The sequence below is a fragment of the Cuculus canorus genome, chromosome 2, assembly GCF_017976375.1.
Source record: "Cuculus canorus isolate bCucCan1 chromosome 2, bCucCan1.pri, whole genome shotgun sequence".
NCBI lineage: Eukaryota > Metazoa > Chordata > Aves > Cuculiformes > Cuculidae > Cuculus > Cuculus canorus.
The window spans coordinates 15,593,200-15,648,035 of record NC_071402.1 but is presented as its reverse complement, the minus strand read 5'-3'; the positions used below and the strand labels follow the sequence as shown (position 1 = coordinate 15,648,035).

Here is a 54,836-nt window from a genome sequence, read left to right as displayed (position 1 = left end):
TAATTCATCTCAGTTCCTTATGAAAGTTTTAAGAATTTTCATGGTTATCCTAGTTTTCAAAGACGAAATTTTCAGACCACCAGAAGCTTATATGAACACCCCTTCATACTTCTCTCCATATTTTCCATCTCCCAGATTAGATACTTTCTGCTGTGTTCCTTGTTGTAGAGGCTGATAACATCCAGTTTCTCATTTAGCCCTCTATTTAGAGCTCTGTGTTGGCCAGTTTGGCTTTCAGCAATGACGCAACTTTATTATAATAATAATGCATTGTAATTTATGGGCATCCACCCCTGAAGGATACTGGGCGTCTTAACAAAAACAACTAAAAACTAAATGACAATAAACAAAGGCAAAAGGCCTATAAAAAGAAAGCTTGGAAGCCAAGAGCTTAAATCCTTGCAGAATAAAACAGGAAAGGAAATGAGAAAGAAAGAAGCCTTGCCTGCAAATGTGTGCTGGCATGTGTGGAACACAGCACATTCCCAGGGCAAGGGAGAATGTCATCTCTTTTGACCTTCTAAGTGGAATGGACAATGACCAACACCATCAGCCTGAATTTCCAAGAAAGGACACATGGTTACTGGAAATGGCTTCCTCTTACCTTGAAAAAAAGGAATTTCATTGGAAAAAACATGTTATTCTTCAAGTTATGCTGTCTCTCTTCACTTCCCTGAAGAGTGAAAAAATGTCTTCCTCTTCATGTTTCCTTCAGTTTGTTTGAAGAGATGGCCCCTCATCTCTCACATGTCTGTGATGATACTACAACATTTGAGCTTAAATTGACAGATTTTGGAGAACAGCTAGTTATGCTATACATGTATACACATCACTAACTATACTACACGTATATAACTAGATACACTCCAGATATATACTAACTACATCAGAACCCAAAGGTAGTAGTAGTTTTAAGAAAGCTGCAGAAGGCATGTTAGTGTAGCTTTATTTTTTATCTCTCCAGCAGCCTTTTTTATCAATATTATTTCTGTGCCTCAAGTGGCTGATCTGTGAAGAGAGGATAGTGATCTGGCCTGGTGAAAAATACTATAGACATGCTACAACCCCTCTTCTTTGCTTACGTCTAGCTGCAGCAAATCCTAATCTCAGCATGGGTATCTGCCTCGTGGCACACTAACCATTTCTGATCTGCCAGGGGTCAGCACCTTTTGGGGTACATTGCTTTTCCTCAGTGTATTCAAATGTGAACAAAACTCTTGACTGGAAGTTTTGTTCCCATTTTAGTGGAGCTAATAGCAATTAAAAAAAAAGAGTCTGCTGTAACAACTTTAAAAAATGGGGCTTTGGGTTTTTCAGACTATAATTACAGCATCAGTTCTCTTTTATGCTTCTAAATTACAGAGAACCAAGCTGTCCTGTTTTTTTGATGTTTCATTATTTAAATTACCCAGTGGCTTTGTGGGGAAAGAGTAACTAAATATTTTTGGTGGTGTTACATAGGCGACGCCTTCCCCATTAGCTCTTGTGATTCTTCCTTACTCTCTAAGGTTTGCTTCAGAGGAATGGAAATTAATTTGTTTAAAGAGTAATGGAAATAAAGAATGTCCCCTTTTTGTGGTTTAGTCAGCTTGAAACAAACTCTTAAAAATGTGCACAACACTTTTAACAGAGGCTTTGCATTAACCAGGATTAAGCAGGCTCTGGTCTTGCTTCTAAACAGAATTTTCCGGGTAGTCTTGTAGCATGACTAGTGTGGACCTTGGCGCAAGGAATGAAGTGGGGCCCTCAGGCCAGCCAGCCACAAATGTCACCCCCACCTATTCCTACCAGCTCTTCCCAGCTTGGCACCCACACGCCCTTGCACATGGGCTTCGGTCCAGCTGTGTCACTCATGCAGACACTGCCGACTCTGCTGGATCCGACTGTAGCCTGAAGCAACACACTGGGATGTTTTTAGAAGCTATATGGATCATTGATCCATCTTTCAACAAAGGTCGGCTACGTTCCAACTTTCCCGCTCGTTTTCTGTTATTATTTTCCCTCAATCTCTCCAGTCTGAGAATGCCTGTCTTTCAGGTTTTTCCCTTTACACCAAGGAAATGGATCTTGGCTGAGTGCCCATGACAAACCATCTCATTGTTTCCACCAGCACTTGTCCCTCCAAGTCACTGCACCACCACAGAAGGGGTGAGTGGCAGAACCTGGGCTGACAATAAGACAGTCAGAAAAAATCACAGTTCCTTCATCTTTAAATACTTAATTACTGCATCCAGAAAATGTCCCATGTGGAAATCTGGACACTGCTGGTAGGGCACATGGCAGGTTCCCTGAGAGTCTATCCCACCAGTTCACCAGACTGAATAGAATAGAATTTAATAGACTGGAATAGACTAGACTAGACTAGACTAGAGCAGAACAGAACAGAATATTTTAGCTGGAAAAGTCCTATATGGATGATGTGGTCCAACTGCCTGATCCTTTCAGCACTGACCAAATTAAAGCACGTTATTAAGGGCATTGTCCAAATGCCTCAAACACTGACAGTTATGGGGTATTGATCAACTCTCTAGGAAGCCTGTTCCAGTGTTTGACCACCCTCACAGTAAAGAAACGCTTCCTAATGTCCAATCTAAACCTCCCCAGGTGCAGCTTTGAATCATTCTCAGATGTTCTGTCACTAGATTCCAGGGAAAAGAGTTCAGCACCTTCCCCTCCACCTCCTCTCCTCAGGAAGCTCTAGAGAGCAATGAGGTCATCCTTCTGCCTCCTTTTCTCCAAACTAGACAAACACGAAGTCCTTAGCTGCTCTTCATAAGATTTTCCAGGCATTTCACCAGCTTCGTTGCCCTCCTCTGGATGCATTCAAGGACCTTCACATCCTTCTTAAATTGTGTGTCCCAGAACTGGACACAGTATGCAAGGTGAGGCCCCAGCAATGCTGAATGCAGCAGGATGATGACCTCTTCTGACCAGCTGGTTATGCTGCATTTGATGTGCCCCAGGATGCTGTTTGCCCCCTTGTCTGCCAGGGCACTGCTGACTGCTATTAAGCCTGCTGTCAACCAGCATCCTCAAAACTCTTTCTGCAGGGCTGCTCTCCAGCCTCTCCTATCCCAGTTAATACTTGTGCCCAGCATCACTTCATTGTAGGTGTGAGTTCATCATTTGGAGTTGTTAAATTTCATCCCATTAATCATAGACCAAAGCTCCAGTCTATGCAGATCCCTCTGCAAGGTGTCTTGTCCCTCAAGAGAGTCAACAGCACCTTCCAGTTTGGTATCATCAGGAACCTTGTTAATAGTGCAATCAGCTGGGCTGATGGTGCATAGAATTGGGCATTAAACACAAATTTGGTCAAACATGTGCTTGTGCTGTCTGCTCATCTTATTGAATCACTGTTTTCCACCATGCATTTCCTAATTTTTTAAGCCAGTCCTCTATAGGCCTTTGTAACCAACAGATCGTATATGATGTTGCTCAAATGCAGTCATAGGCCTGCAGCCATGAAATTGTGTCTATTCATGACTTTTTTTGCCAGCACGGGAAATGAGCAACAAAGACTTGTCAAATACAGAGTTGTCTCAATTTATTGCTTGGTTCAAAGAAAACATGAGGCATTTCAGAGATTCTAATTTCTAAAGAGTTTCTACAATAACTCATGGATTAGTATTTATTTATGGATCTGTAACTGTTTTGATTAATTTTGCTATTTTTTACCCAAGCTTTTCTGTTATACCTGGAAGATGATTTAGCCTGACCGCTGACTTTAATAAGGTCTAGGATTGTCTTTGGACCCCAGACTTGCCAGGTGGCAAAAATGAACACTTTCCACCACTTTCAGATTTTAATTTTGTGGGGCTATAGCACACATTTGAATTTACAAAAGCTACTAACACACTTATTTACAGTCATGTCTCCTTATTCTGTTAATTTCCTTTAGATTCCAAACTTACTTTTGTTTAGTTTATTGTACTCAGTTTACAACTATAAGTGCAGATATAGAGACACATACTCTAAGTCCTGCTTCTTCCCAGAACTAACTTAATATTGTTTTGTTTCAGCATCATAGAAACTATGCTGTATGAAAACTAATCCAATCGTTGTTACACACAAGTCAGAAAAATCACACAGGCTGTGGAATTCCATTTTTTGGGGGGATTATTAGAATTGTATTATGGATGATATTGCCCTGTGTTGAATCATATATTATTTGTAATGTGCTTTCGATTGCCTTTGTATGGCTAGATATGTGGTTGGTCTAGTTTCATATATTCTGTTGTTGTGGAGTGGAGCAATAAAATGTGAAAGAAGCAATCATTCTTTACAGTATCTTTAATAAAATTTGATTTTTCCTCTGAGATCCTCAAGGAAAAATCACTATTCTCTGTCCATCTGGCTTGCTAGAGCAAAAAAACAAATTCAAAACACCTTCAGGTCGTTATGATCCATTGTTGCAACACTGGGATCACGCTTTGTCCCAAACAGCAGTTGTCCAGTTCCTTGTAGAAAACAAGAAACGAGAGGTTTCACAGCTTGAGGGAGGGAGAACATTTGTATTTTGGACTACAGAATCTGTAGACCTGAACGACCAGTGCCTCCATAACCAGGGCTCTGCAGAAAGGGGTGATTTTGGGGGCTCAGCCCAAATAACCATTCATGCTGCGCCTGTGTTCATCCTGATCACACGTTTGTGACCTAGACACATCTGTAAGATCAGAACAGTGAGATGCAGAGACATATGCAGGACCAAACAGCAGCTGCCTGCTGCAGTAGTTCACCAAGCATGGCACTTGCTGAGCGCCTGTTTCGGCTGAATTGAGAAATGAATGTTGCAAAAGTAGTTTGTTTGGGTGCTACTTGACAACTTGCCCTCATATTGATGCCAGGGGAGGTGGCATGGGTGGGCAGGACCTCCAGTGGTGATACAGAGTGCAAAACCTCTCTCCGGTGCAGGGTAAGGGCTAGTGAAAAGACAGATTTTTGGGGGGAAAAATGGTTCGTTTATCTGATTTACCACTATAACAAGAAACTCAGATTAGTTTGTTTAGGTTGTTGTGCCTGGAGATTTGTTTGACTAGTGTGTTGGGAAGGAAAAATGAAAGAGGAGAGAAAGATGAGGTATGTGGGATGCATCTGGTCTTGTGGAGTGACTCTGCGAGTAAGCATTTGGGCTACAGATCAGGGAGGAAAAGATGGCACTGTGCAGGTGGGACAGGACAAGCAGGAATGCAAAGGTGGAGCCCAAGGGCCATTCCTTGGCTGGCCAAGGTGTCAGCAAGATGGAGCACCCTCAGGCTGCACAGCGAAATTTGTCAGGTTTGGACACCAGCATGTGGCTCTTCCCACTGCTTGTGTTGTTCCCAGCATGGCATTAGCCAGGGCCAGCTGGCATTGGCCTGGCCGAGGACAGAGCACATCTCAGACCAGCGCTGCCAGAAACCATGCCTGTAAGGGACACACAGTGGCACCTGCCTCATTGGAGCTCAAGGACTGTGGCTGGGCCACTGGTAGGGTATGGGCTTTGATGTTTGAGTGTGTATTCTTCATTGTTCTGGACGTTTTCATTGCTTCTTCTTTTCCTCTGGGCTCTTACTGCTGAATTTGTGTCAAAGGGGTGTAGGAGTGAAGGCAGGCACTGTCAGAGAAAAATGCCTTCAAAGAACTGCCAGCCTTTTTAGGTCTGATGCGGAGCCACATCTGCTTCTACTGTTGTCTGGATATGTACATTATCAGACAAAAGGTAAGCATCCTTAGTGATCTTTTTTGAGCTCAAGTCAAAATGAATTCTCTGCCATTCTCTCATGGTGTCCTGGACATCCTTCACTGAATAGTAGACCTCCCCTTATGTCCATGCAAATATTTTAACTATTTAGCTTTGCTAGACTTGAAGTTTTGATTCAGGGACTCTACACAAAGGTTCTTCTTGCCTGTGCATGGTGCCTGTAATGCCTGTGTGAGTGCTAGTGGGGATGTTGATTCTTGTCATTTCTCCTAGCTGATTTGGTAACTTTATTATTCAAGTATGACATCATGGTAGGAAAAGGCAGAAATTATAAACTTCCTTTACTTCACATGCCTATATCTTTAATCTTGCTAGATTACTTTAAGGTCCCTTCGAACCCAAACCGTTCTATGATTCTAGATTGGGTCCAGGCATTACAGTTAGAGGCAGCAACTGAGGTGTCACAATCAACCTAGCTTCTTAGACTGAATTATCGTGTAGATTATGAGGTTCCTCAAGAGAAGCTCAAGTAGTTCCAGGTGGGGTTGGACAGCAGTTGCTCTACAAGGGATGATGCGAAGGAACAATCATGAATTAGATGCCACTTCCATAAAAGAAAAAAATATTTGAATCTGATATGAAAAGCGAGGAATAGTATCTGTAACAGGGAATGTGTTTAATGGGGTTCACACAACCCATTGGGGAGTGGGTGGGAAGCCAACTGCCAAAGATACTGGAGGATGGGATTGTATAAAAAACATTCGCAGAAAATTTATCTTCATTTCATTCTCCTAAATTAATTTTGTGTTCCTTTTCCTCCTCAGTAGCATTGCTCTTGTTTGTAGGCAGGCTCAGAGCTTGTGAGAGGGGAAGTATAGCCTGTTATTGTGTCTGGGGAAAATATCTAATTTTCCAGGTGTCTGGGTGGAGCCTTAGTCTGTTTGTTAATTTTAACAGAAACTCCTTGGTATTTGCACCTGTCAATGCTTAATGCCAATGAAATGAACACATAAAAGTTGTGAGAAACATACAGTCCCTTCAAAGAGGAAGTGTAGAGCTGGGATCCATGCTATGCTGCCACCTGAAACATGGAAAACCATGAAAGTAACTTCTCTTTCTAGATTATTCTACTCCATCTGTTGCATTCAGAGTCACTGTACAACACACACATATGTCTTTGCACATTCCTCAGTTAATGAACAAGCCAAGTAACTTTGTATCTTAATGTCAGTCTCGCATTAGGTGCAGTCGATAAAAGCCCGACATATTCTCTTCCACCATTATTAAGTACAGGTATATTGTAATGCAAGCAAAGGAAATAATACAAGCAAAGGAAATAATACAAGTAAAAAGACTGCCATTACAGAGGTTTTTGTTTACAAAGGAGAGCCACATATAGGTCACATACATTGTTACAGCAACTCCTCCTTCTTTAGAGTCTTATCCAAATGATTTTAGTAGCACTACTGATGAATTACAGTGAAACTAAAACTAAGTACATTTGTATTCCAGGACATACAGTAAAGGAGGGTATTTAGTCATGTTTTGGGGAAGCAGCTTCAAGGTGTATCATTCAGTCTACTTGCAATATGACATTCAGCCACAGGTGAGTATGACATGCCACTAAGAAAGCCAACATTACTCTCCATTTTAATTCTGAAGTACAGTTTAGATTGATGTTCAGATCAGTGTCTCATTGGTGATGGAAGCCACCGAGTGGGAGAAATTGTCAGGTGCCATCTCTGGATTCCAGTATGGTCCAAGTGTTTGTAGAAAGATGCACCTTCTGTATCTTTTCAAAGAGAAGATTTGGGCATGATATGAGATTGTGAGAGAGAGAATGAGATTGAATTAATGAATACTTTCTTCCTGACAGAAGGGAGATTTGTTTTGCAGGATGGCTCAAACCATAACTTTGTCATGTCAGCAGTAATTGGTGTAGGCTGTGTAGACTGTGTAACCAGTTTTAACATACACAAAGACAAAGGAATATGTGGCTAGCTTGATTTTTCCAGGTCCACAGAAGCAACAGAGCTGTCAGCGGCTCAAAAATGGTGTTACTGGTTTACTTCTTGTTGCAGAAATTGCTGTCTCAAAGGGTCAGACAAAGTTGAGAGATAAACAGGAGTGGCAAAGGGAGGGTGAAACAAATGAGCTAAAGCAGGAAATTGCAAAAGACTCCAAGTCATCGGTTTGAATCTTCTCTTCAAACAAAGGGTGATTTCTACCTTCATCTTAACAGTTGGTTGCAGGACCCACTTGCTTCTCCAACTGTTCAGGTATGGCTATTTTAAGGAGATAATGCAATGGACAACATGATGAACTCAATGGATTGTTCAGCCTTTCATGTTAAAGGAAAATTTTGTGATGGATTATCATTTGCATTTGAAGAAAATTGAATAGACTTCCATTTTGCTGTTGTAATAGATGTCTCTGCAACAAGCCCTCTGTGCAGATATGTGATGCTTTGACAACAGTAGTCAGTACCTTACTGGGAGCTGAGTACAATAGTATAAGCGTGAAAGTGGCATCATGGCCCCTGTATGGTTTGATTCTTGGAATAGCTGAGTGAATATTCTTTTGGAAGGAGCAAAGGAAAAAGGAAAAGGTGCAGAAAAAAGCAATTCAGACTTAGAAGGGCACAATAAATTAAGACACATTACATTTTTTGAGAACATGAAACTAATATGCAAAACATGAAACTTTAATAGAAACTAAATGAACATCACTACTAATTGACAGTTACACCATTAAGTTCAATTAAATTTTATCAGTTCTTTGTGAAACGTGCTGTTTAGGACTTCCTAACTCAAAAGACAAAGCTAGCAACATCAAGGCTGGCATAAAAGTGTTGTCATCACAAATACATCTAGCTCTTGTCTGTCAGTGTATGCTGTTTCTGAAATCTTACCTTCTCAGGCAACTGCAGTCTGTTTTGTTGCTCACTTGAGTTCTATTCTTGCAGAAAAGACATTAAATCCCAAAGTAGTAGTGCCTAGTGGGCACCATCAAGGAATATTAGAGAAGGTTTTGTTGGTAATATAGTGATATGTCAACATTATTACTTCACACAGTTGAGACATAATTTTGCGTGCCCATGGAAGTCAGTTAATCTGGAATTATAGGATGTTGAGGTTTTTATTTCTTTATTGAAATGGACTACCATAATTCTGCACCTTGGAGCCTAGGAAATGCACATGAGATGCGACGGACTTTAGTAAGGTCTTTATTTTCTCTTCAGACCATAGACTTGAAGTTTGTTCTGCATTGTATTGCCTTTCTTCAATTAGGACTTTCTCGGTCTCTCCTTTTGGAGCTATTTTGCTTTATACCAACAGTGATATCTTTCTTGGAGCCACTCTGGATCTCTCACACTCCAGGTATGTGCCTTGACAAACAGGCTGTTGTGGAGATTGAGCAGGCTGTTTTCACTGGAAATTCCAGGTAGAGACTGAGAAATTCTTCCTGAGGAAGCTGGCATGCACGCTCTCACTGAAATAGGCTGGTTTTGACAAATACGCACTTTCTAACAAAATGGAAAATTCCATGCTGGTCCTGTACTTGCAGAGATGCCATTTAAGTATGGTTTGTTTGAGTAGACAGTACGTTAGTGCTCAGCACCTCAACAAAATGACAAGAAAAAAAAAAGAAACCCAACCTGGCCCACAAAACCCAAAAATGAAAGTGAAATGCAGACACAGCATTAATAACACGCAGAGCTGAAAGCATTGTGGTCAATCAGCAAGACAAGGTGGCAAGTCATGCTTCTTTCTGAACTTCATGCTCACTTCTGATGAGCAAAGCCACATACAGCATTGGTCTATTCCCACCTTTATTTGTTAGGTGTCCTTTTGCAAATGTTAGATCGCCAGATACTTCCACACCAGGCAGGCAACAGATGTCCATTTTTGTTTTCCCATTTTTCTAAATTCTGGTCTAATTTTCTTTTCTTGGCCTTTCTGCTCCCTCACCAGAGGCTGCCTTATGCTTGGATTGGGGGACATGCATACGCTGACACCTGGAAACAAATTTTATGTCAGAAGAACACACAGGGTAACAGAATTTCAATGGGCAGTCATAGACTTTCTCCTCCCTATTCCAGCTCTCCACAGTCCATTTTCCTTGTCCTTTGCCTATCTTCACTGCTCTAATCTGCAAATGATCTTCACAGGCTATGCAAAGCACTACAGTACAAGAGCAAACAATCAGAGCACAGTTTAATTTGGAAATAAATAAAAACAGACAGTCAGGTAAAGGACACAAGGAGATATTCAATCATATTTAAAGCAGTGTAGTGTAAATCTTACCAAAGCAAAATGATTTTATATTAGTGCAGAAGCACTAATGCACAACCGCAGGATTTAAGTAAAGCCAAGGTCAATAGGAATAATGAGGGGAATTCAACATTTCTATGAGTAATAAGACCATAAAATTATGTCTGATGGGAATTTGTGTTTTCTTAAAGAAACATTAAACCAGCTTGTTTTTAAAAACCATCCAGGGGTGTTATTAGACACAAGTCATAAACTGAGTTGGTGAGAAAGACTAATATTCAAAGCAGAAAGGGAAAGCAGTCTAATTTTCTTCCAATACTTAAGCCTGCAGTCACGACAGTACAGAGATCCAGTCTCCTCACATCCACCTGGCCTGCCTGTGCCAACCAAGAGCTGGCACGAGCCGCCTGGTCATTCAGTGCTGTCCCACAGGCGTTGCAGAGAGCTTCAGTCTGGTTAAGGTCAGGCTTGTCACAGGTGGTTACATAGGAGAAATCCCTACCACCAGATTGGAGAGCTTGAGATTTGGGGTCACTTCAGCAGACAACAGGATTTATCACATCTTAATAAACAGAAATTTCAACAAAAACTCCATGGCATTGCTTTCTGTAATGTTTTACAGAGCTGTTTCACTTCAATTCTCAAACCATCTTAATTCTTATATTTCATTTGTTCTCCATATAAACAGATTGGTAAGACTTAGCTGCCTAATGAGGTAGAATCCCTTCATCTTAAATCTCTGGAAGCTTCTACTGTCTGGAAAAAAAGGCTTTTGTGAGCAATTATTTAATTCTTAATTCATTTTTATCGCTATTTTATCTTAATGAAAGAAATAATATATGGAAGCAGCTTAAAGATATTTACTTAAGCTTGTTTTGTATAAGTAAATGAGGATTTTGTTGTAAATTATGCTTACCAGAACTGAAATTTTGGGGATTATGTAGCAGAAAAATCAAGACAAACAACAGCACAATTCTGAATATGCTTAAGTGTGTTTTTCAGAATGTTGAGTTGAACGCATTAGATCTACATTGGAATTGCAGCATTTGAACTGAAGAATTATGGACTGCAAAGTTCAGCAACCACTCCAACTGAGCTGAAATTTCACATTAGTAAAAAAATGAAAAGCTTAAAATAAAGCCAGGCTGTATTTAAAGCAACATCTGCTTTAAAGCAACCTCCATACATGCATTAACAAAGCAGGAAGTGCCATCACAATAACAATCATTGTGAGTTTTGGGTGTGTAACAGGAAGGAAATATTTTTTTCTCTTGTCCAATGGAGAAAATAGAAAGATTTGCCCACTCTGATGCTAAAAATACAGAATAATTATCAGCTGAGGCAAGTGCACTTCTGACCTAAGCAGAGACACACATGATCTATTTTCAAGTCTGCTTTGTTATAATAAAGAGAAGAATTTTTCCTCAAGTACAGACTTAAAAAGCCAATGCAAGTGGCTTTCCTGAGGACAGGAAAAGCAGTCCCAGAGGGGCAAAAGAAAAGTGAGTCCAGATGCCTTTAATGCGTTGTTATGCTATTGCTTCCACAGTAGAACAAAGGCTCTTAAACACGTGCCACTGTCTCTCTGGAGATGGTCCCAGCTGATATGGACTCAGTGACATAGCTCTTAAATCATTTACAATCTCTGCTTCTTCAGGCCAAGGTTCCAATAAATTTCACAGCATGAACATACTTTGTAGCATTCATAGAATCACAGAATCACAGGATGGTTGATGTTGGAAGGAAACTCTGGAATTCATCTGGTCAAAATCTCTGCTCATGGAGGACCACCTATGTCAGGTTGCCCCGAACCATGTCAAGATGTGTTTAAAATATCTTCAAGGATGGAGACTCCACAATCTCCTTGGGTAGCCTATTCCAGGGCTCAGTCACCCTTGCAGTAAAAAAAAAAAAGTGTTTCCTGGTGTTCAGAGGGAACCTCCTGTGTTTCCAGTTTGTGCCTGTTGCCTATTGGGACAGTCTGTCTGGCATTTTGCTGTTATGAAGGCTTTGAGTAATCACAGCTATTAAGGAAAGTGTTTCATGATTTTTGACACACTATAGGGCAATAAACAGCTTTTCTGATTTCCTGAGTGGATGCTAAACCTCTAGAAAACTAGGAGCCATATTATAAATGAGTAGGTATAAAGTCAATGCATATTCAGCTTGTCTATTTTTGATGAAAGAAGGTGAAATTTGCTGCTTTCTTGCTTCTGCTTGGATTCTCTTTCAGTTTGTCTTCAAGTGTCATTTTTTCTTTCTTCCAGGTTTTTCTTCTGAGAGTACAGTCGTGCTCTCACTTCTCATGCAGATCACCAACAGCCCCTTTAAGGATAGCTTTTTTATGTCCAACTTAAAACCAGACACAGAACTACAGGGTATCTGACATGCGTGCGATACACCTTGTGAGAGCCAGGACACGGCATATGCCACCAAACTGCTCCTTTAATTATGCTGTGTTCTATTTTGTCCTACTTGCTCCTTCATCATTGACTACTCCTTTTCTGAACCTCTCTTCTACAGTCCAACTCTCCCCCACTTCCCTCAGACCTCTTTTGCTTCTCAGCCATTTTATAACGGGAGATTATGTAGCTGTGGAGCTGCTGTTTAATGTGAACAGTTGGATGAACTGCCTGCAAAAGACACATTTTACACTGCTTCTCCCTGTCCACAAATCCAATGAGGCTTCAGGCTAGAAATACAGATTTTGGTTTTCCCCTACTCTGAGGAATAGATGGGTGGGAGAGAAAAGAGAGAGGGTTTGGTGTACTTGGCCATAGGCGTAGAGCTGAAAGCCTGGACCCTAATCTCAGTTGTGCCAGAATTAAAAGGTGGCTCTTATTCAGGATACTGGTGTGGCCTCAACGGTCTTTAGTGTGGCGGCTCTTCTAAAGCCTTTTCTCATTCCTCACCGCCTATTCCAGTGCCACTGCAGGAAGGACAAGTTACACTCCCTAAGTGTAAAGGCCATTTTTGATTCAGGCTGCTAAAGCAGGAGTGTCAAATTTATTAAGAAATGAAGTGTCTCTCTTCCAGAAAAGGCTAAATAACTCATGTCCTCCTTTCATGCTCTTCCAGAATTTCCACAGAAGTCACAATTATTCACTTGTGCCATAAAAAAGAGCTACACTCCTGAGTAACAGACAATCTTATACAATGTCCAATAAAAGCCGCTTTCACTGTTTGTCGAACACAAATCAAGTAATTTTTGTCTGAAAAAAAGTACTGGATAACCCAAGTGAAAAAAAGCCAAATAAGCATGTCTGTCTCCGAGCTGTTTGGAAGGTAATCACTTCAACATCCAGATGTCGCTTTCACTTGGTAAAAAAAGTTCCTTTTAATACCTTCTGCCAACTCTTTTAAAAGTTTGGCTTCTCTTCTGAAGACATGCAGGAGTGCAGGCAAAATCCTTCTTACTTTGCAACTTTGGGCCCTGTTTGTTTTGGATATGATGATTAGTGGGTTTGATTTGCTAATCCGAATTTATTAAGGGGCTGAATACAGCTATCCCACAAAGAACAGTCTGCAAAGCAGAGAAAGACAGGGACATGCCAGGGCAGAAAGTGGGACAGGGGACCTATACCAGTTGAATGTACCATACTGTAAGCTGGGGCCTTTTAAAAAAAAAGGAATCTAAGCCAAGGTGAAAATGAGATCCATTTTGTTCCACACTGTGCTCTCAGGCAGAAGATGAAGGCAAGCAACAGACAAGAGATGCTGTAGTCAGGAACCTAGAGATACCTTCAGTCCATGTTTTCTCTAGTCCTTTTTCACACTAGGCAGTTTTAGACCAGTACTTTTTTTCCTTTTTACATAGAGGAACTAAGTAGTTCTATCCCTGTCCCACAAATTATTTGCAATGATACCTGCTAAAAGAAATGTTTTCTGCATCCATTTAATCTCAGAAAATATGCCCACAATATATTTACATAGTGTAAGATAAAATTTAATTTTCTTAGTTCCCCGGGTCTTCTAAGCAATCAAAAGTAACCATTTGCTGTATAATCATAAACACTTGATTCAATTATTTCTGAATTTTTTAAATACAACCCACTCTCTCCGATTTTACAGGCATACACAGCTTTTGTGTGAACTGCAACTGTCCCACTTATTGCAGTTGAGCGGGGTTGGCATTCATCTTAGCTCAGCTCAGCTCTTTTATGCTTAGAAAATAAAAACAGAACTATGAAAAGAATTGTTTTTTTATATTTTGTTTTAATTTTAAATGCTTGAAGTTGAATGTATTACGTTTGCTTTTTTTTTGTTTGTTTTATTTGGGAAGGTATAGGCAGAATTATCTGCTTGACTTTAAATAAATAAGTCTTTTCAGAAGGAAAAGTTTAGTTTAACCCCTTGCTTTGAATTTGAGAGTACTTTTGAATTTTCCCATGTGAATGATCCAAACCCTTTGACTTTTGCGTCTGAGGTTCCCTCAGCCCTTCCTGGCAGAGTAAGGGGAAATTCCACATTTGGTGAAATGCTTAAACCCTTTTGGGCTCTGCCCGTCCATAGTGGCTATGGGGTCTGTAAGGGAGGTGGCTTTGTGTCCATGGTAGAGAGAGAGAGCGTGGTGCCAGACAGATGAATTTAGCATGTAACCAGGGCAAAACTCACTCTCTTGCCGTATTCATCTCAGTGCCAAATCTTTCTGAGCACAAAAGCATTGGACTGAGCAGCAAAATGAGATGTGCTAACTGTAGTTGACAGAGGCAATACAAAATAATTTTCTTCTCCACTTGTAGCATATTGATATTATTTTAATCAAGCATTTAAAAGGAAACCAAACTGTTGACTCGGGGTAACACCAGTGAAGTGACCCATGGAGTTAATCTGAGATTATTGTTTTTTTCTTCTTCTTTTGCCATCAGCAAGCAGACACTAAACATTTCCCTTGAGCCTCCTGATGTTTTTAGTAAGTAAGTCTTGGCAATAGGTGACCCCAGATTGCTGCTCCTAGTGGTAACCCCTGCTTTCTCCTTTAGCTGGAAATGAATCTCCTGGAACTAGATAGCTCATTTGCTACTCTTTCATGTTGCCCATGATTGCTTTTCACCAGTGGAGCTGTAGCAGCGTGAAGACAGAGATTGATCTGGGGTGTGCTGCAGATCTCAGTCATTCTCTTATGCTTTCAATAAATAAAATAAAACTCCAAACCAAGATGATGCCACACCAGTCCAAGCAAGACAAGCTTCAAGCATCCAATGAAAGATCCAAATTCCCTTCACAGAGAAATTCATGATTAAAGAGGAATTGAAACAAAATTCATGGAAAATCTGTGGAGACCAAACTGAAACCAGATACATTAGCATAACCCAGAAAGTCTTCGGGCAATCAGGTGCCTGTCTCTATGGGCTCAAAATTCCCCTCCAGCACAACCAGCAAATGCTTGTCTGGGAGGGAGAAGTGAAAAGCTGGAAGATCTGAAATCTGAGCTTCCACAAGAATTTCTCTGGTTGGTGCTCAGCATTGCATTTGGGGGATTAAAAGGGCTGTGAGACAGGATGTCGGGTGGCTGGGATGGCTCCCAGTGGCTGCAGTTATTGCCTGGGTAATCCCACACGGTATAGCTGAACTAAAACTATGTTGTATCTGTTTCTCCTCAGCTCATCTTTCCAGAAGCAAGAAGATTTTTCTCACTCTGAATGAACACCAAAATAAAGTTTTTCCTTATAATTCTTTGCCTGAAGACTGTAGCTGTCATACCGAAGGCATTTCCTTTCGCAGCAATGACTGTCTATGCTGGCAGTGGTGCAGAGTGGCTCTGTTTTACTTGCCTGTGGCAATTTAACTTTTCAGTAGCTCTTTTCTTTAAAACATTTACAAATGCAATAGAAGCAAGTAAGCCTTGGACATGTGAAGAGTACCAGGCATAAACTTTAAATCATAATTAAAACAAAACATAAAAAACACATCGATTAGTGTCTGACATGAGCCTGGAGATCGCCTTATACTTTTGGGTGTAAGCTGTCCCGCTGAAATCACAAGTGACACCACACCATAAATCAAGTGCTCTCCCACAAAGGGTAGTTCTAAAATGTCTATTTTAAACAAGTGTTTTCTCATCCATTACAGGTTTTGGATAAAGGAGGGTTACATGTTTTTCGAGGTCTTGTGGAAAGAAAGGCAAGGAAGATGTTCTTCATGGTTTGGGATAAGAAGAGTTAGATGGTCTGACAATTTAAAATTTAATATTGAATTTGCATTCCTTAGGCACAATACACAGGATGTGAATAAAACAAATTCATGCAGATCAGTTAAACTATGTATGACAAATGAGTCTAAATTCACCCTTCTTACATTATGTCTTCAATCATAAGGAAATAAAACATTATATTTTCCTCCCTTTTGCTTTCCCATTTCTGAGGCTTTCTTCTTCCTGCCTGTCCTACTTCCTTGTGTCAGAGCTCAGGATTGAGCCATCAATATCAGTGAGTCAGCAACCTTTCCCACAAGATTCAGTACTTGGGATTTTTCAGGAAAACACTGTCAGCTTGTTATGCCTCAATGGGAATTTATTTGGAAAACACCTTACATTTGGAACGTAAAAAACCCTACTGCTAAACATTATATAGATGATGGCCAAGGACCATTATCTCCCCAAAGGATACCTTACCAAAAAGGTAGTAAACTGCTCTGGAGGTGGGGAAATTACTCCAAGCCTCCCTCTTGTTGGCAAGAGGTTCCCTCCAGGCATCTCTGAATTGAACATTAACTTACTCTGAAACAAGAGTAAATAATATCTCCAGGGCTGAATTTGATATCCAGTGTTCCACAAGAGAGGAACACAGGTGGCTATTAAAACATTGTAGAAATTTTTATTCTTATTGTTATAACTATTTTAATTTACTGTTTAATTGGCCAACTCTGGAAATATACTCCTATTTCTACAGTTAAACTTTCCATGGGAATGGTATCTCTGGGGCGTGAGACCAAATCCAGGAAACTGTTGATTAAGTACTTCCCATGCTAAATGAGCTGGTAGGTATTTTAGCCTCAAGCAACGCTAACCAGGCAACAGGGCTGATTTTTTTTGTGTGTGCATGTGTCAGGTTTATTGTTGCTCCAGCACAACTGGAACATGTGTCTTATTATACCTGCGCCGTGGGAGCAATGATGATTCTTCACAGGACTGTATTTTCCTAGCTTAAGGGTTTTCCTAGTCATTACCCTTCATATAACCCAAGCTTTTTGGTTGTCAGAGTCCTTTTAGTCTGTGTTCTGTGGGTGTTTGAGTTTGTCCTATACCCTTCAGGATTGCATTGTGGGATGTTGCAGTAACCACTCTCTTAGCGTGGTGTCAGAGGGAGCAGGGAGATTTGTGTGGGAACAGGTGCAATTTCTGCACTTCCAAAGCAGCTTGTTAGTACAGTGTAGCACAGAGCAATAGCATGGTGCTTTGCCATCCTGTTCATCCCCGATGGAGCCTTTCCACTGGCAAAATATCTTCAGTAGGTCAGTTAATTAAGGTGGGATGGCTCTGGGGTGAATTCTGCTCCATGCAGTCTGTTTGTGCCGTGTAGGTTTCCTGCATGGCAACATGAGGATGGCAGCATGGCTGAAAAGGAGAGGAGTAAAGCACAGGGTAAAAGCAGAGTCATGTACTCCACCAGAGCTGAGGAAGGAATTGCATCAATAAACTGTGAACAGCAAGAAAGCAGGAACAGCAGCAATAGGGCTATTGTGTGGTTGGAGCAGTTGTAAGGGAACAAAGACAATGGGATGTGAGCAGTTGGACCTGTGTGTCTCTCACTCAATGCTATTCTTTTTGAAATGCTTCTCTTTGTGCATGTAGAAACAGTCTACAATTAGTTTATTGAAGAGAACCCTAAATTAACAGTAGCTGACACAGAGTTTGAGTTCACAGTGCTGAACAGAGAGGTTTTGATACTTCCTTGGTCAGAACTCTTGCAATTAAACCTCAGGCCTCATTCAGTACCATGTGTATAGTCTGTCAGACAACTCCCTGCAGATTGTGTTGGTGTCAGTCTGATGTGCCGAATGATTGCTGGGAAACATTAGCTTCTGCTAAGGGCTCCTGGAATTATTCTGAGTTTATAATGGCTAAAAGGAAAGGAGATTTTTTATTCCTTTGTCTTTGAAAGAAAAAGAGCAAACCTTCCAGATTTGTGCAGTAGGGTAAAGTACGCCACGCAGAGTCCAGCTGTAAACCCCTATGTTAGAATATAAGAACTGGGCAGCAAGGCACCTGGGTCCTCTGGCATAAGATTTCTCCTTCCCATGTTTTCCTTTTTCCATTGATTTCTGAAGATTTGCAGACACAAACTATGGAGGGAATCAGGACCATGGTTTCCACAATGAACAGGGGATGGACGATGCATCCCTGGATATGCAAACCATGTCAGGTGAGAACACGCCACCCCATGCACCCACTGTCCCCGCACAGGCTTGTTCTGCACTCACCAGCCCCACAGCTCAAGTCCATCTTAGACTATAGGGATAGAGAGCTGCATCCTTACTGCAGGGTTAACGGCTGCAGCCCTCCAGCCCTCTTTTTTTGGAGGCTGAGACTGCACCAGTGGTAAGTTTGGGTTACATTGGATGGGATATATCATAGCCTGCAGATACGGCTGTTTTCCTCAGAGGATGAAGAAGTGGAGAGAGAACGTTGTGGGTCCTGACCATCACTTTCTGTCCTAGCAGACACTTCTTTCTATGCCTGTTTAATACAAATGCAGCCTCTGCCTTCATTTTTTTCCATGCCTGTTTAATCAAATATACTTCCTGTCTGCCCACTTTTCTACAATTGTTTTATGTGCGCTCAGCTGTTGGCATGGCCCCTTTCCAGGCTGGAAATTAGAGTTTGGTGTGTCCTGCCCTGTCTCCAGGCTGAGTCAAGGCCTCTTCCCAGCAGCCAGTGGGTAGGAGCCCCCGAGGCTCGGGTGGAGGGAGTCTGCTCCTGCTGCCACCTCCCTGCGTGCGTGTTCTGTTGGGCAAGGAGTGGTGGGCACTAGCAGCTCCAGGTGTGGCAGGAAAGTGAAGAAACTGTTTGCACCCGAAGGAATTACTTGGGTGCATCTTACCATAAAAGAGAGCCAGGCTATGAGACCATGTTTCAACAGAGACATCTAAACCAACGATGGGGTGGAGACAGTGGGACCCAGTTTCAGCATACAGACCTCGGCCACAGTTTCCTTGGTGAGGCTGGGTATCCTTATGCTGAATGTAAAGTGTCTGAGCCCTCACAAAGTACAGAGTGAGTCTGGGAGTATCACTGTGTCACCACTTCTGCAACTGGGCACTGAACACTGTGGTGCTGCAATCATTTTGCCAACGCAAAACCTCTCAGATACTGCTGTAGAGTCTTGGTCATTAGCTGCCAAAGAAATCTCTTCCTTTGTAAGAAAAGATATTTGTTTTCTGCATTCTTGATTTTGGTGATTGTTTCAAGAGAGAAAGTTTTGATTTTGAGGCACAAAGTGTAGTTTTCCTGCCTCATTCCTCCGGCTTCTTGAGGTTTCAGCATGTCAGTCCTCTTAGGTTTTCAAAACACATCTCAACAGCAGTAACTACCCATTCCTTGTATCCCTGTGCCGGCTCCCAGCCCACGCGGCATAAAACCAAGCAGTTCTTCTCTAACTCCCAGAGACCGGAATAGCATGGTTTCCCGCTGGCTTCATTGGCCTAACAGTCACTCTCAGCTTATTTTGTTGCAATTCAAAGAACACACCCTTCTTCAAGCATTGACACATCTCCTGAATGTGGATACCCTTCCCGAAAACGTGAGTCTATGTTCGTCTTCGCTTACTGTGGCCAGGAGAGGCTCCTGCAAACCTTCTGGTGTTTAAGGCACCTTGATCTTTGATTTTTCTGTCTCTCCCTTCCAAAGAACACAAGGATCTGATCCACCTCTTACTGACACTGAGTTTTCACTGTATTACATAGGTCTAATCATCCTTTCAGATGTATCATTTCACTCATCCGAAGTGCCGTATGCAGAGCTGAAGCACAATACCAATACCACAACCACACTATTGATAGTATCAATAGATAGAAATCATGCTTTATGTGCTGACAAAGTTCTGTACATCCAGAATGATAGGTAGTCTAAGTGCCTGAAAGTTTATTTATTTATTTGTAAATGGATGAGGACTTTCCTTTCAGATAAAGAAAAAAAGCTAAAAAGTATTCTCCAGAAAGTTCTGTTTTCACTGTTATTGAACCACGCCCAGTCCTCTTCATATAAGAAATATTGCCAAAGCCACAATCTTTCATCATGTGGTTCCTTTTAAATAGCCTCCTAGGTACTAAAGGTCAAGATGATTTTGAAAAAATAGCCTGGTAGTAAGAAAGATCTTTTTTTAAATGTGAAAAGACAAACAGAGGAATCCTACGCAAGCTTGCCATAAATACAAGGGATGAGGATGATGATGAGTGGAATAAACTACGTTCACATTGTGTTCGCCTACTTTACTTTGTCTCAAGTTTTGTTCAGTTCAAAATTCTAATATAAAAATAGAATTACTCAATTCATTGCAATTCTGAGACCACTATTACAGCCCTTTCCCATAGACTTGTCCTTCAACTGGACTGGCAAGAGTTACACGGTGGCTGCAGCTTTAGCTTTGTAGATATTTGTATCTATCCTCAACTACTGAGGTTATTGCTACTATTGGTTCTACAATCTAATTAAGGAAGGAAAGTATAAAACTCACTTTTTTTTCCAATTTTTTTTCCTGTCCATTATTTTTCACTTGTCCACACTATTTCAACAAAGAAATATTTTGGAAAGTGTGTATTTCCTGTATTTGACATTTGTCCAAAATTCAATAGTTACTGATAGTCTGCCCAAATTGCGGTTAGTTTGGGTTTTTTTTTCTATAAATATTTGTTTCTTTCTGAGCCACAATTTTTAATTACTTTAAGACTGAAAATTCAGACACTTTGAAGGTGATTCACAAACAAACCATATATCTCTGCCTTGGAGGTGGCAATATTGACCCATACCATGATGGGCAGGGTAGGAGCCGGAGGGCAATGAAAGGTTTGATTTAATTGAATTAATCACCACTGCCTGTCTAAGCCCCCAGTGCAAGTTGTATTTATGGTGTGTGGGATATACGTGTATGTGGTGTTTGGTTACAGATGTGTGTGCATTCCTAGCCAATTCTTTGAACTTTCTAAACTTTTAAAAATCCATATAATATTAGGCTTTATTTTAAATCACTCAGTCTATAGCAGACTATGTTATTGATTGGTAATTTTACTGTGAGAGTATCCATGAGTCACAGCCAGAGATCAGGAGCCTATTGTGCTTGGTGATGCGTATAGCGTAAAGAAAGATGATTAAAGAGCATAATATCTAGTTTCTTCTTTAACTTTCCTTCTACTCCAGAATATTGTGTAATTTCTGGGAACGAAGAAACTGCTTTACTGGAGGACAAGTGAGTATGAAAAAGAGCTAAAAACCAAGGTTACAGAAGATTTTGAAATCACAAGGTTCTGTGTTACATCCATGGTATTTTTGATAACTGAGCGTTGTTGACTCTGTTTGAGAACATGGTTGGGCAGATGACAGCTGAAGAACCTGCCTTAAAGTCTATCTCACCATCTCCCTCAAACACTCCTGAAACTGCTTTTCCTTTTTCTTATGAAGGAGAAGCCAACAGCCCCTGCCCTTTCCCAAAGAAAGTGAGGGCAGCACGGTCCTCCCCATTCCTCTCCTCCTTTCTACTTCAAGGCAGGGGTGGCCTTACTGCTAGCTGGCAACTGGCAAAATGATTGCCTTCCCCTGAGTGCGGTCCACTGCCAGGCTGGGAGGAGGGTGGGCACTCGTATCCAGGCAGGTCAGAGTGCCTGAAGCACAACATCCTTCTTGGTGTCATCCCAAGGCCCGGCTCAAGCTGGTTGTATCCAGCCCTCGTGCCTCCCTCTTTCTCCACCTCTGCCTCCCCACAGAAGCGTTTCCTCCATGTGGTGGACACAAGGATCCCTATCCCACTTGCTGCCTGCTGCACGCCCCCTCTTTCCTCCTGGAACCTTCCCTGAAAAACAAACTGCCACCCCCAAACACATATTTTTTCCGAACAACCCTCCCACTTTCTGTTTGCCTCACCTTCTCCCTTATTATCCTGGGTCTTACTTTTGTTTGTCTTGGCTATTTTGGGCTGGAGGCTCTTTGGAGAAGGGAATACGGTTTAAGTGTCGCCTGCTCAAGATGTGAAGCGTTTGATTTCAGCTGAGTGGAGCTGAATTGATAAATGAGGCATAAACTGGCTGAGAAGTGTCTACCTGAGTGCAAGCACGTGGCTCGCTGAATCAGCTTTAAAAGGTATGATTCGTTGAACAGGTGCAACTTTACGTTTAAGAAAAAAAAGAAAATTCCATTTTAAAAGGCACAAATAATAGTTTAACTCTAAAGTTTCATGGGAAATCCAGTCAAGGCTGTACTTTTCTTTAGTGAAGTACAGCATGTTCGTATGGTAGCTGTAGCACGAACTCTGTGGCTCTGAGCACCTTCTTTGGTATTGTCAGTTATGAGGGACCACAAACATTCACAATGCTATTTACAATGAGACTTAGATATAATTAGTTGGAATATGGAAATGTAAACGTACAAATTCAAAACAGTATCACGTACTAAGAAGCAGCTGTGCCTTTCCCAAGGCAATGGCTCTGTTAAAGTGATGCCACTGATACATTTTTTATCTATTATGGTACCATAATCATGCTACCAGTTGCTAAATTGTTATACTAAACAGAGCTAACATAGATAGGATTAGGATGGATATGTTTATAAGAGGTATGTAGGATTCCTCTTTGTTTCACTGCCAGTAAGATTATTATTCTCATTTTAATACCTACAGCACTGCAAACCACCACACCTGGCAGAGTCATGGAAACATCTGGTCTCTATTTTGCAAATTTGAGACTCTGTTGTTATCACCTTTTAATCCTTCTAATTACACGTAAAACCAGCTTCTGTTGTAAAAGTATGTAAATTATTTAAAACAAACACAAAAATAGGAAATGTTTGTGTGTGTTCAGTACCATTTCTAAGCTACACTAATAAATGAGATGCTAATATATAGAGAATGAGAGGTATAAAATCAAGTTTAGACCTTTTGATACAAAAAATGATGTGAGAATTCAGTGAAAATGAAACCTGAGTATTTTAAAGTACTATGTCCCATTTGTAATCTCTGTAAAGAGAGCACTTCTGATAAGCACCTCTCATATCTAGAAGGAATCTTTCTCATTCTTTGCTTAAGATCCTCTCATGTGTAATAGAGGAATATTTGCCATACAAGGGTAAATGCTGACGGCTTTTTCCTTTACTAAAGGGAAAAGAATATCTTGAATACTCAGTGTTCACGTGATTTAAAGAGAAAAACAAAAGTACAGTCTCCCTCTGTAGCCACTGAAGCTGTTGGCTTGCACTGTGAATGATCACTGGTCCTTAAAATTACATGAGCTTCTGATAACGACACTCGTAGACTCCCTGTTGGCTTTTCTTGGAGCCCATCTCATTGCAGGTGCTTCATTTTGTTGCTGAGAGCAATGGTAAATGATTTTTTTTTTTTCCCTGTGACCTCTCTGTGCCCTCTTCCTTTAAACATAGTGGCAATATGTGAGGCTTTCCAAGCCCATCAGGGTCATGCATCATCTTTCCTCCATGAAATTACAAGCTGTGGTTAGGGCAAAGGCTGTGGGCTCTCCAAGAATGATGCTGGGCCAAGAGTAATGCTTGGCCAAACGCATCTATGGCGTAATCAGTTCTATTGCAACTGCCTGGGCATACTGAATGTTTTGTACTTTTCACTTTCTTTCACACTTGTACAGTGACCATGAGAATCCCGTGCTGGTCAATATTTACTTGGCTCACATATTAACTATGAGACCACATCGGGAGTAGCAGAGAGCCAAGGTCAAGATAAGCAGCAAAATCCACATGGGTTGTCTTTGTTATTAGTTCCCACTGCAGAGTCAAGAGTAAAACACCAGTCAAAAAGTAAACTGAAAAATTTAATTGTTTTATAAAATAAGATTATTAAATTCTATGTAAAAATCCAGCTTCTTAAATATAGTACATTCACTTCCTCACAGAATATTTAAATATTCAGGTCACTTATGCTGTATTTTCACTGTATTTGAATTAAAAACATTGGATAAATTAAAACATCCCTACCAAAAGATACCACAACTTATACAAATAAAACTAAACAATAATACTTTTTCTTTAAATACAAAATGTAAAGAAATTAATAACTCTTAGAGCATGCTACAAAATTTTGCCAGAAAAATATATGGGATCATTTTTGTTTAACTAGAAAATATACAGCATGCTTTTCATTTCTCTTCCTAAAACTCAGTCGCATACAATTTCCATTAACTTAATAAATATGTACAACCAAAATGTTTATACCTTGAAGAATATAAATAGCAAATACTGTAATAGAGCCTGGTCCGGCATTCTTTCCTTGTCTCGTGACTATAGTGGGGCTTTTCAACTCTGAATGTGCAAAAATGCAGAATCAGGCTCTTAGTGTTATCAACAGGTTAATAGCTTTTATGAAAGTGATTTATTAAAAAAAAAAACCCAAACCTTCAAAACCACTGCAGAAGAGTTAGAGCTATTCCAGTCAGGCATTTCTATAAATAGTAAGACATAATGTAAGGAAACAATGTTCCAGTTTAATTACTGCTGGCAGTAATTGGGGAAAAATAGTCAGTGGAGAATGAAAAATATCTTGAATTAGACACATCTTACTTTCACTGATTTAATTTGGTTCCCTATCATTTCTAAGAAAAGTTTCTGATATAACCTATACATTGTAAATCTGTGAAGAAACTTTATCACCTTCTTCAGACTTTGGATGGTTCGTTTTGGAAAGGGGTATGTTTTCAAGTGCTTCAGTCCATACATTAAACCTTTAATGGTGTCTTGGTCACCATTCTTTATTCTCCACAGATTGAGAAGTTTCAGAATTTGCTCTGTAGGTTGACATAGTTTCATTGTGCGCTCAATATCTTCTTTTCCAACTTTCTTGCCTGGTAAGCTCGCCATTAGTGTGTTGAGATGTTCAAAGGTGAGATTCAGGTCACCAATATGTCTTAAAACACTACTTTCACAAAGATCGATATCTATGGAAAGTGAAAAAAGAAAAGAGATAAGTACTATGCATTACAACTTTATTATGGGCTGCAAAAAATAATCCAAAATATCAAGGTGAGTATTATTTCCCAATTATGTTTTTTCTTTATTTCAAATAATACTATTAGGAATACTTATTTTTGATTATGAAAACATTTATCAATTTAATTAACTTTGAAAAAACAAAACTCTAAATTACAAACAAACTTAGTAGCAAGTATTTATTGCTATATGCTTGTTTCATCTATCTTGTGAAATGTTCTGTGTAAGTGAAGAGAATCCTAATATTTGGTTCCACTGAATGAGAAGTTTGATCTTCCTCTTCAGAAATGTCTAGGCAAGCTTTGCTAAAACAGCCATTTTCATTTTTGAATTCTTCTGGACACTTCACAGTCTGACATAAGCATGCATATTAAAAAAAGAGAGGGAGAAAAAGAAAACATTTCTGCAGCATTTTTAAATCTATTCTGAGTGGACAAAAGGTTGTTCAAAAGTGGTGATTGTTGATGGTGGCTTACATGAAAACAGTCAACCTGACTCATAAAAACTTTGGTGTTAACATTGCAGTGCTACTTCACCTTTGACACCTGCCTTGGCAGAGTCAGCACAAGCAAAACAGTGAATCGTCATGAGAAATAAGTATGGGAAGGGAAAAATAAGGGAAAGCCTGTCTGTGTATTCCTCACTCTCATGTGTTCCCTCCATGAATAGATGTCCTAGTCTGAGCTGTCAATCTCCACTCTACAGAAAACAAATTGCACTGTCAGTGGCAGGCATCCAGCTCCCTCTAACCTCAATAGACACTGCTAGGATATAACAGTAGAAACATTTTCTCCACTTGACCAAAATTCTTCATATGCTGTTGTTCTGATTTTGTTTGGGATAGAGTTAATTTTCTTTACAGTAGCTAATATGGGGTTATGTTTTGGATTTGTGCTGGAAATGGTATTGAGAACACAGGGATTTTTTTCTCTACCACTGAGTAGTGCTTACATATGGTGAAGACCTTTTCTGCTTCTCACACTGCCCCAATAGCGAGTGGGCTAGGGGTACACAAGAAGCTGGGAGTGAACACAGCCAGGATAGCTGACCCCAATGGACCAGAAGGATATTCCATACCATATGATGTCGCACTCAGCCTATAAAACCTGGGGGAAGAAGAAGGTAGGAGGGGGTGTTTGGAGTGACAGCATTTGTCTTCCCAAGTAACCACTGTGTGTGGTGGAGCCCTGCTTTCCTGGAGATGGCTAAACACCTGCCTCCTGATGGGAAGTAATGAATTCTTTGTTTTGCTTTGCTTGCGTACACAGCTTTTGCTTTACCTATTAAACTCTCTTTATTACAGCCCACAAGTTTTCTCACTTTTACTTGTCTGATTGTCTCTCCCCTCCCGCTGAGGGGGAGTGAGCAAGCAGCTGTGTGGGACTTGCCGTCTGGGTTTAAACCACCACAGTTGTGCAGTCTCAAGAGGGACATCACACACACTCTCAAGGTGGCTACAAGTTTTGGGAAGAATTCAGTCTTCAACTGATCAGGAGAAACCGAATTCTCTTCTTGCTTCCCCTTGACTTCACACTGCTTTACTGCATCAACAAATCTCAGTGAAGCACTGCGGGTCCTCTTAAGAGCACAACACATTGCCAGAAGGTATTTAATCCCAAATAGTGTTTTTTTTAAATGGCATTTAGAAGACTGCTTCTAATATATATGTTAGCAAAACAAGGTACCTTGAATAATCTTCTTGACTGTATCTTGTTCTTTGTTTTGCTGCTTCCATAATTTCAAAAGCTGGAAGGTCTGCTCTTGAGGACTGTGCCTTTGTTTAATCCTTTCAATATTCTCTGTGCTAAGTTTTGTCCCAGGCAAACTATCTGCTAGTAAATTCAGCCAGTTAGGTGTGAGCTGACTAGGAACAGCAAACCTGAACATAGCCTCCTCACACAGGGTTACATCTGAAATGAGAAAGATAAAGAATATGTCATTTTTTCTGATTTCTCTTGCTCTGCTTGTTGCTGAAAAAAAGAGTAAACAGCAGGAATGATGAGAAAAAAATGTTTAAAAACAAACTAAGAGACCCTTATAATGCTGTTGCTCTCTGTGCTCGAGTTCCATTTGATCTGACCTGCAATAATTAAAACTCTATTACAGCCACCAATAGAAGGCAAATGGATAACAACCTAGATATTTTTATCGTAACTGCTGATGCAGTAATTTCACCTATAATTGAAGGTATCTTTTCAGAACAGTCTTCCTCAGTATGATACATACCTATGATGCATTTCTGAGGTGCTGTATCTGTATTTTCCTCACAGACATTGTCACGAACTGCATTTCCCTTCGATGCTGTTTTGAAACCCAGTGCACTACAGTTGGTATGCTTTAGACAGGCTGCTTTGGATGATGTTTCATTTGAGAAAAATCCATCTGGACATCTCTTACACACAGTGTCACTCTCAGGGGTACCTGTGGAAACAGGAAACAATCCATCCAATTATATATAAACTCAACTGGAGAAAAAAATACAAGAATACAAGAATAAAATATTCATCCAAAAATTGCTATGGTTCTGCTTTTCACATTTCTGACCTATGAAGGAATCATATATAAAAAGTTTTTAAAACCACTTTATTTTTAAAAAAACACAAAAGGTTAAGAGAATGATGTTCCTGTTGGAGTAACAGAGTAAATAGTACTCTTAAACACACTTGTTAGCAACTTTAAAATCAGTAATCATTGATTAAACCAGTAATTTAGTAAAGTACTATATTGAAATTAATAACTACTTGATTCTATTCAGACACTGCGTTATGCTTGACCTTCATCCTTCAACTATGCAAATATTCTGTAAAATAATTCAATGGCACAAGAAATTGCTCTAAATTGTACTCAGTATTATCTGCCCAGAACCTTACTCAAATGGGTTACTTTTGTTCTAGCTAAAAATATAACACAACTAAATAACAGCTAAAGACCCCCTGAAAGGTACTTTCCCTGCTCAAATATTAGATTATACATGAAAACAGAATTTCAGTAATGTTTCTAAAATTTTTTTCCTGAGCTTGAATAAAATTGTGTTTAAAGCACAGAAAGCTAATTGTCCAATATAGTAAAAATATTTAAAATACATACATACATTTTGCTTGGTGTTTTACATTTATAAAGCATAGTTTAACTTCAGAATCAATTATATGATGCAACAGTAGAATGACAATATATGGTTCTGCCATATTGACAAAGAAGAAAAAAAAATTAACGCCTGAAATCTGAAAAAATGACAACAGCCTAACCACCTGCAGGAAAATAACAGCACCGATAAATGTGTTACATTCACTCTTAATTCATCTTTATTCAGCCAACATTTAATAAGTGCCTAAGGTCTAACATCTAATATTGCATTACTGAACATAAATTTAAGCACATGCTCAAAATTGTTCAAAAATAATTAGAAACTATATTTGAATAAGAAAATGCCTCCATCTAGTGTAGTTTGGAAGTATTTACATGTGGGTGCTTGCTTTAATGCTAGCTTTTAAGTAAATTTTATTTGTTTTGGGCATTTCCTCAAAGAGAAAAAGTATCAACGAGCCATGAAATAAAGAATGATACTTGAATACATCCGACCTGGCACTTCTTTCCTCAGACAGCAAGTGAAAACAAAGGAATGTTTAGCTGTTGTGCACCTGAAAAATCAAGGACTCTGGTATATTGCCAAACTCCCCAAATCCTCTGCTTTCTGCAGCCAGTGCCCAGCCCACAGCAGCAGCGTCTGCCCTCGTATTTGCTTGCACCATGTGTGCTGTCTGCGGCTCTGGGCTGAACGGAACGCCAGCCAACACCTGCACCTGAGCGGGCAGCAATTAGCATTGCTGAGAACTCTCAATTTTTCGCAATATTCTTCGCTACAGACACACTGCTGTTGTGTTCCAGCAGTGAGGAAGGGGAAGAAAGAATAGTTCCTGCAAACAATGTGCCATTCTGCTCAGAGCTTCCCATATAACCTTTGCAGTGCAGGAGAGAAATAAACTCGGTGATCCCTCAGTGTTTTCAGAGTTGAGCATAAAACCACCTCCCAGCTTTGTTAGCTTCTTATCTGGCTGCTCTTGCCCAGGGCTCAAACTGCCCCATCCTGGCTGGCTGCCTTTCTGCTGTTCCCTCCTGGAACACCCCATTCTCCCCAGGGAAACGGCAGCCACCACAGGGAAGATAGTGCTGCCTCATAGCAGTGCTGCTTCTCCAGCCTGTTGTTGCTGAAAACTCTGCCAGAGCCAGACACAGCAGCAAAACCTTTATCTGCACTCACAAAAGGGGACTACTGAAGTAAACGGATCTGCCCGACCTAATCATGAGCAACTGGCAGTGGGGAAACAGAGTTCTAGTGCTTAAGCTTTGAATAAGAGACGGGACCACACTGACTCTCTGTGTGACAGTGGAAATGTATTTTTCTATATTTAGGTTTTATTTCACCTGAATTTACATAGTTACCTAGCTCAAGACTATCATATGGCAGAAACTGGGAATACACTATGGTCCATGCATATTAAATTATTAGTCAATGAGTCACCTGTTGACACAGGGGGGGTGCAGTTATATTTACAATGGTTTTGTTCCTTGTTTGAGGTCTGCTTGGGTTTAGCCAGTTCATCCTAATGGTCTTCTGGAAACCAACTTTCCAATAAAACTACATAATTCGACAATTTATTTTCTTCCAAAGTTTACTTCATTTTGAACTCATGGATTCATATATGTCCACCAGAGTCTTACTGTGTTTATAGGGATGCAGCAGGCTGGCTGCTGAGACGATTTATACTTTTTGTTCGCAAACAGGCTTTCTGAGAACTTTGTTTCTGTCCCCTTTTGACTTGCTGTCAAGGTATGGTGGAACCTCATTAATCTAAGTTTCTGGGTATAACGATTTAGGTTAATGAAGGTTTATAACCTGGAAATGTAGTAGCTGCCAGTGGAAATGCTTAACAGTGGCAAGGTCATCAGGGTAATGCTTAGTTAACCAGTTACTTGGAGACTAGTAAACAGCTACAGCAGCAACATTACTCCTTATGTCAAAGTTGTTCTCCAATGAGGCGTTCATAGCATAAGAAAGGTCTGCCATTCAGCACAGCTCTAAAATGCACAGTCCGGCCCTAGTAAATACCTAGGGAAGTTATTCCGTAGCCTGGAGATTGGTTGCCTATGGGTTTGTGTCTGAGATATTTTGATTTTCTGTATTCCCTTCCTCATTGCTCTTCTCCGGGCAGTTATCAATCTCTGGTATAATGACAGTATGCAATTCTTTCAGGCTATATTAAATACTGGAGATAAACTGGACCATGACATTGGCCAAATGATAAATGATGTATTTTGTTTTGAGAGAAGAGCTTATTATTGGTTTAACAATTTATGCTGTCTTAAATGAAGAATACACTCCACTGAAAAGTGCTGCTTTGCTCTGTATCCCCACCAGACCTACAGCACAATGCCAGCCTGCTTGACAAAGAAATGGTTGTTTGTTTGATAATAGTAACAGTTTCCCTAAGAGTTCCACTTAAGATGCTGATAATTAATTATTACCACATATTGCCGTGATGCTAGAGCCATATTAATATTGTTATAATTATACACTTGGTGTCAAACACGTAGTGCTCCTGGTGTTTGTCAAGATGTACAGTTGCTTGAAACAGCAGATTTCAAAATGAAAAACATTATTATTTATCACACACACAAATACTACATTCCAGATAATGTTCCTGTAAAAGAGGCAATCCATCATGTTTCTCATTAGAGTGCAATTTGCTACATTTGCTACTGCCATTAAGTTATATATTACCATCAGAGCAGGGTATTCCACTGAGAAATGTTCCTTTGGCTACAGTCCAAGTGATGCAGACTACAAACAGGTTCAACTTGCTTTACAATTTACTGCCCAGTAATTTCATCTGGATGAGCTTCTTTCCTAATCTTGTAACTGCTATGAGTTGTCGACATGCTGTAGAGTTCTAATTAAGTCTGTATGTATCAAAAAGCGGTACATACCTGGCTGTGCAACGCCAAATCCAGGAGGACACTCCGTGTGCTTTAAACAAAACTCAAGCTCCAGGTATCTGCCTTCGACACACTCACAGATGCGGTTCTGCGTGCTGGTGCACTCCTGCTTGACGTACTGCAGCTCTTTGCAAACGGCACTGCAGTACTGGCATTCATCGTTGCTGTTCCACTCTTCGGCGTAGTACTGATCTGGACACGGGGCACACTTTGTCGGGCTGGTGGCTGTACAGTGCTGCTTTACATAGCTCCCAGGAGGGCACTGGTCACACAGCAGTTGACGAGATGTCCGTGGGTCATAATGCAGGTATTTGGGGGGAGAGTTATCCTGCATAGTCCCCTTAACAAAAATGTCCAAGAGCTAGAAACAGAAAGATAAAGCATTGCTGACTTTAGTTCTGGGGAGGACCGCGGTCAAAGAGAAGCCTATATTTTAATGAGTTTATGAGCCTAATTGTGTCATTGTCCTCTAAAAACTGTGGAAGAAACTTATAAAGTATCGGCCAGCTTCTGGACTCTCCCATGTCTGTCTCAGAATGGAAAAAAATTTAGAATATTATCCAGCAAATGTTCCTGATATAGGTACTTTCTTGTTCTTCCAGAGACATAGATCCTCGTTTTATCCTACTTACACCCTTTTAATATCACTGGGCAACAACCTGTTACCACCTGACACGAGAAAATCTGAATTATTAATTTCATTGGCAACACTCTTTATGGGCAGCAAGGTATGTTTTATGCACTCCTGTGTTTTTAAGTATCAAGTACTTCAGATGTGAAAGGAATGCTATCAGCATACAAATCTGGCCAGCATACTGCACCATCACCACAGATACCTGTAAAGTGATTTCTTAAAATATGTCTTTTTACCAGCAATGAATGTCTAGAACAATATAGACTAGTTTTTAATGCTTTCCATTTAATCTAGCACTGAAATGCAGCAGCTCTGTGGATTAAACTTGGCAGCTATGTCAAGTATGAAGATGTAGCTTCAGACAGAGGTAAAGGATGCTGCAGTTTATGAAGGGTACATTAAGGACTTAATCTCATGAGCTGGAGGAAGCCAGGTTAATGCTTTCACTTCCTATCCAAAATGACGGGTTTATGGCTGTCGTGAGGACCTGGTTCAGTATTGGCACACATCATGACCAGTCCACTCCTGCTTCCTGCAACATGTTGCTGGTACGACTTGGGATCTGGCAATCTGATGTGACCCTGCTCTTCTGCAGAGACAGCCTCCATTTCACGTAATTTTGGGATTATAACTGAAAATTTGGTTTTGCAATTCCATCAGCCTATCAAAAAAAACAACTTGGGTTTCCTCCCTGCATACCGCCCCAAGCCTCTTGGTGTCTGCCAACAACTTACTCTCTCCACTGAAAACCTGGTTATGTCCCAGCATGGCAAGACTGACTTGTTGCTTCTCTTCTAAAACTTGTAAACTTTATAAAGATGAAGTAAACTAACTCTGAATGAAGATTTTTTTTTTTATGTATCCGTTCAAGTTATAGATCCAACTGAATTCTCTTTGTTGCTGTTTCAATCCCAGTCAACCAATACAATATTGCCAATTCAGTTTCAAGAATGTATTTTCCACTTTTTCAATGCAAATGTCCCCACAGTGTAAGTGGAATTAACTCTTTTTATTCATTCGGACTCCGTATTTCCCAAGGAGGCCTCATCTAAGGGTCTCACTTCTGCCACAGCGTGGCTCTTCCTAAGTGGTAGTCTTATTAAGGCTGGAAAGGACAATTTAATTGCTCATCCATATTAACACGAGTCATAGCATTTGCACAAAGTAATATAAGGTGCCCAAATTAGGAACCCTTACTTCTTAAGAAAACATTCTTAAGTGCAGTCTCCCGTTGCTCATATATGAATTCACTTTTTATACAGCTATACTGATACAGGCTGAAGAATGAAACACAGAAACACTGCCTCTTCTAGTTATCCTTGACTAAGCCCTGTAACTTGTCTGATCTGTGATTTCTACAGGTCGATATCCCACTTTTTCTTGTGATCTCAATACACAGTCTCTTCCCCTGTAAGAAATTCCTTATTACTCATTGAAGTTTGATGTACCTCTCCATTTTCCTTAAATGACTGAGTCTGTTTCATGTGATCTATTTGACAAGAGGGTGTAGCACATTTTTTAATAGTGAATGGCTTTCCATTGATGAAAAAGGTACCCACCCTTGGTAAATCTACAGCTGCTTCTCTAGTAATAAAGAGGTCTTAGTAATCCCATTAACTGTTGGTGTAAACAGTCAGGTTTTCTGTGATTTTTTGTTCAATAGTAGATAATACAACATCACAGAGTCCAAGACCTGCATGGACACACATTCCCTTTGTGGAACATAATAGACCGCATCATGTGGCACAGATGCTACAAAGACAAGCATCCACCCACACTTCACGCAGATGTCTGTGGAAATCCAAGACAAATACCCAATAAAGATGAAAATCTGATGCTGCTCAAATAATTAGGGACAGCAACCAGACATGCAGGCAGCATATCTTTGTGCAGAAATGCTAAATTTCCTTCCCTGCAGTGCACGGCTTACAACAAGTACCAAGTTATCACTGCAGCAGATTCTGCCCCTCTGGGTCATGCCTCTGTCCTTGGTGACCCATCTTCAGGTGCTGAACCATTAGGTGGACCATTTCATGACTGCTCAACTTCTGCAATATGCAGGAGCAAGAACAACAAAATCTTTATTTTCCTTATTCAACCATTTACACTGGAAATTATGTATGAGGCAAGCAAGAAGTTTTGCTCCAGGGAATGATTCAGGATTGAAAAGAATTCAAATTCAGTAATCAGGATATGAGACATGGAGTTTTGTAGGGATAAATGGAGGCACTTGATTCCTGAGGAGCTAACAAGTATGTGAAGCATGCCAATAAAAATTGAAAAAAAATCAACACAATTTGAGAGGAACTGATTTAAAAAATTGCGTGAAGTTTTGCCTTTGGAAGTACCAATAGCTATGAACTATTAATGGCAACCAGAGTACTATTAATCTAGTGAACATAACCAATAACCATAATAATACGATTAATAAATCAGCATCACTAAAAGAACAGTCAGTCTTTGCATTTGATTTTTCCTTTCTCTTTTTAAAAAAGCACATCACACCTGTCTTCCCTTCTTTGCCAGAAACACACATTATGTAGCTGCAGAGATCCATTGATCAGTGGCTGAGCCATGTGTATATAGGATTCAACTCTTATTTAGTAAAAAGTGTCAAGAGATTCCTCAAATTAAAGCTATAAATGCAATCAATGTCTTAATACTTTACCAGAGCACTTTATACATAATTTTCAACACAGAGCTAAATTACCATTACTGTAACCGTTTGACTACTATGATCTTATCAATAGTGTGAGCTGTGCAACTCATTGCCACTGGACGTGGTAAATGGCTAGGTTAAAAATGTTACTTGACATAGTGATGGAGAAAAATAATAAAAGGCTATTAAACATAAACATCACCTTTAATTGGGAAATCCCAAACCACAAATTGCTTGAGTATGGAGGAGTGTTTTGGAAAAATTTCGATATTTTTCTGCCTTTTTCTTCCACCTCTTCTATGCATCAGTTATCAACCCCTGACATAGAGAGCATATGGGGCATTTTATTCTGGGTTATTTTTACTTAGACTCAATAAGGCCATTAGTATGCTGTCAAGTACATTTCTAGACTCCAGTCCTCAGTATCACACTTCTTCATAAGAGTGCTGTAGGTCCCTTAATAATACTTAAGAGAATAAATCTGCAAGATCGTCAGCTATGCAGATGGAAAACACCTAGCACATGTGCCTATTCTGAATATTACAACCTGAAAAGCAGAAGTTATCATTGAACCTACAGCAAGTGCCAAAGTAAAAACAATCTTTTTTTTTTCCAGAAGGTTTGCAAAAATGCAGGAAGAATGGTGCAAGGTAATGAAGTGCATTTTTTACTGATTTTATTGCTGCAACTTGGCACAAACAGAATGAAAACTCTTCTTATACAGCTTCTCACAGAATAAGCTAGAGGGGAAAGTTGTCATTTCTCCTAGCCTAAGACACTGAATTTGTGCTTACACTATCAAGTTGGATCACCTGTTACAGCAGATTTGTAGAGCAAAACAGATGGTGCTGTGCACCTGACATCCACATTATGCATGATTCAGGGAGGTATTTTGGACTAACTTCAGTCTGCTGTTGTAGACTGAGCATGCATTAGTGTCCACAGTGCATCTGTTGTGTCTCTGTACTCTGTCTCTATGTTTTCTTCCATCAATCTAATTTACTTTTGTAAATCCACTTTGTGCACTCCAAGTCTGCTCCGACATGCAAACTAAAATACAGTAAATAAAGATGATCAGTAGAGTCCTTTCAAAAGCATTTTCCCAAATCAAATTAAAATGGCAATTAAATGCTTTTTATGTAATTTCTGACATTTATCCTCAAACACTATGTTATAACCAACTTAGTAGCAGATTCTCAGTCATATAAAATCTCTGCTTGACCAGAATGCCCATACTTAAAGATAGGCTTTCTGCTAAATACCTCAGTCTCTGCCATAAGAAACAGTACTATCTGAGCACATGATAATGCCATGTCCAGAACTTGCTAGTTCTGAACATTGGTCTTCCCAAAAGCTTCACAGCAAGCAGAATTGCTCCTCTGATCATGCCAGCATTGGCCTATTTTGCTCTTTCTGGAGAAGAAAACATTTTTCTGTTTGCAAAGATGATGAAACTAGACATCTGACTTCAGTTTACTAGAGTCAGAAGTAGGAGTGATCCTCATGTTCACTCTTTAACCATTAAGAAAATGAAGTTGAGGTCTATCAGTGCTGCTCTTGACCAAAGTAGTGGATTTATCATTCAGAATAGCATGTATTCCATTCATCCTTGTTTAGGAAAGGTTAGTTCAGTTCGAAAGAGGTACAAAGAAAGTTTTAAAGGAAATGGAGGGCTTCATCTTGAAGAGGATCTTGATTCGTTCAAGAGCTTGGCAAGTCAAAACAATTCCTATAGGATTAGTACAGACAGACAGTGAATACAAGGAGAGAGGACTTTCACAATTAAAGGATAAAGCTGGCTGATGAAAAGGGCATTCTCTCATCAGGGAAAGTTTGGGAACAGTCTTTTACTGAGAAGTAGGTGCAAGAAACTCGAGTAGTTTAAAAATAGCTCTCAATGCATTTCTGAAAGCAAATACACCATTTCGTTTCCTGGAAGAGCTGGGGAACAGACTGAAAAGATCTAGGCAGTTTCTTTCAGTTTTAAACCCTAAGCAAATCCTTTATGTACCAACACCAATGGGAAACAATCATACTCACTGTCTTGCACATCTCAACAAATTAACTGTTAATCTGATTCAGAGTGCACTCAATTGCAAACAATTTTCCTAGGGGTAGTTAAACACAAGGTTCAATTTAAAAAACCGATCCCAAAGGTTGGGAACTTTTGTTCTATGATTATGAAATGTTATCAGTAGCAAAATAATTACAACAAAACCAAATCAAAACAAAATCTAGTATTGTAAACTACATCTATCAACCTGCTGGGTGAAATTCAGTATGACTCTCATGGGCTTAGTTCTGAAGGGACTGAAAAACTGAGTCCTTATCCGTCTCCACCGGCCAAAGTCTAGGTTCCTTTCAGGATGATTGTCTCTATATGAAGAACTGGGATGAACTGTAAATACTGAAATACAAGTCTAGTGTAAGTCAGTGTCATGCAAGTAAATATAGAAAACTTAGTTACCCAAGCTTAAAAAGCAATTCTTTGATTGTGTCACTCAACACATTAGGCCTGAAGCTATATTTTTCCATACCATCTTTATGTCAGCATACACAATGCTAACATAAAAGGCCTGTGTAGTCCATCTATTTGAGCCCTTAGAAGATGCTTTTGAAAGAGTAATAATATGATTGTAAAATTTCATTTCAGATCTTGGGTATGAAAAAACTACATGCCCTTTTCTTTCATCTTTAAATGTAAGGCAAAAAGTCATTTGCTTTTTCTTGTTGAATTAAAATGAACTGGAAGACAAAGCACATAAAGTAAAAATTCTTCAAGTATCATCCCCTTAAATCACTGCTTTGTGTGAGAAAAGAAAGTCGCTTTTCAGCATATGAAAATATTGTTATATAGCTTGGCTTTGTGGTTTTGGGTTATAGACCAAAGGAGAATGTCTAATTTGCTGAGAAAGATAAATCTGTTTCTGTTTTGCATTCCACAACTATTCTGAAGCATATTTTCCTGCATGATAAATAATTGTTCAAGGCATCTGTCAGATGGCTCCCAGTGTTTGCATTGGGTTCAAAGTAAAACCTCACAACTCTCCTACTTTTCTTTCCACACGAAGTACTTGGACAAAGCTAAGGCAGGCGGCCTTCACTTACAGAAGTGCTTTTAGACAGAACACCTCACTGAAATCATGCGCAGGCCCCAGAGAAATCTTGGTGGAAAAACATAGCACGGAATGATATTAAAGAGGTCCTCCTAATTAATAGCTTGTCAAATCAAAACAGTATCTCTAAATCCAGTACCTGACAGTGTTATGCTGAATCAGATTCATGGCTGTCTATTGCAAATAACCACTGTAAAATATTTGTCATCTAGGGAGAAATGACTCCCATCAATCTGGGAGATACTCAAATCTCATCCTCCTCACCTTGACATTCTGGGGGGCCCCATGCAATGACTGAGTTTAATGTCTTTGGGCTGATGGCCACAGCTTACCCCATCAGTAGCTGCAAGCTCATCTAGTTCACAGCCTCAATGAAGGACCTTTCAGCTGACTGCAGATTTGGCATCAAGAACACAATGAAGGCTAAAATTGAGTAATTTTCACTGGCTTGAGTTTAGCTTATACACTTTTTCCACCACTCTGACGACAGCTTCAATGCAATCAACTCACTTTGGACATAATAAGACCTACTGATGCTTTGTAAAGTGGAGGCTGCTCTTTTATATTACAAACATGAGCAGTGGATCTCCTGAGCCACCTGTATTCCAACCAGACACTATCAAATGCTGCCTCCGTTTCTGTCAGTAAAGCAATATGTCAAATATTCAAACATTTTAGAGTCTTCACGAGGTTCAATTAGTTGCCACTCACAACGCAATTTAGGACTCACAAAGCAATTTGTGAGTCTAAAATATTGTTTCATTTTCAGTGGCAGGAAAACAACAGTCAACTGGAGAGCAGGTCTGCATCTTATCAAAGAAATGCTAAATTGAAAGTCCTTCTTTATATGATTTACATTTGTCTGGAAGCTTGTGGAGGAAGAAAACATAAAAGACTAAGAAGCTGTTCAACAAAAGATGTGTCTTATCAGTGACTCATATTTAGGAACCTTATTCACCAGAGAGACAGCAAGATTTAGAGATAACGCAGACCTGGGATGTTGCCACAATGACTACAGTCTGCCTTTGCACTGAGTAGAATTATTGACCATCTAGCAAGAGGAACAGTATGTCCAGTATTATGTACAAACAAGTATTTTCTCCAGGAAGACTCAGAATATCAAATCTACTAGCATAAATGTTAAATACAGAAGAAACAAAAGTAAAGTTTCTGTGAGATTTGAACAGTGGGTGTTATTTAAATCGGGACAATCTCTTTTAAAAAATTCTTCTGGTAACCTTGGTGTTTTATTTTTAACCAACACACATGCAGACAGACAGAAAGTAAGTCAGACAGAAAGATAACTCCTACCCTCGCGGGCTGCAAAGCCACTGCTGCCTACACACAGCAAACCCGACAGGCAAGCCAGAAAAAGCATGTCACATGTGTCCAGGGATCCAAAATAGAGAAAGGTCAAGTTTAAGGGTCAAGATAGTTGCGTGACAAGTAACAAGATCCAGCATCGGGGAATTTCTTTCAATGCAGCCCTATTTCATAACACTTGTTTGTAAGCAGTTTTAATGTTCCAGCAAACAACACTACACGCATGCACCACCACAGCAGGTCCCCTTTATGAAACCTTAGCGAAGCAGCCAAGGCTGAAAGCAGATCATGTTCAAAGAGTCAGTTTTAGCTATGGTGTCTTCAAACTGGGTTTAAGGTATGTGAGCCACATGCACACAACTTTGAACTGCTGTCATGTCTCCTACAAGCATTCTTACAAAACAGGCACTAAAACTACTTTTCTGAGCTCTAGCACAGTACTTAAACTTCATTGACTGTACTTCACGTCACAATAACTTTAAATAATTTGCTTTTAAATAATAATAATAAAAAAAATTGAATGCTGAAGCACAAGTTCTCTGATATGCACTCCTGCCACTGGCATATTTCAGCTCCGAGACTCCTCTGCCAGAGAATTATGCTGAACTTCACCAAACACTATTACTTTGTAGGAGAACATGAGCCAGGCACATTATATTTAATCAAACTCAAAATCCTGACGTGATTATTTTATGACAGTCACAGATAAGAAGCCAAACTGACAACACGCTACTGCAGAAATTCCCAGATTTACTTCCCGTGCTTTCATATAGACAAAGAAGGCACAATATCATACATGAGAGGAAAAAGTTGAAAGTTGTCCTGTGTCTCAATTTGCTGACCACAAGCCTGACAATTTTTGCTTCCCTTGCACCATTGATTACTTTGGGTCTGTTTCACAAAAAGCTCTTTCAGAAAGTTGTACAGAGAGTAATAAACATGTGTTACTCAGCGGATCCTGGAAATCTTGTAGCATTTATAAAGAGCTTTCGTAATAAATGGATCTCAGTTCTAATGCTCTGCCACAACATTAATGCCACTGCACTCACCAAAGCAAGTTACCAGGCAGGCACACATAACAGCCTGTTCTGGATATTATTTCTTAATGTTTTTCTTCGAATGTGTTTTATCCAAAAGATGAATAATCTTCAAATAGATGTTGCACAGTATCTGTTTGTACATAGGTTTTAATTAATCTGACATCAGGTACAATTCCATATGCCTAAATGGATTAAATGACATTTTGAGAGATATACTACATTGCTAACATCTCTAAATTTTCATCTGGAAATAACTTGCTAAATTACTAAGTAAACAAAAAATTAGTAAAGCAGGAGCTTATCCCAGATTTAATAACAAAACTTTTTCTGTAATAGCTACTGACATAGCCACCAATTCACCACTTTCTTACATATGAAGCTGAATTTTCTAAGACAAACCAAGCACCACAGGTTTGTGCTTTTTTTCTGAAGTTCACAGTGGTTTTCTAGGGTAAGAAAGCCAGCCCCTAATCTGAGATACTGACCAGTGCCACTGCAGCAGAGATTACAGAGACAGGCAGGGATGGAGATTTTGTAAATCAAAGACAAACAGCTCAGACTCCAGTTTCTAAATTCATTCTCAGATGCAGAGTTTTGTCTCAGCCCAGTATAACAAAGCCTTACAAAAGGAGCGAGGGAGATAGGAAAAAAAGGACAAAAAGAAAAGCAAATCATGCCACTACCTTAGGAATGAAAGTCCCTGCTGCCTCCCTGGAGCTGGACATGTACATCGCACTCCAAAATTCACCAGGAAAGCTCAGCGTGATGAAATGAAAAGTGTTTACCAAGAAAACAGAGAGAAGGAAAAAACAAACAAACAAACAAGAAAACTAACAAAAAAGATCATGAAACCCCAGAAGAAACACTCTATGTCTTTACAGCGTGATTGCTGAAACTGTAATGCATCTTTAAGCCTATCTACCTCTCTGAAGGGACTTACCACAAGCGTGCAACACAGGAACTTGTTCATTGTGGTCGGTGGAAGAAACCTCAGCGCGATGGGAAATCAGGCAGAGAGTCAGCACCCGCTCCAGTCTCCTAGCAGCCTGCTTACATCCCCCAACATTAAAGACACGATATATATATAGTCCCGGTGTAACAGGAAGCTTTGGCTCAGCTTTGATCACTCATTCCCTACCATGACCAAACTTTTCTCTCTCGCTTGCTCGCTCTCCCACTCTTTTTTTTTTTTTTTTTTTTTTTTTAAAGGAACCTGTAAAACTTGATGACTTAATGGAACCCTCCGAGGGCTGTAACCACAGACTGGAAAATGCAGGAGGGAGTGTCAGGGGCTGGCCAGGGGAGGGTTTAATTGGGCTCTGTCTGGCTGTCTGGTTGTGTCCCATCCTCTGCCCTGAGCAGCTGGCTTGGAAGGGCGATGTGTGCCCCAGGGATGACAGCTGTTCCTTCGGCACCCCAGGCTGATGAAAGGCATGGTTAAAAGTCACTGTGCAGGACGTGTCCCAGGGCCCTGCACCAGCACAGCCGTCCACTCGCAAGCCCTCAAGCACACCCAGGGCTGCCATAGCCCAGGGAGGAGGAAAGGTCCTTTCCATGTGGCTCCCCAGGGGTTCCCTGGAGTGAGACTGGCTGGGAAGCAAAGGCCAGGGAAGGGAAGGCTGTGGGAAGGAGATTCTCTGCCAGTCTCTTCCCTGCTGAGGCAGGGATGCAAGGAATGGCATCGTTGCCCCTGAGGTGTGTGACACAGGTGTGTTCCTGCGTTGCCCACCACCAGCCAGCACCAGTCCCGAGTGGCTTTGCCAGGAGGAGAGACCTGTTTTCGAGTGACATTCAGTGTCCACATAAAGAAAAGGCTTAATGTTTTCAGTAAGTCCCTTCCTTCCTACACTTGCCATGCAGCACTTTTAGTTAGAAACGGGCATTTTTCTAAAGCCATAAGACTCAAAGTGCGTGCATCTTGCCTCCCTGGGTTGCTCAGAGGCCTTCTAGGGAACCTACGTGTACCAAGCACAGAGATGACCACAGCAAAGGTGTGGAGAAAGGATTTCTTTTCCCAGCCTGCAAATATTCAGAAATTATGAGAGCCTGTGGGATCCTGGCATAGAAGCCAAGCCTAGATGTGCCTCCAATATTCACAGATGGTTTTCTCTCCCTTTTAACAGGCCAGACCAAAACCTCAACTCTGCATATTCCAGCCCTTGAGTGTTTGAAATCTGGGGCCCATGTTGGCTGGGTTGTGCAGTTTTGCCCCTTTGATTCACAAGGCTGTGAGTGATTAGAAAAAGAGCGAGGTGGAAAAAGCCTGCATATTGTTTCACAAAAATTCAGCTATGCTGAGTCAGGATACCATCTTCTGCGAGAAAGACAGCCTCATGTATTCCTCCGTACACATCTGTAACCATTTGAACACCCATCAAGCATAACCTAAGACTGAAACAGATGCTGATTACACTTGTCAGGATGACAATAATTAAAGACACTTGAATTAGTGAGGAATTCTTTGTAAGAGGTGAAGTGAAAACTAACATGGAAACCTTACCACTCAAAGGAGTACTGCTGGCATCTGTTGGGTAGTAGTCAACACTTGATTACTGTTGCACCTCAAATGGATGCTGTAACTGTTCCTGCCTAATTTTCAGAGCCTTTCAGTACTTTAGCATCTATTCTTAGATATATTTATGAACATACTGCCCAGATAAAGGGACAGTATGTCAAACAAACAGTATCTAGCTCTACATTTTTAGGTTTCTGTTGAGTAGGAGGAAGGACTGGTTTTGAAAGGTCATCTTTGACCATGTCAGTGTAGTTAATGCTTGAGTACGGTATTCTCCATATAGGGACTTACTTTAAGTGTCAACAAGAATACTGTAGCAACTCCATTAGCAGAACTTATTCAAGCCAAACTAGCTTTATTCCCTCAGACATCACAAGCTAGACACAGCAATGCATTTCTTCTGACTGGGAACAGCAAGCTCCAGTGTCAAGCCAGAGATCCCTGAGAGGTGGGTGAGGATGATTGCACACAGAAGGAAGAGCACCAAACCCATGGCAAGTTCCCCATAGTTAACTGAGCAGTGTAACTGAATTTCAGTGGGCTTTGGACTGCGCTGTGTTTTCTCATTGCTCGTGCCAGCCATAAATACATCACAGGCAGCTCTCTAGAGAAATAATAATGTAGCTCAGAAGCCTGAGCTTAAACAGGTTAATGTGTACAGAGAATATCATTCATATTGGAATTTTCTAGAGATTAAAATATTTTATGTGATGAAACAGACCAGAAAATAAATTCTAAAAAAAAATTACAATTCTTTAGCCAAACACATGTCTATGATTAAGAGTGGCATCTTCCTTAACATGTCTGCTTTGTGTACATTTGTTTTCAGAGTCAGATATGCTGCACTGCATGAGAAAGTATTTTATTCCCATAAGCAGTGAAAAAACTGACATAGGTTAATGAGAAGAAAGCAGATCCTCCTTGAGAGCTTTCAGACAAATGGAAGTAGGCCAAGGTGTATGTATTTCAATGAGGACAGCAGTTTTGGACAGATGCTAAGGAGACCATCATCTTAATGATACATGAACACAAAAGTTGCAAGTATCTAATCTCATTGGAGTCTGTGGAGCTGACTGTGGATGTCAAGAGTGAACCATGTAGTTGTACTTGGCACGTTTGATCTAGAAATCACAAATAGACAATAAATAGAGGATCCCACACTGTCATTTTTAGTGTCACTTTCCGGAGAAGAACTGCTCTTTAACAAGGTTTAAACTGCAGTTTGAATGTTTCCACAAGTGCATTACAGTGTTGCCACTTTGCCTTTGGGAATTAGTTAAGATGTGCTTTGCAGAGCATAGAATCATAGGACAAGGCAGTAAACCCTGTAATAAACACTTGTCCATGCTACAACCAAGCTGTTCTCAGCAGTGTTTAGAAGAACCACGTTTGTGACTACATACCATAACAGGGAAAGAACACAGCTTGAATTTGTTTTTTGAAAGTTGAGTCCCTTTAATTATTCATTATCCATAACACAGTTTACAAGATGTAATAGGAAAAGGAACTAAAAAAAAAAAAATTAAAAAATCAGGATTTCTGCTTTTACTAATAAATCTAAAATGCTGAATGTAAGCATAAAGTAGATCTCTCCAGGTTACAGGAGTATGCAGAAACAGCCCTGTAGCTAACAGAAATGGTCCATTGCAACTTGCAGCAGTACACAAAACTGGAGAAAAAAGGACCACTTTCATTGGGCAGACCGAAAGTTACTGATACCACATTGCTTTCAATCTGTGATGATGTGTTTTTGGTGGGACATCAGCTATTGATTCAGTAGTAGTCATATTTCCAGACAGGTATTTATCTTTCCCTGTTTTCTATCATCACTATTTGTATTGCTGTCCTGGATGTTATGATTGTTATAAATCTATTTCTATTCCCATGCATCATTATAATCACCAGGTCTATAAATGGCTTTGCTCTTTCAGCCTGTCTGCTATCTGGAAAAACTCACAAGTCCAGACCAGTGAGTTGATGCTGGCAGGTGGATGCTGCATAGCTGAGTCATCTCAATATATCAGTGTGATGTTTATTGAGCCAAAGCAGCAAACAGTGGGAAGACTGTGGCTTCAGGCTTGGGACTCAAAGTTCACCACACATTGAATTTAGAGAACACTCAGAGCTTCATCATTAACAGAATTCTGTCAAACTAAGGGGAAGAGGGAGCTCAAAAAGATCAATTGCCTCTGAAAGCAAACATATTAGTAGCTGCAAAAAAAAAAAAAAGGAAGCAATCTGGTATTCTACCACACGTTTACAGCAGTCCCTTAGAAATTAATCTCTCTGTTTAAATTGTAAAAGGTGACGATCTGGGAAAACTTTGAAAATGGAGGCTAAAGGAAACCTGATAAGCTGTGGACAGTGTAGTGTTACAGGTAGCAGGAAAGTACATTTCAGATTTCGCCAAGCAGCTGAAACCCCCCAGCAGATATTTCCCCATCCTTTCTCTCTCATATAACTCAGAAACCCTGGGGAAAACATTTCATGCCAACATATACTGAAGGAAGAGAAGAGGTATTTGGCTCATAATGTTGTTAAAGAAGAACTTATAACTAAGCGGTTATCTTTATTTTAACTGTGTGACTTGTTTTATTTTGTAACCGGGTCTAACTCACGTTTTTGACTGAGTCTTTGGCTCATTTTGTAAATCTGAGGCAGATATGAGGGGCTCACATACCAAAAGGAAAATCTCACTTGTCAGACCATGGAGGCCTGTCCTATCAAAAGAAGATTTGATTTGGAGTACAGGATTTGAAGGTTGCAGTGGAGGAACTGAAAAATTAGAGTCACAGAATGTATAAAATTACCAGCCATAAACCATTAAATAGAAACATCTCTTCCAATGTGAAAGTGAAGACAGCCATATTCTTTGCTGTTCAGCCTTGCTTACCTAAGGAATCAAGTCAGCTTGTGAATCTGAAAAGTGGTGGTTCACTATGTGGACATTATCTTCTCTAGTATGCTTTCAAAATAGATTGATACCACATCACTCACCTGGATTTGTGAGTCTTTCAGGTTGTGTAAGCAACATGGACCAGGTAGGATCAGACACCTAACTTTTAGTCAGCTATAGTTGAGAGCAAGTCCAGTACTGCTGCACTGTAAATTTGCATCCCAGCCTGCTTCACTGTCACTCGACCTACAGAGAAACAACCTGAGGCATCAGGCATGCTGACAGGCTTGGAACTGAGATGTGGCAACTTCGTTTAGTTATTCCTGTCCTGGTCCTTTTTGGCCTTGAATTTCTTCCTAACTTTATCCCTGTGGCATCAGGAGGATTCTTGCAATGATTCAGACCTTTCAAGTACTCAGAAAACTTTAAGGCCTTCTGAAAAACTCAGTTGTAAACACCAGGCATTTGATAAGAAGGAATTCATTGTTCCCAGAATCAACATTTCCAGTTAACACCAGTAATCCAAAAGAGACAGCACATACTTTACCGAAAGCTACGGAAACTGGAACTGAAACAAGACAAGGTTTAGCCAGTAAGATTTTATGGCTAACAGGTTTTTCTTTTTTGTCTCTACTAATTTGCTTGCTACTCTGTAATTGAAGGTCACTGGTTAAGGAAAATAGTCCCGTTAGCTCATGAGGAGCGGCTGTAATTTCATTGCTTTCAGTCTGACTTCATTGTGTATATTTGGGTGGCATTAACATAGCACCAATTTTCCCTCCTTCTGGTTTTCCACATATGCAAGGATGTCAGGCCAGCAATGATGCCACGTTCGGCCTTCAGTAAATTTTGCATGGACATCCGAAGATTTTTTGTTACACGCTCAGAATTTAAACCTCTCAGACACTGGGTTCATCCAACTGTGAAACAGCTATTGGCTTGTGCAGCTTGATGGACAGCCTTATGTCATTTACATGCAAATGGTTTCACCACCTGTGGATTGCTAGGCTTTCCGCTTCCTGACAGGAGAGTAAAGGCAGTTATCACTGATGAGAAGAAGCTGGCTGCTCCTTTGCAAAGGGCCTTGTCTACTTCTTGTGGCAGTAAACCTCTGCAGTGCAGCAGGGACTTTATGTTCCAGATTCTTCAGCATTCAAAGTAGACACTGCTGAGGCTGGACAGGAAAAGCTGAGTGAGAGAGTGCAGTCTTTTAAGGAAATCAAACAAAGTAAGAATATTGGGGGTAAAAGCAGCCACAAATACCAAGCAATATGTATATCAGTCCTGTGAAGTATGTAGATAACATTACAAATCCAGTAATTTCAGACACACATAGTATTGCTTTTCCCCTTATTTATAAAAAGTTTCTGACTATCCTCTCTGGTGTAACAGTACGATGCTCCTTTGAACTTCTCTGACAGCCTCTCCTTTTCCCACTGGCTTGAGTTTAACCATCTTGTCTACACCTTTGAGAGAGACATGGTCCTTTCCCTTTCTAATTATCTTCATGATTCTTTTCATGTGGCTTCTGTTTCCTTCACCATGCCACTGAGGTCAGCCTCAGCTTGTCCATTTCCCCACAACCATCTCTATGTCTTCAGTAGTACTGTTCTCTGTTTATAGGTCACCTTTTTTGAATTAAGTTTGAAGACTTTACTTTCTAGTCTGTTCACTCTATCTGGGAGCAACCTACTGCCAGCGAGAGATGAGTATCTGGGGGGCAGGCCAGTCTGGTATAAAGGAAGATTTTTTTTCAAGTATATGTCACATACATGTGTATATTATAAAAACTGAGAGTACTTCCGTGCCATCTACTTGCTCTACTTCTAAAACATTTTAAAGTTTCATAAGAAAGTATGTTGTCTTCCTTAGATTTTGTGCAGCCACCAACCACAAAAAGCCCCACTTGTGACTACATGTGAAACATTCCCAATAAAGTAACAAAATCAATAATGAACACACATTGTTTCCTCCCCAAAATGGCTATCATATTCTTTGTACAATGTCAGCTCTGCAGCTTCTGGCTTCAAAGGAGGTGCAGTAGTGCAAGCCAAGAAAAAAGGAGGGACCTTCATGAAGTAAACCAGAAGGAATATGCAATTTGTGGATGATGGCAAAACTCACTTGGAAAGCTTGCCACGTCCCCGCATAAATAGCACATGCACTGAAGCACCTTTTAGGTACTTTTGCTTGTGGCCAAACTTCAGGCATAATAAAGCTTTTGTCCTTTTCTTGGCAGAGAATGTTGAAAACCAAAAAAAGAAGGGGAGAGAAGGTGGAAGGAATTTCGGCCTCCTCAGGAGGTGCATTCCAGCCGGCTGCTGGAGGCTGCTGGATGCTCCAGCACATTCCTTTGTTCCCTCTGACCAGACGTTTTCTTTTGTTTAGTCCATCAGTGCCCTGTAAAATACATTTTACATCCTTGGCAATGGGAAGTGCATTCACAGTCCTTGTCTCCCAGCTCTGAAGTTTCTCCAGAGTTAGCATTTTTATCACATGCTGCTGTTTACACGCTGTGTTAAAAGAAATATTAATTATTGTTTTTAATTTCTCCTATTCAGCGCTGACAAGTGAGCTAAATTAAGCTCTGGTGGAAGCCAAACTAACTGTCGACTTCATGCATATTTATTCCTCCTCACCATATGCACAGCAGGATGGAACCCTGAGAGCAACGGTATGAATTCCAGCGCTTCACCCAGCAGGGACCAGACCTTTTAAAAAGATTGCCCAGGGGCAAGTGACTATTGTCCTCAAGGGAATGCTGTTGATTTAAAGATTTTGTATCTACCATACTGTGCCTCAGTTAATACCGTGGGTTTGCTGTAATTCATGCAACATGAATTTTAAGCATTGGACATTTGACTTCTCTGTGTGTATGTGTGTGCAAGATGCACCTGTTCCTTGAATCCACCTTTTTTCAGCCCTCTAAAATATTATAAACTTCTTGCTCAACTTTCTCCTGTCTTCTCCCAGTGTTCAGGAGCCTCTGCCTTTGATGGTCTCCGTCAATCTTCTAGCCTCTGCTCCTTTTATTGAATAGGGATCTTCATGCACTTCCATGTTGCTAGAGATAATAGAGTTGCCTGCCACCAGAGTAGGCAATACAGCTTTGTACTGTGAGACAACTTTGCGTATTACTGTGTCCCTTTTGAATCAGGATTCAAGAATATGCCTCCTAGGACAAATATTAAGGAAGGAGCCCATAGTCAGTGGTGGTGGGCCATGAACCAGGCTTGATTCAGTGAACAACAAATTAAAGGCTCCTCCGTTTAAGCTATTAATAAGAAGATTTTTTTAGCAGGAGCAAAGCAGAACTTGCTTGATAAAGCTATGTATTGCAGGTCATCCTGCCCGCTTGATATTTCATCGAATTTTGCAATAAGTGTTCCCGCAGATAGACTTTCAGCTTTAGGAGGCAGAAGTATGACTCCTTGGCTAAGTCTGCTCTTGGACTGGCTTAGGACTCAAGAGTCTTGAGAAGTAAAAAATAAGAAGTGGTGAATGTTCACTCTAGAAAAAAGGATTAACACAGAAGAGAAGAACATGGTTTTTCCTATGTATAATCAGATACTGCAAACAAGAAATAATAAATGATTTTAAAGTGTGCTTTCAGTTAAAGAATTCAGTGCTGCTGCTTTAAATTTTTGATGCTGGCTGCACAAGGAAAGGTTGCAGCACTCTGATTCGTTGTGAGAACTCCTCTCTAAAATGTGAAAGACTGTCTTATCAAGGAAAGTCTCTTCCTTCTTTCCTTCTGCCATCTTTTTTCATGTTGCTTCAAAAAGGCTAAGAGCAAATATCAATGAAAATTAAGGCAATGTGGAAATTCATAGAAACTACTGCTATGGGTTTTTTTATCCCTGTGAATTTTTTAAAATAAATTTCATCTGCATCCAGAGCAGTTTATGGAGGCACAAAACAGTGCATGTGGAACAGCAGGCAAGAATGTGGACTGAATACTAATGCACTCAAACACCCTCCCCCAAGCTCTCTAAGCCTGAAAAATCCTTCTGCAGCATAACTACCAGCTCCTGTAGGGCTTGCTTATATCCTCATGGAGGAAAGTCCTTTAGCATTTAATAGAAAATTATTATCTTTTCATACACTTTTTGAGCTGTTAGAATTTAATACAAAATTGTATCCTTGCCATATAGTAGTTTGGAAAAAAACCCAAATCCCTACAGATTACCACAAATAAATTCTAAAAGATTTTGCAGGAAAATAATAGTTTTTTTTTTAATAGGACCTGCCTGACTGTCTCTTGTTAAATACAATAGAATTCCTTCACAATGGTAGAATCTTGAACTAAATACATTTTTATAGATACATCTTCCACAGCAAATTTTGTCCCTTTAGTGCAAGAGGAGAACAGAAGGGGCCCACTTGTGAAAAACTGAAAAAACAGAGAAAATAAAAAAATTGATCTTTTTTTCTCCAAATACAATATCAGTAATGGAGACCCAAATACCTAAATTATTTAAACCTGTTCTGCATGAAATGCCACTAGAGGCTTTTCTTTGTCTTCTAATATCAAAACCTAGTTGCAATCTGACATACAACCTGGAAATGCTGACTGAAGTCAGTGAGGTGCTCAGGACCCAGTCTGAGACCGGGCTGTCATGAGAACATAGGCTGGTAGAACATTTTTTTCTACTAAATTATTAATTGGGTGTAAAGGACACGTGATGTCTCGCCTGCTATAGAAGATGACTACAGTCAGTTACAATCCCTTTTCTGCTCCCTCGACCCCATATTTTAAGAACTGGGGTTTCATTTTTCATATAAAATTTCAATGTAAGTGCGCATTGGATGCTTCTATTTCATATAGTCTCGGGCAACTCGGGGGACAGAGCGTCTGCTGTTCCTGCTCACACACAGAGTCTGAAGTTGTAATGGGATGAAAAGCATCACAGTTCCATGACTAAATGCAGCAAATTTACTATTTATAAATCTCACATGTGGGTGGCATGGGCTGTTGTAAATGTTTGCTAAATCAAATGTTCGACCTCGTGCCCATGGGGACTGAGACTGCTGGGGAGCATGGATGGGAGAAATTACACATTACTTCCCCAAGGCCATTTCTCCACAAAAGGATGGGTGGCCCAGTGTGAGTTTCTTCAAAGAGCTGACTTCAGTTCTCTGCTGTGGCATTGCCTCACCCACGCTCTCCCAGCAAGACGTCTACAATGATCTCCAAGTTATTTCAGCTCTGCAAGCAGTGATGGGATCTGACTGTCTTGCAAGATGGAGTCTGTAATTTATTTTTGCCTTATTTTTTGTTGTGTTTGGGTAAAAAGCCATAAACTGGGATTGCTAACAGACTAACACCTCAAACCATGATGCAGTTGGATTCTGCAGTGAGAAGAGCTATATAATTACCTTGGGTAGGTAACTAAGAAGTGGTGCTGACAGGCTTTGGCATGTAGTGCACTGTGACAATGGAAAGATTTATTCAAAACTACTGTGTCAATTAGAGTCTGTATTTTATTTCACTGCAATATGCTTCTCAATGTTTTGCTTTGTAGCTTATTTAGCAAAATATGCTGCCTGCTGAATACATCAGCTGACTGTTAAAATGAGTCAAAATCCATGGTCTTCCACAACAGCACCACACAGAAAAGCGAAAAGCAAACTAAAGCCAGACATGCAGATCAAAAGGATGGTGAAGGAGATTTATCAGCCACTCTGGCAACAGCAAAAGCCAGACAGCAATGGTTATCTCTTCATCTCCCCTCTTCCTGCCCGCAGTGGTAGGGGCTGCATTCAATGAGAAGGGAAAAGTGAATCCCTCCATTTAAAGCAGAACCCAGATCAAGGACCTCTGAACACTCCTGCGTGGATTTCCGTTGCTCTGCAGTGGAGAGCTGGGCTTTTTCCACCCCGTACTCTCATCTCACCCCTCCTTTCTTACCCCATCTTCCATCCAAAAAGGAAGAAGCATAAATCTATCATGTTGCTTGTTGCCACTACTTTATTAATTTTCCTTGCATGTTGTGACATTTCTTTTGGGGCCTGTCTTGACTATGTACATTCTATACTTCCCTGTTTTACACTAACCACAATGGGGCTGAACCTCTTGAATGTTACCCAAATAAATAAGATCAAGGTAAGCTCAAGCATGAGGCAGTGGCATCCCACACACCGGTTAGGAGTGTCAGACGCTATCTCAGACATCACATCAAGTGTTAGGTGAGACTCAGATAATTTGCAGGTCTCACACACATCAGCTAGTTTCCTTGTATGCCAAGTCCTCGTTCCCGAGATATGTAAGAACATGTCCAACTCCATGCCAGTAACCCACTGGTTTGAAGAAGGTTACTGAAACTATTAAGTACCTTCCTGAACTGGAGCTTCAATACTGATACAGAGAAAATAACTTTTAAGATGCATTGAACAAATGTTAATTCAAACTCCATGTACAAATGTGTGTTAGTCTGAACAAGCTACAACATTTCTCAAAAAAAATGTACAGCAGTCTTGGCAAAGCTCACTTGTTTTTGAATTCATTTTTATACTACAAGTTACGGGAAATTAAATAATACCTCACATTTTTCTTTGTAATGGAAACAATATGAAAATATTTCAAGTTAACAAATGCTAACACCCTTTAATATTCTTCAAAACGTAACTAGAAAAACCAATATTTTACTTCATGGTGGTCCTAATTAAAAATCACAGGTAGACAGAACTTCTTTCCCCCCTGAAACAATGGGAAACTTTCTTAAGTAGTGCATATCAATGAAAGAAAATGCAAGTAGATATAGATCAAATAACATTTTTGCTTCTTTTACTGCCAGCTCTTATGGAGGTTTTCACACACTGGATGGAATCATGAACGTTTGCCCACCACTGCATTTGTCCCAATGACTTTTTTGTGAAAACACAGTTTGTGGTACCTCCTAAGGGTATTCACAGGCAAAACTTTGTGCAGCATTTTAGGGATGTTGAAATGACTGAAATGCAGTGAATAAGAGACATACAGGAATTTCCCTCACCAGCAGGAGATGAAGTAAATAAATAAGAAAACACAATTTCATCACAAACCCATGGAGAGTGGAGTTGGGTCACTATGTCAAGCAGAATAGAAAGAATAGCTTAGTTTCCATGTTCATTAAATACTCCTTCTCTCTGCTGAAACTGCTAGCAAGAATGCTAATTAGCACTTGCCACTATGCATCGGACCAACATTTTGAGATGTCTAAACACCCATCTGGATAAAACTGTGTGGTTTCTTGTGACCTAAGTTATTTCCAAAGCAAGTATTTGGAGGTAAACAATTCTGCTCCCTCTTTTCAAAACCTCTCTCTCCATCTTAAGCTGTTATAATTTTGCAAAAACTGCACAGTTAACTAACTCCTAAAAAACTCAATCGTTAATTGCTGCAATAATATACTGTGTGTTGCTCAAAGGATCACATGACAGTTATAAAATCCTGCACTGAAACTATTGTATTGGCCAGATTAATGAACTCTAAAGCCAGTGAGATTGTTTTACTTAGTAAACACGACTGTTTGTGTAATACAGATTATGCAAATGCTCTGAACTGATTTAATGAAGATCGTGTGGAAATACATGTCATTTTGATTGTAAAATCACTCCCTGAAGCCTTAAGGTGTTGTTCCACTGATTAATTACTAGCAGCTTAAAAAAATGGGGATTTTCTTGCCTGCATGCACTCAGGATCAAATTCTGTTTTACACCATGCGGTTCACAAAACAGCACTCTGCTACCTCAGTATTGAACCCAGCAGCTTTTGTCTACGTTCTCCAGAGACGTATTTAGTCTATATTCAAAGACATCAAGAAGTGGAGAATACAAAACTATTCTTGGTATTTTGCTCTATTGGTTAACCACCACCAAAATTATTTCCTAACTGTTTATTTGCAGTATCTTCTGATTTAAATTATGCAGACAGTTCTTCCTGATGTCATTTTGAACAACTGAACCCTCAGTCCAACACCTATTTAAATCAAACATTCTTATTGATTATGAAGAATATTGAACCAAGCTCTGAATTATATATAACACTTCTCTGTGGTTTATGAGATGAATGTTAAAGAAAGTCTTTTTTTAATTTTCCAGCAGAAAGAGAATATGAATGATAGAGAGAATGCTGCCCTCTCATGGTTTTATGGACAAATGTGTTCTCATCATATATAAAAATAGAAAAAATAATAGTTTTAGGCTGCTACATACTGATCTGTTCTCTTTTATGTATTACACTGCAAGGCAAACTTGTAACAGGTGTCAATCTTGTCATGATGAATGACATGAAAGCACTGAAAATGCAGCCCATGAATGGCAGACATGGAGTTAATGAAACACAAGGAGAAAGGGTGATGCAGGAGACAAGGATCACCCTCTTCCAACCAGCCTTGTAAGCTGAAGCTGGCTGGCACACAGCTAGGTACTCATTTTGTTCCCTTTGCGTGAAACTGCGGAACCTTATGTGTTCCCAGGATGGGGACTCACCTGTTCTCCAGGTAAAATGTTTCACACACCATGCTTTCCCTGCTGGAGAAGTCCTGGATGCCACTGAGCAGGAAGTACAGGAAGAACTTTTCTAGTTCAAGAGCAGCACACACCCAAGTTACTAGAATCTTTTTCCCCTCCAAATGAGTAACCTCCTGTGCAGGCATAAAGGAACAGAAATAGATACAAAGTGAATGCAAGCAACTCACGCCTTCCTGCATGTCCTTGATGGCTTTTGAGAAGTATGGAAAGTATCCAGCAAACCCAAGATACATACCTACTCTCTTACCCAGCTGCTAATTTGACCTTTATTGTCTTCATGACTAGTTGAAGTTTCCCCCTGAAAAACATGACATCAAAGGAAAAGACCGCACGTGGTGATGTCCCTGGAAAAGGGTTCCTGCAGCCTATTCAAAAAAGCCTTATATTTTTTGAGTAAGAACTGGCTATCATAATGTATAACCTCAGACCATGAGCTTAGTCATGTCCCACATTCTGCAGAGTCCTTCATGTGCAAAACCATGAAAGAAACCACATCAAGATGTTCAGACCATTGAAATCTTCAAGTAAACTTTGCCCACATTTGTCTATCACTTCCTTACTAAGAGTAACCAAATTCTATCTTGACTAACTGCTAAACTATGTTGAATCGGAGAAAAAGAATGCATAAAATAACTGCTTGTAGTTAAACAACTCATAGGCCAGAAAAGACCATTAGGTCATGTAACTTTGTCTCCTGCATAACACGAGTCATTGAATTTCACCTAATTGCCTCCAATAAGTTATGTTTGACTATAACTTAATCTTCTGGGAAAGCAGTGATGCAAAAATGTCAAGAAACAGAACTTCTCTCTTCCTTGGGCAGTTTGTGAAGGTTAAATCGTTCTCATTCTTAAGTGCCTGAGCTTTTCTCCTTTGCTCCTCACTGGAAGATATCTGTCTGTCTTTCAATCATCCTTTTATAGCTTCATTGACAGTGCATACTTTAATTTTACAAATGGATCTTCTCAGCAGGTGTTACTCAAAGGATTTTATTTTAATGCAGACTTTCAAAAAAAAAAATTACTTTGTCTCCA

The 54,836-nt window shown here is 40.1% G+C and overlaps 1 protein-coding gene across 3 annotated transcripts; it reads right to left on the bottom strand.

The window, feature by feature from the left end:
- Window positions 1-24,503: 24,503 nt before the first annotated feature.
- TNFRSF11B (TNF receptor superfamily member 11b) lies at window positions 24,504-53,888 on the bottom strand. 3 transcript variants are annotated; one of them, XM_054059360.1, is made up of 5 exons: window positions 53,761-53,888; window positions 31,097-31,466; window positions 27,338-27,532; window positions 26,797-27,021; window positions 24,504-25,059 (listed from the first exon to the last, which is right to left on the bottom strand). In XM_054059360.1, exons 2-5 carry the CDS (start codon window positions 31,437-31,439, stop codon window positions 24,671-24,673), a joined length of 1,152 nt encoding a protein of 383 aa, XP_053915335.1. In that variant the 5' UTR covers window positions 31,440-31,466; window positions 53,761-53,888; the 3' UTR covers window positions 24,504-24,670. The 3 variants fall into 3 exon arrangements, with proteins under 3 accessions (XP_053915335.1, XP_009567055.2, XP_053915334.1); XM_009568760.2 differs by lacking the exon at window positions 53,761-53,888 and adding an exon at window positions 40,818-41,056; XM_054059359.1 differs by lacking the exon at window positions 53,761-53,888 and adding an exon at window positions 40,561-40,623.
- Between the last annotated feature and the right edge of the window lie 948 nt (window positions 53,889-54,836).

What these genes read in the sequence shown, in the direction of transcription:
- TNFRSF11B (XM_054059359.1), bottom strand. Translation starts at nt 40,608, where the DNA reads ATGTACATGTCCAGCTCCAGGGAGGCAGCAGGGACTTTCATTCCTAAG. An exon ending in CAGGGACTTTCATTCCTAAG is followed by an intron (nt 31,467 to 40,560) that starts GTAGTGGCATGA and finishes TTCTGTTTCTAG; the next exon opens with CTCTTGGACATTTTTGTTAA. An exon ending in ATTTGGCGTTGCACAGCCAG is followed by an intron (nt 27,533 to 31,096) that starts GTATGTACCGCT and finishes CTGTTTCCACAG; the next exon opens with GTACCCCTGAGAGTGACACT.